At 44.5% G+C, this 70,952-nt stretch overlaps 11 non-coding genes across 11 annotated transcripts; 3 read left to right on the top strand and 8 right to left on the bottom strand.

The window, feature by feature from the left end:
• Positions 1 to 1,374: 1,374 nt before the first annotated feature.
• On the top strand, positions 1,375 to 1,446 carry Trnaq-uug (transfer RNA glutamine (anticodon UUG)). The gene has a single exon. It is a non-coding gene; the product is annotated as a tRNA-Gln (tRNA).
• Positions 1,447 to 11,509: 10,063 nt separating this feature from the next.
• On the bottom strand, positions 11,510 to 11,583 carry Trnat-cgu (transfer RNA threonine (anticodon CGU)). The gene has a single exon. It is a non-coding gene; the product is annotated as a tRNA-Thr (tRNA).
• Positions 11,584 to 17,535: 5,952 nt separating this feature from the next.
• Positions 17,536 to 17,607, bottom strand: Trnaa-agc (transfer RNA alanine (anticodon AGC)). Its single transcript has one exon. It is a non-coding gene; the product is annotated as a tRNA-Ala (tRNA).
• A 4,234-nt stretch (positions 17,608 to 21,841) lies between these two features.
• Positions 21,842 to 21,913, bottom strand: Trnaa-cgc (transfer RNA alanine (anticodon CGC)). Its single transcript has one exon. It is a non-coding gene; the product is annotated as a tRNA-Ala (tRNA).
• A 5,394-nt stretch (positions 21,914 to 27,307) lies between these two features.
• Trnat-agu (transfer RNA threonine (anticodon AGU)) lies at positions 27,308 to 27,381 on the top strand. Its single transcript has one exon. It is a non-coding gene; the product is annotated as a tRNA-Thr (tRNA).
• Positions 27,382 to 33,332: 5,951 nt separating this feature from the next.
• Trnaa-agc (transfer RNA alanine (anticodon AGC)) lies at positions 33,333 to 33,404 on the bottom strand. Its single transcript has one exon. It is a non-coding gene; the product is annotated as a tRNA-Ala (tRNA).
• A 1,534-nt stretch (positions 33,405 to 34,938) lies between these two features.
• Trnaa-ugc (transfer RNA alanine (anticodon UGC)) lies at positions 34,939 to 35,010 on the bottom strand. The gene has a single exon. It is a non-coding gene; the product is annotated as a tRNA-Ala (tRNA).
• Positions 35,011 to 40,503: 5,493 nt separating this feature from the next.
• Positions 40,504 to 40,575, bottom strand: Trnaa-agc (transfer RNA alanine (anticodon AGC)). Its single transcript has one exon. It is a non-coding gene; the product is annotated as a tRNA-Ala (tRNA).
• A 4,850-nt stretch (positions 40,576 to 45,425) lies between these two features.
• On the bottom strand, positions 45,426 to 45,497 carry Trnaa-agc (transfer RNA alanine (anticodon AGC)). The gene has a single exon. It is a non-coding gene; the product is annotated as a tRNA-Ala (tRNA).
• A 9,896-nt stretch (positions 45,498 to 55,393) lies between these two features.
• Positions 55,394 to 55,466, top strand: Trnar-ccg (transfer RNA arginine (anticodon CCG)). The gene has a single exon. It is a non-coding gene; the product is annotated as a tRNA-Arg (tRNA).
• A 5,854-nt stretch (positions 55,467 to 61,320) lies between these two features.
• Positions 61,321 to 61,425, bottom strand: Trnal-caa (transfer RNA leucine (anticodon CAA)). The gene is made up of 2 exons: positions 61,388 to 61,425; positions 61,321 to 61,366 (listed from the first exon to the last, which is right to left on the bottom strand). It is a non-coding gene; the product is annotated as a tRNA-Leu (tRNA).
• Positions 61,426 to 70,952: the final 9,527 nt, after the last annotated feature.

Below are 70,952 nucleotides of genomic sequence, written 5' to 3'. Positions count from 1 at the left end.
ATTCCATGTTCCAATGAGGAACAATGTAGCTTCATACTAACCGAACAGAGCAAGCTTTAGGTCAAGGCACTTTTCCAATACACGCGTGGAAACCCCAGAGAGATGAGTTACAGCCCATCTCACAGCGACGGATGCCGGCTGAGAGCATCCTTGGCCCTTCAGCTTGTCGAAATGGGGTTTTGGTAAATCGATGGATTCCAATTGGTGTTTATCTATTAGTCCACAACATAGGTGGGCAGGCCATCACTCTTTAGAGGGCCAGCGACAGCGCAGGATAAACTGTAATTAGGCTCTGGGCTGGCGGCATTCCTATCTTCCCACGTCACTGACAATCAACTGTGGCAGACTCAGCTTCTTCCCAGAAATTCTCCTTCATACTGTTCTTAACAATTCAGAAAAAAATAAATAAATAAAAATTAAAAAATTAAACAAAAGCAAAACAATTCAACAGTAACGGTGTCTTGTTTGATTAAGCTTAAATCTCTGTTCCCCAAACTCCCAACCCATCAAGTAGCACACACAACTGTCAAGTTTTTGTTTTCGTTTTTTTTTGTTTGTTTGTTTGTTTTGTTTTGTTTGTGGCAGTTAAACAGATCCAACTTTGTAGGGCTGCAATGACTCTTCTTAAACATACATTAAAAAAAAAAATAGTCCTGGACAATTTTTAGGGGGAAAAAAAAAAGCCGACTTAGATTATGTTTAAATTCAGTTTTTGGTCTGTATGTGTGTGCCTGTCTGTTGCCTGAATGTTTTCGCATGTGTGCAGCGCCCGTGGAGACCAGAAGGGGGCGTCAGACGCCCTGGTTCTGGAGTTAAAGGCGGTGGAGGCTGCCAACTGAAACCCCGGTCCCCAACAAGAGCAAGTTCCTAACTACTGAACCATCCCTCCCGCACAGGGAGATTCTTTTCATAGACTCTGTCAAATCACACGCTGGTGTGATATTTCTCTAGAGTGTTAAGTGTCAAAATTTCTCATCCGAGGGGCCCTTTCCGCGGCCTAAGCAGAGGTAGCTCTATCTGAAAAGTGTTTTCGTAAAATTTGCAAACGTCCGTGTTACCTGAGACTCGGCAGGGGATCTTTGCTCCAGTTTTATCCCCATACATCACAGTGGCTTCAGAATGATAGCATCTAATTTTGCGTTGTTGTCTGTCCTTTCTTTTACACAGATCCTAAACGGCCCAAGACTCAGCCCTCTTAAATAGAAGTCTAGCCTTGCTGTGTTCTCCAGATTTCCATTACAGCTAATGAGTTGCCCCGTTTCCCCAGGGAGGGAAAAAACAGCTTTGTCAAAACTGAAACTTGATCTAAACTCCTCCAGGGTACGGTTCCAACAAAGTTCCACAACTCTGATTACATTTTCGACATCTTTTGTCGGTCCCATGGTGTAATGGTTAGCACTCTGGACTTTGAATCCAGCAATCCGAGTTCAAATCTCGGTGGGACCTGCAGAAGCTCTTTTATAAAGGACCTTTTATAGTTTCCAGCCTGCGGTCTAAATGTGGAAAAACTTGTTCCTCTACCCCACGGTGACATGTGACTCTCAAAATACAAAGGTGACAAGCTCCGGAGGAAAACTCCTTCCCGGGTGGAGAAACCCCAATAGCTGTGGGGAAACCTTCCTGTGACTGCTCAGGACCTCCTCAGCCCTGCTCGCTCCTGCTTTTTTCCTCGTTTGTGTTCCCAAGCGGAAAAACCTCATCTCCCACCGGCTGGAGCCACAGCAGGAGCTGGGATGCCTGTGCCAGGGGCAGGCGCCTGGCTCTGAAACTGAGCCTCCCCCAGGTTCCCCAGTGAAGACACTGCTGCTATCCCTTCCTGTAGCCTAGGAATGAGCTAATAGACTGTCATCGGGGAGCGGGAAGAAAGAATTCCCTCAGCGGGACAGGAACCGAAGAAGGAAGAAACCACTATCTGGCTGTTTATGTTTTTGTTTTGTTGTTTGGATTTTTTTTTTTTTGAGACAAGGTTTTATGTAAGCTGCTGTGGCCTCCATCTCCAAAGTTCTGGAATTGCAGGCAATGGGCCACCACACTTATCTAAAACCCAAACTTTAAACCTGGCGATATATTTTCAGATGCTCTTCTATGTTTTAATTTTATATATAAAATATTATATATTTTATATATAATATATATTATATTATATATAATATATATTATATTATATATAATATATATATATAACGGGAAAGCAAGTTGAGCCCAATAAGCTATAAATACTTGGTTAACTGGAATTATGAGTTACTTACCAGTAGTTACAGAGAAGCTGTAACACTCTGTTCCCTAACCTTGTGAAAACAAATCACCCGGATTTCTGTGGTGGTTGTACTTACGTTGTGTGGACGGTGATGAGACTAATTTAACTGCAGGGGGAAATGACTTTTTTTTTCTTGTGGTGTTGCCTCAGCAGACCGACAAAGTCTTCCGCTTTGTTGATGCTACTTGGATGAGCTCTTCAAAGAACTCTCTTTTCCGAATGGCCCGGCAGCATCCCTCCACCCCCTGCCATGCATGGGATGCTTGTAATTCCAGGCATTCTTGCAACCAAAGTGACTCTTCAAACAGACCTCAAGGACCCAAGCATCTCCCTGAAATTTTATGAAATGACAGAAACAAAAGGATCCATTTTCAAGAACTAAATGATAATTGAACTGTGTGATTATTACAATCCAATCTATCAAGCATCCACTGTCCTAGTTCAAGTCTAATAACTCAGACTTTAAAAAAAAAAAAAAAAACCTTCAAATTAACAGGACAGAAAAGCCTTGACTTACGAAGTTCCTAAATCCAAGTGGCAGCTCAGCCACAGAGAGCCTGGGAGCACACATGGATGCTTTTCTCTTGCTGCCTCACATGTCCCAGACTTTCATATTCCTTTGAGAAGCTGAGAGAATTACTTGTGAATGGGATGGGGGCATTGTGGTTACAAGGATGCACACTTCTTCGACCCCTCTCCTCAACTCATCACGGCAAGCCAACTTTCAACAAGAATCCAGCCTAAGTGCTGTCCATGTCTAATTAGGCTTCTCTTTCTCTGACCTTGGTATCTAATCGAAATCATCTTAGGAATTTTCTTACCCCACCATTGGCTGTGAACCCGCAGCTGCTCCTGTTCTATTGGGATCTACCACAGTCTTTCTCCCCTTCTGCAGTACCCTTGAATACAGCCATCTTTCGTGTTTAACACTATTTGGGATACATTTTGATACTTCTCTCAAATCCAACTAAGGGTTTAGGATGTGGTCGGCTTTTCAAAGAAGATGTCAGGAATAGACATCTAGACAAATTATTGGTAGCCAGTTTCCTAAAAAAATGAAAGCAGACTCTCAAACTTGTCCAAAACAATTAAGGTAACAACCCAATAATAAAGTAAAAGACAAAGATCTTATGATCATCTCAATTTAAACAAACAAACAAACAAACAAAATCACCTGATGGAATTCAGTGTCCTTGCATGACTTTAAAACAAAGAATCAAACAAAAACTTCTCAACAAAGGAGAGGCAGCCGTAGGTGACACAGCCTTTGTAAATGTCACACTCAATGAGGACAGCTTAAATGGCTTTTCCCCATGTTAAGGTCAAGACACTGAGCTTACTCTCACCAATTCTTTTTATCGTAGTGTTGGAAGTCTCAGCCTCTGGTAGCCAGGCAAGAGGAAAAATAATAATAATGAAAGAATCCTGGTAGGAAGGAAAGAAAGAAAGAAAGAAAGAAAGAAAGAAAGAAAGAAAGAAAGGAAGGAAGGAAGGAAGGAAGGAAGGAAGGAAGGAAGGAAGGAAGGAAGGATAAATACCAGGCCACAGAAGATGACAATGCAGCCACTCCTGATGAGATCTGATAGACTAAGATCAGAAGGAAGGAGAGGACCTCCCCTATCAGTGGACTTGGGGAGGGGCATGTGTGAAGAAGGGGGAGGGAAGGTGGGATTAGGAGAGGAGGAGGGAGGGGCTTATGGGCGGTACAAAGTAAATAAAGTGTAAGTAATAAAAGTTTTTAAAAAATAAAATAAAGATATAGGCAATTTTTTAAAAAAGAAAAAAAAAACATGAAAAAAAAGAAAGAAAAATGTCTTTCAATCCCCAGTACCACAATTTTTATTAAAAAAAAAAAAACAAAGAAATAGAAACTATTTGCTAATGATTCCAGTGAAGAGCTGTCTGAACGTGTGAATTCAATAAAGTTGAAAGACATGAAATGTACTTTAACAGGATGATAGTGTTTCTGTTTAGCAGTGTTGTGCCCAGATTGCAAAGACCCCAAAGACCACTAGGGAACCGACCATGTCCGCAAGAACAAAGAGCCTTTACTTCCGGCTTAAGCTCGGACTCTCCACGGTCCGACGTCCAACTCAGTGGGTTAGGGAGGGAGCCCCCAGCAGCTGCAAAGCTGAGTTTTTGTTTTGGTTTGAGCGAGGACCAGGGCTTTCAGTCACATGACTGGTGCTCACTTAGCAGAAGCAAGCTTGTCATAAACTGATTGGTTGGGGCTGATCGAGGTTGGTGGGGGACTTCACGGAGTGTCCAAGCAACAAGGTGTGCCCAGGTAACGAAGAGTGCTAACAGAAAGTACCCAGGTAACAATAGCATTTTTACTAGCTAAGCAAAAGTTTCTAACTCACCTTTAATTTGATGGGTCAAGTGCTTGGGGACTTTTCAAGGCGGTTACTAGATTATTGTTTCTGATTTTCAGGGAGGTTATTGAGTGATTGTATCTCATTTCCATGAACTATCGTTTCGTGTTCTGAGAATAGAAACAGGGTCTAAGCAACTGTGGGAACATTCCCAGGAAACAGAAACTGAGGCCCACAGTATCTTACGAAGCCTGTCAAGGCAGCACAGCTGCTTGGTCCCTTCATTAGTAGTATCTGAAAAAGCAACTAAGAAAATGCTGGAGCTGGACACATAGCTCAGCGGCAGAGTATTCACCTAAATGGGATCAAACCTAAGTGGGTCTGATCACTAAAACAGCAACGGTGAAAAAGAAGAAAGAAAAAGAGGGATGGATGAAAGGAAGAAGGAAGAGGAGATGTGAGCAACAGTTCCAGGAAAGAACTTGTGCTTTCCACTGAACCTTCCGCAAGGCTGATTACCACCATAGAACTTCAGTGACTGTGGCTGTTCCGAATGCTAAAAGTCCAGCGTCATACTATCTTGAGCCACCTTAAATTCACTTAACAACCATTTATTCTTGCCTTCCTCTGTGCCTGACCTAATAGCTTTGTGACCATCAGGTACATCATTTGAATGTGCAAGCAGGGCTTAAGTTTTCTAACGAAACAAGAGATTAAAAAGAAATACTATCAGCCTGAGGCCTGCAGTAGAACTTTCCCATTTAACCATCATCTGACACACCAGGTGTGTCTCTCTGGGCTTCAGACAATCATTGTATTGTTGAGTTAAGGCAGGATCTGAAGTCTTATATCCAGGCAGGATTCTCCTTATGAAGAAAAAACTTATTGATGAAAAACAGTTTTCTATAGCTGGAGCAATTGTCCAGAGGTTAAAAGCACTTGTTGCTCTTCCCGAGGACCGGAGTTTGGTTCCCAGCACCCCTGTCAGGTCCCTCACAGCTGTCTATAACCACAGCTTCAGAGGATCTGACACTTCTGACCAAGACACCATCCAACATTTTCCCTGACACAGAAGTGACTGTGTCTCATCCCATTGGTGAAAGATCTACCTCACTATCTGATAAAGACTGCTTAATCAGTGCAAAGGGGAAAGGTTCAGGAGTTCTTTCCAAGCTAACTACCTTTGATAGAAAGGACTATCTCAAACGGTGAAACTATCGGAAGAAAACATGGGGAATGTTCCATGACGTTCATTTGCACAAGCAACAACAGAATCAGGAACAAACAGGAATGCACCCAAATGCAAAAGTAGCTACACAGCAAATGTAGCAGCAAACAGAATGAAGACACAAGACAGAGAATGCAGAAAAATATTTGTAAACCACCGGGTAAGGCTCAGGCGTGGTTCTCCCCACAGGATTCATGTGAAGACCACACCAAAGAGCTCATGTTTGCACTACTTTCCACCTCTCAAAAGTCCCTCCAACCCAACACCACTGTGGGGGCCAAGCAGCCGACCTGAAGAGGACGAGCCAATTCCTCAACCAAAGCGCAGAGCTGGGACAGAAGACGACCTTCACCTTTCCAGACGAACGTGCTGTGGGCGGCAGATATGCGGATGTGTACAACTGATACCTTCTGTTCTTCTCATTTCATTCCAGTTTGCCGGTTTATTCCACTCAGGCTCACCTTCCATCCGGAACCAAATTTCTTCAGCAGCTCTCCTACTGCTGGTCTTCAGCACTGCATTTTAGGTTTTCCTGGGAGCGGCGCAGACAGAAAGAAGAAAATGTGGTGAGTGAGTCTGCTAGAAGCCTTTTCAGGGTCTCGTAGCTGTGAAATATCCCAGCAGCCTTCACTCTTCAGAAGCAGCAGAGCAAAAAAACAGTTAATGCCGTTTCCTCCGTAGTTTTGGAAATAGTGCACTTACATGGAAGAATGATATAAATGTTCTCCCTCCTGTTGCGCAGGCCTGACATCCAATCAGAGAGCAGTTGGTTACCACTGAGATAGGAGTGGCACCATTGCATCTTTAGGGATAGCTTTGCTCTTCTGGCCTTTGCTGTGATTAATAGGCTTCACATTGGGTAGGACTATTGTTCGCTTCCCTCCCACCGCAGCTTGTAGAGCAACTTCTGGTACTATGAACTCTAATCCTCAGGGAGGAGGTTTTCAGGTCAGACCCAGCTCAGATTCTCTGAGCCATGCGTCCAAAGGGTATGGTGTGTTCAGCAGTAGATATTTACCTTCCATTTTTGGGAGGCAACCAAGGGCAAAAGCAGTATTGTTTTGGGGGTCTCGTTGACTCTCCAGACCAACAACTCAAAAGAAAAACTTTTCATTCCTGGTATTGGAGTTTTTGTCTATGGCTCTTAGGGACAAGATTATCAGCACATGGCATAATTTCATTTAAATATAGATATATAATGTAATTTTAGGTGAATACAAAATTACTATGATTTCTTATGGCTTTTCAAACATTCTTAGCATTATATCCTTTCTCCTTACCCTCCTTCTGTATTGGCTTCCCTCCCCACTCACTGCCTAGCCCCCCCCAAACCCCCCCTACTATTCCCTCTCTAGGACTCCACCTACCTCACCCTGCCATAGTCCCTTTTACATTCCTTATTTCTGCAGGCTACTAAGAAAGGGAGAATTCGTTATCTCCAGGGATGAGCTACTTAATTGGTTATCCAAGCCAAATGCTCATCCTTGAAGTTATATACATACAAACACTAAACAGACTCGGCAGGTTTTATATATCTACGCAACTGAATATGTCAAGTAATTATAACAAAGAAAAAGAGGCCATGAATTTGAGGGAGAATAGGATAGTACATGAAAGAAGTGGGAGGGAGGAACAAAAAGGGAGGAAATGATGTAATTATATTTTCATTTAAAATTACATATATATATTTTTTGAAGTAATAAAAGAGCTTTTAAAAAGGAAATTTTTAAAAGAATGTAAGCGGGACCAATATGGGGTTCAGCTCAATGTAGAGCATGTGCTTAAGGTCTGACCCCTCCCTAGCCCTCCATGCGTTCTTTTTGTCATTACTTTTTAACAGCATGGGGTTGGTCTCTCTCAATCCTATTGCTTCAACACAAGGAAGTCAGAATCCGCCTTTAGAAAATAGCTGTACTAAAAAGCTGCAAAAGGAAAAGAGGCTTTTACCAACTGGAACATTGCGATAACTTCTTTAGACCTCCAACCCACAGCTCTAGAGACAGACTGTGACCAGACTTCATTTGCCCTTCTGTCTGTCTAGGAAACAGTCAGCGACTGAAGAAGCACTCACAGAATGGGGAAATGTTTGTCTTCTACATATATGACAAAAGGTTAGCATCAAGAATATGCAAAGAACTCAAGAAACAACCAGATCAGAACTGTGGGCTATAGAACTGAGCAGACTTCTCAAAGGAAGGAATACAAATGGCTAGTATAAAAAAGTTAAGATGTTCGGCATCCACAGCCTTCTGGGTAATGCACACTAAAACTACTTTGAAATTCCATCCTATCCCAGTCAGAACGAACATCATTAAGGAAACAAATGATGGGGTATCTATACCCACACCACACCCCTCCCCAAAGTAGGAGCCAGGTGATGGGGTCAGTGATGTGAAATAAATGCTGTCTCCTGATGTGACACAAGCATTGCACTCACGATTTTACGAGTTACTTTCTGAGTTATTTTATGAGTTACTTGGCACAAGGCCTGCCCGAGACCATTCAGCGTTCCAACAGGCGGCACTAACTGGATTCAGCTGTTGTTGCTGTGTGCGAAGGTGTGGTCTGGGGAGAATCAGGCACGGTGGCGCATACCTGTAAGCCTTGCTCTCTGTGAGGCTGAGGCAAGAGCAGCACAAGTTCAAGGCCAGTGTGGCCTACAAGAGTGAGAATTTGTCTCAAACAACTACAGAAAGGATAGGCTAGGGGCATGGTGTCATACCTCTGTAATCCCTTGAATTCAGGATGAAGGGGCAGGCACATCTCTGTTCTATGCAACAAGTTCCAGGCCATCGAGGGCTACCCAGTCAGAAAAAGGTGGGAGGAGACATAAGGGGGGTGGAATGTACTGGGGTGCCTTGAAAGTGTGAGAGCAGGTAGTTGGGTGAATATGAGGGGGGCACATTGTTGGCAGGTGTTCTAACCAGCTTTCTCCTCCTGGGATAAAACACCATTTCAGTTTACACTTCAGATCAGCCCATTATTGAGGGAGCTCAGGACAGAAACTCAAGCAGAGACTGAAGCAGAAGCCACGAATGACCACTTCTTACTGGCTAGCTTCTGGGTCAAGCCCAGCCAGGTTTCTTGTCCTACCCAAACCCTCCTGACCACTGCTCCCTAGTGGGCTGGACCTTCGCATATCAACTGTCAATCAATCTCTCAGACAAGGCCACAATCCAATCTGATGGAGGCAATTCTTCTATTGAGGTTTCCTCTTTCCAGGTGACTCTGGGTTGTGTGGAGATAAACACTAACTAGGACACCATGCATGAAATTTTCAGAGAATAAATACAAGACGTTCTATTACAAAAGAAAAGAAAGGGCCAAGCGATGGTGGCACAAGCCTTTAATTCTAGCACTTGGGAGGCAGAGGCAGGCGGATTTGTGAATTGAGGCCAGCCTGGTCTACAGAGCAAGTTCCAGGGCAGCCAAAGGTACACAGAGAAACCCTGTTTCAAAAAAAAACAAAAACAAAACAAAACAAAAAAAGAAATAGATCAGCTAACATGTTCAAGAGCTCCTAGTTTTTACAACTAACTGCTTATTGAAATATTAGTAATTTCATTCGTGTTGGTTTAGGAGAGGAAGCAGATGGAATTTACGCTTATGGAGCTATTACTAGGCAAAAGCAGTGGATGTAATTGTTTAGTTTTCCTTCAAAAGTTTACACTTTAAATGCCTTACAAACAAGTCTCTTCTGAGCTGCTATCCCTTGGAAGTTAACAAGAAAGAAGACTGCCAATTTGGGGGCATTTTCCCTGTCCCACTTGATGCCAACTCCTTTTGATTATGTCCTTTCTGTACACCCTCTGTTCTTCTGGTTATACTGCTTTCAACCTGTTCTTTTGATTTAAGTATGAATCTACTTTCGAAAACAGAGAAAAGGGAAACCTAGAGGAACAAATCTCAAGCATCACAGTATTTTCCCTGGCTGGTAATATGTTGAAACTAATGTGTATTCATGTCTGCTTGGTTGCTCTTGGGATAGGCTGAAATCCTCCAACACGCCCTTTAAAAGCCTGGTTGCGGTGATGTCTTTTTTTTTCCTTGCCTCCTCATGGCTCATCTTGTTTGCCATTTGTTCTTGCTCTAGCAGAGAATGTTTCAATCCCACGCACTTTGCCGGGTTCCCTCTCGCTCAATTTCACACTCTGCCTTTTTTTTTTTTCTACACTGTTCTTTCTGTGCAGCTAACGTGTCTCCTTCTCTGGTGCTCCTAGTACGTTAGTTATTTTGCTCACATTTCAGCTAGACAGGGCAGGACAGGAAGCATGGCTGGGCTACGAACGTCACCATCCGAACTCTGTGACCCGCTTCCTCCATCCAGGCCCTTCCTTAAAAAGTGTCGCCAGTTGGAGACACAGTAAGAACATAAGATCTGTGGAGGAAAACTTCACATTCAAACAGTAACATCTGCTTAAAGCAAATCCCTTTTATATGTTCTCCTAAACTCCATAAGTCCCTTTACCACTGCCTGAAACATTGTGTTACATAATTCCTTACTATGTAAGGAACTTCTACCCCTTTCCTCCCAAGTCACGTTTTATCTCCTTTGGGTACAAAGGTTTCTAACTTTCCCCTAAATCGGAGGTAAATACAATTTTTTTTTTTTTTAAATAGCTCAATGTGTGTCTTGCACTGAGGCAAGCTGTAGGAGAGTTTGTGTGCTGCAAAGAATTCCTTCCGGTACTCTTGTCAGTCTCGTCTCATCCAGAAATACAGCTTTGTGGATTCGACGTGCTGGTCTTGAGCCTCGCTTTCCTTGACTGTGCCTCTTATCACCCAGTTTTTAACACTTGTGAGACTCCTGGTTTCCTGCTCAACATTGCCAAACAAGAGCAAAGTGATATATTTTCTTAAATCAGCTAAAGGCTTTGAAATATTCACTTGCGATTTTTTTTTTTTTTAGAAATATTTTCGACCTTGTTCACCCAGACAGAGGTCACCAAGGTCCTCACGCCAAGCACGGATCCTGTCTTCCCAGCCCTAGTGACTGGCTCTTGATTTGTGGCTGTCAAAGATGCTTTTTCTTTAGCCCATGGACACACGAGAGTTTAAAGAAATTAGTGAACAATCCGAAAAACGTGCAAAAATGTATCTAAGTTTTTGAGGGTATGAGTATGCTTATACACAAGAAAAGGCTTTCTGGATCAGCGTATCTGTCATTCAATTTTAAATATTAATGTTCCAAGCAAATGGATGTTAGTTTTACAAATGAAATGATGTAGCGTTTAGGACCAAGAAAACACGTTGGGTTCAAATTCTAGCCTTATTATTATACTGGCTGTGAGATGTGGGCAGATCACCTCCTTTTCGCTCTCCTCTGCTTTACCTGTGAGGTGAGCTGGTGACACTTATTTCAGCGAGTGTTCCTGTAATTTTAGCACACAGGAGAGAAGGCACAAAATGCACCTAGGAAAGCGTCCAGTGAGCTCCAACTAGTGTTCATCTATTGTGGTTAGACCACTTACAGAGTTCTCAAACTCAGCAAAATACTTCACACGGGGTAAATTGAAACACTTCGACTTTTCTATTAGAAATTCTCAGCCCTGTGCTATGTCGTTAAGAGAACTTGAAGAGTTTGTTTTGGAGGCAGTGGAAGTAGTGGTCAAAGAGATTGAACTTCCAAAAGAGTAGAACTAAAAAGATGATTTCAGGCCAAGAATTTGTTTGGACAAACAGCCTGGTTCCAAAGAAAAGATGGCGGTAAGGCCCCACTGGGATTCGAACCCAGGATCTCCTGTTTACGAGACAGGCGCTTTAGCCAACTAAGCCACGGAGCCACCTGGAGGACCCTCTCTTCTTTTTTCTCAAATCGGAGTACATTAGGTAAAAAGCTGTGCTAACTGGACTTACTGTTCATGTGTCGTCTAGATACATAAACACTGGTCAAAACAAAAGCGCTCCCTTCAGGACACCAAAACACTTGAACACACTCGATTATTCGTAAACCGCTCGGACAGAGTTCCCGAAAGCCGGGAAGCCAGGCACCCGAGGCGAGCCCGCGAGATTATCGCTCCGAGTGAGGCTGGGCCAGTTTCCAGTTGTGGCCACGCAGAATCGCCCTGTGCTTGGATGTTCATCAAGCGCCAGTCTCACAGTCAGGAGTTTTAGCAAAACCAGTGTTATTCCTGGCGGGATAGAAAACAGCACTCTTGAGTACTGAAAAAATAATAAATAAAACGCAACGCTTTATCTTCAAACAGGCTTGACTTCAAACAGACTGCAGAAGGTTCAGGGAGGGAGCGTCCTCCCGGCACTCGCTCCATGCTTCTAGGATGCAAACCTCAGAGTTCACGGCTGTCCTCCCGCTCTTAGGAAAGAGGCGTCAGAAATCCCCAAACTGCTCTTTCCCCGCTCTGCTTTCCTCATTTTGGTGGCTGCTCTGAGATGCTCTCACACGGACCCTTTCTTGGAGAAGCTAAATCTTGGAGAAGCTAAACTCAGTTCTGGGGTGTTTTACAGAGGAGTTGGTTCCAAAACCCCGCCTATACCAAAATCCGCGGAAGCTCAAGCCGTTGTACAAAATGTGTATTATTATTATTATTATATTTATGTACAAGTTTAGGTGTAACTTCAGATCAGCTCTAACTCTTACATTCAGGTAGGTCCATGACTCCTTTTTAATTCGTTTTTAGGGGTGGTGTGGGATCTAATTTTATTCTTTTGTATGTGAATAATTTAGCAGCTCCTACTCCATCCGAGACAGTTCATTTTAATTGTCAGCTTGTCTGGGTTAAGGACCTCTGTGCTTTTAGAGAGGGGCATTTTCAGAGAGGGTTAACTAAGGGAAGAAGACTCACCTCAAAGGAGGTAGCACCATCCCCTAGGCTGAGGTTGAAGATGATGTGAAAAGGGGGAAAGGAGAATGGCATCCCTTTTCTCGTCAGCGGCTCAGATGTGAGCAGTTTCGCCTTCCCTTCACGACGGAAACAGCCACCCAAATTACTATAGTGGACTATACTCCTTGAACCATGAGCCAAAATATACCTTTCCCATTTTGACTTGAGCCAGGTATTTTGTCAGTGGTAAAGAAAGTACTTTTCTCAAGATAGCTGACAGAGCAAATTAAGGAAGGAAAGGCTCACTGCGACTCACAGTTGGACGGACTCACAGCCCATCAGGATGAGAAATCTCAGGGGCAGCGGCTGAGGCCACACTGCAGCTGCAGTCAAGAAGCAGGGGAAATCCACGCTCAGACTTCCCTTTTCACTAAGTCCAGAGGAGAAGAGTCCTTAATCACTGTGGTGGGGGAGTTGGCAGCAGGCAGGCATGTTGACTGGAGGAGCTGAAGGCTTATGTCTTGAACTGGAAGTGGTGTGTTCTTCTGAAGTCCTAGCCATCCTAGACTCACTCTGTAGACAGGGCTGGCCTTACACTCTGAGATCCACCTGCTTCAGAGTGCTGGGATTGAAGGCATGTGCTACCACCACTGGCTCTTAAACCTCTCAAAAAGAGTACCACCAATTGAGGATCAAGTATTCAAATTCCTGAGGGCGTGGGGCACATCTCATTCAAACTACCACGCTAGCCAGAATTACATGTGTAAAAATCAAGGGAAGATGGCAGTAAATCCACAGAGGTTAACACTGGGGCAAAGAAGAGCGGGGCAGACACTGGGACATTGTTCCTTGCAGAGGGGGTCTTCCTGGAATAAGCACTCTGACACCAAAGAGAGTGGAAGAAGGGAGATGTCACCTGTGGACCGAAGCCAGGGCAGCTCCTGAAAAGCTTCAAAGCCAGGTCCAGTTTGCTTGTGGTTTTCCACCAGGTGGGGTGGGCAGGCAAGAGTTTACCTTGCAGGAAGCCTGTGCAGCACTCAACAGGTTGTTAGGGGCAAATAGACAGCACAAGCAGTGTTTTAAGTGAATCGCTAAGTAAACAGTAAATCAATACCTAATAACTTTTTTTTTTCTACTTAATTCTACTTCAGACACACAAGTGTACAGGGGTGGTGGAGATCTGGAGCAGCCGATGAGCAAAGTGGCATCATGGGCATTTCTAGTGCAGATTCCCTGGGAGCCTCTCTTAGCTGCTTTTCTGTTGCTGCGATAAGACTCCCGTGACCAAGGCAACTTATGGAAGAAAGAGGTTACTTGGAACTTATAGACTCAGAGGGTTAGAGTCCATAACCATCCTGGCTTCACCTGGGTGGATGCTTCTGAAAGAACAAAAGCTGTCCCAGGGTAGCAGACGGTTTCATCTCCACTCCTGCTGCCTCTGACATGTCTCATCAACACAACTCTTTATGGAAGGAGGAGAAGGAGGAGGAGGAAAAGAAGGAAGAGGAAGAGAAAAAGAGAAGAAGAAAAGGTGGAGGGGAGGAGGAGAAACTTATATGAGGTAGCCATTCCATTGGACCTGAGATGGTCATGTGCGTGCCAGCGGCTTGCTATTCTCGTTTTCAGCAGACACCTCCTGTTTTGCTTGGTTAAGTTTCCTGTTTTGCTTGGAAATGTTTACTTGGAAAGTACCTTGTGGTTTATATAAGTGGCTTACTCTGTAATAAAGATGGCACCTTGATCAGAGCACTGTCTTGGTGTCCCTTTTCATGTTCTCTGTCTCTTTGAATTCCCAGCCCCTTGTGCAGGCCGTTACTATTGGTGGTCACGGGCGACTACACTTACATTCCTTTGATCACCTCCCTTAGATGTTCCCCTTTAGAACCATGCCAGAGCCCACCAAGTTGAACAGTTCCTGAGTGGGGAGTGAGGATTGAAAGAAAATTAAGAAAACAAAAACACTGCACACAAGATCTGTTTGAGAAGGCTGCCAGTAGAAACTGTCATGCCTGGTTTATTCCACAATTCCTTTTCACAGTCAGAGCAAAGCACCTCAATGCAATGAAGGGATTCATGGAGAAGTCAAACTTGTTTACCTCGACCACATGTATGTGTGATCCTCACAGAAAGAAAAGGGAAGTAACTTGGCAAAACATCCTGCCTATCCCTGTTTCCAGGTGAAGGCCAGGGTGAAAACATGTTTTTCACTGACCTGACAAACAAGCTGCTCTCCACAATACCCCCACTAAGGTGAAATTGGGATCTTGACGTATGCCACAGAAGAGATGTCATAAAGCAAGAGGATGTATTAAGAGATATGAAAGAAATATAATGCAAGTTCTAGCTATGAGGTAGGGGTCCAGAGAAATGCTTATGTGTGCACACAATGGCCATGTATGATTTTTTTAAATTTCTTTGTTTTTGAGACATGGTCTCAGTGTGTAGCTTGAGTGGCCTACAAATCCCTACGTAAACTATGCTGGCCTTAAAGTCAGAGAGTTGCCTGCCTTTGTCCTCTGATTAATGACATGTATCGCCCAGGCCTATTACGGTAGTATTAGGGTTCTCTAAAGGAACAGAACTAATAGAAAGGCCAGCTGCTTAGTGTTAGGGGTCTCTTTGGGTTGGTTGTTGTTATTTTGGGGTTTTGTTTTTTTGTTTGTTTTGTTTTGGTTCTGTTTTTGAGGACAGGGTTTCTCTGTACAGTCTTGGCTGTCCTAGACTCACTTTGTAGATCAGGCTGGTCTCAAATTCACAGCGATCTGCCTGCCTCTGCTGCTGGGATTAAAGGTATGCACCACCACACTGGACTCATTTTAGGGGTCTCTTAAAAAAGGTTTGGGTTCTAGCTCCAAAAGGTCCAGGCGTAGGAGTGGGCTAAATCACTGACAGTGGGTGAAGAAGGGTACATTACCTCCAGAATTCCCTGCATGAAGTTCTGATTGGAACTAGAAGTCTCAGGTCTGCACAGTGGATGGGTGTGGAGGAAGCTTTGGGGAGTGGAGGAAGGGATTGACTGCCGCTTTCGAAGTCTCTTTAGTAGAGTTTGAGGTCCAGCTCCATTTGGTCCTGGAGCCTAGGTTCATCTATGAGGTAGCTAAAAATGGGAAGAGGAAGGTTGGAAAATTGGCCCTGGGATTCCCTGCCTGGAGTCCTGCTTGGGACCCTGGTTCAGACATGAAGCATCTCAGGTGGGCACAATGGATCTGTAGCTAAATATCAAAGGGTATTTCTCATATGTTTTCAAACACTGATAGAACAGATAATGTGTGTGTGTGTGTGTATTAAAAGGTACTTATTAGACTGGTTCACAGACTGTGGGTCTAGGTAGTCCAGCAAATGACTTTCTCATACTGGAAAGACCCAAGATCTGGTAATTGTTCACCTCATGAGGCTGGATGTCTTGGCAATCCTAATATGATGCTGGAGACCTAGAGGATGCCTGGGGAACAGCTGGTCTTCAGTCTGTCTACATTAGAATCCCCCCAAAATTGTTTCTAATACCAGCAGAGGAATAGCTCAGCAACAGTTTGCCGGGGAGCATGAAGGCAAGTGAGCAAGAAATAAAGTTTCCTTCTTCAGAGTCTGTTTATCTGGGGCTGAACCCAGAAAGTGCCACCAGATTTGGAATGGGTCTTCCTGCTCCTGACTAATCTGATTAGGAAAATCCCTCCCAGGAGTCCCCACCAGTTTCTGTTTTAGTTGAGTCCATATGCAGTCAAGCTGACAACCAAGATCAGCCATCAGAGTCGTATTTTGCTGATGGCTGTGAGGTGACAGCAAAGGAAGGCAGGGTGGAGCGCTGAAGAGGGGTCAGGAGTAACCTCGGCCCGAAGGTAGTTACCAAACCAACAATGGTGGCCAGGTCTGTAATCCCAGATACTTGGGAGGCTTGGGCAGCAGGACCTGAAGTAGGAGGCTAGCCTGGGCAACCTTGCCTGAGGACCTTGCCTCAAAATAAAAAGCACAAAGAGGCCTAGGAATATAGCTAAGAGGTCAGAGATGGAGCACAGGACTGTAGCTCCTGCTCCCCCCCAAATAAGACAAACTACATCAACAGCAACACACGGCATTAAAACTAGAAAGTGGAAGTCTTGGTAAGTGCTGGCTAGACTGTAAGAGAATGACGTAGCACAGCAAATGACAGGAGCCAACAAGGGAGAAGGTGATGTTTAACCTGTAGTCTGGAAAGCCGATAATTGCTGTGGCTATTTCTGAGTTAACTACTTAAAGTGTTCTTGTATCTTCAATACCTCAGGGTTGCAGTTCCCAAGCGTATAACACTGGTCCGTTGTTGGCGGCACAAGGCGATTTAACAGGAATCGTTCGCAAGCCCAGCCTAAGACCCACACCTTAATGTGCTCTTTCCTGAGGGTCAAGTTGCTGGAGCACGAGATCCTACTATACCTGATTGTCCAAAATGCTGTGGTCAGACGGAAGGAAGGGCAGGTACCCATTGTCTCCTTGAGAACTTGGCTAATCTCCACCACCACCCGGCAACCCTCTACCACCCATATACCCCCACGTCTAAAAGCTCTTGATTTAACTGCAGCCAGGCAGACTGCCAATGAGGGTTGCTCTTGGGTTGGTGTGGGGTTAGAATAAAGCTACCGAAAAACTTTTCTAAACTTCCTTTACTTGTTAACGGCACAAAGGAGGAATGCCTCCGAGACAAAGGGCCCACCAGACAAAGCCCCCTACAAGAGTGCTACAACATCCGTCACCGGTTTTTCCAAAGTGGTGGGGTTTGCAGTGTGAGGAGTGCGGTGAGGGAAGGAAAAAAAGAGGCTCCTCCGCGCATAGAGCTATGACACACGGACCCACCAGAGCGAGCCCCAAGCCCGGTACAAAGACAGCTCCCAACGCAGCAATGGCATCCGCACGTCTTTCTGTGCATCTAGCCCTAAGCAGGCTGAGGGGAGAACTGCGATTCTAAAAGTGAACTCAAAAAATTGGAGATGCTGGGGATCGAACCCAGGACCTCATGCATGCTAAGCATGCGCTCTACCACTGAGCTACATCCCCACGACCCAGGAGGTCCGTTTTCCAACTCATCTTTATAAAATTCGAAGTCGTTTTTAGCATTGCTATTCTCATCTTTTCTTTTAGGAAAAAAAAAAAAGTAAAAAGAATCCCGTCACGAGGGTGTTTCGATCAACCTGCACCCTCACAGGCACCGCGATAACGAACGTGAAAAGTCTAAGGCCAGAGATCGTAAATAAAGCGGCGTCCGGGAACTTCCTTTCTCTCCTTCAGGACTAAGGAGAGGGCCTTTCAGGAAAGATGGCGCACCCTTTGCCAGTCCTTACCCACGGTTACCAGGAGGAAGACAGCACCTGCCATGGCCCTGCCGTCCCCGCTTTCCGCTCCCGGACTGCGAAAACCAATCAAAATTAGGAACCTTGGAGGACAGGGCTCTCCAACAAAAACCAGCTCCGCTGTTTCAGCCGCTGGGAGGAGAGTCCAGATGCTGGACTCCCCCTCCCCCAACCCTCGCAGCTCCAGGCTTTAGCGGAAGGATGCCAGTGAAACCCGGAGAACGCCACAGGCTCTTCGGCGCATCCTCCGAGGGGCAGGGATGCAAGTCAGGAGCGCGCATCCTCGCCGCCGACTCCGCGCCTCTTCTCTGGGGCTTTACTGACTTTTTTTCTTCATCCAGAGGGCCTAAATTCAGTGTTAGGGTCCAAATTAACCACGTTTTCCCTTTGTAGGCAGCTGTCTCACTGGGAAGATCAGGACCTGGCGTCCTACGAAGGCCGCCTGCGGTGGCTCTCGCGTGCTTCGGTGGTGTCACAAGTTCAAGGCAAGCCTGCGACACAAAGCGAGGCCCTGTTACAACAGGCCTCCTGGGACGTCTTCCCAAAGGACTTCAGATATTTCGAGATGAGAAAAAGGAAAACCCCCGAGGAGCGATCCACGTGCTTCATTCTAGCAGCGCTGTTAGAGTTTCGAGGAAGGCGACCTGTGAAACCACATGCAAATCGGGCTTGCTTGCTTTGCCTCTCCCGTCTCTCCCTTCCCCTCTCTCTAAAGAAACTTGTCGCTGTCAGTGTTATCTTAAAGTTCTGCTCTGGTCTGGCATGGCGGAACTCCTGCCACGCAGTGCGTGGAAGGGGGCAAGAGTGAGGGCGGGGCGGGGGGCATGACAGTGATAAAGATCTAAAGTTAAGGGCCAAGACCCAGCGCGTTGCATACCTTGCGCATGTGAGGTAAACGGAACAGACGGCAAGACTACAAACTAAAGCAAAGTCCCCTCAGTCACAGCGTTCTTAGCAGCCGGAAACAGACGAGCATGACCATGACGGTGGCTCCAGCTGTGAACCCATATGTACGGACCCGCCAAATTGCGTACGTTGTATAATTTCAGCCTTTTGTTGTTTTGTTTTCTTTTCTTTTTAAAACTGCTGGGCCTGGAGAGATGGCTCATGGTCAAGAGCACCAGCTGTTCTCCCAGAGGACCCAAGGCTTGATTCCTAACACTCTATAGCAACACTGTATATCATTTCTTGATAGTCTGACCAGATTATTTTCCTTTTAAAACGTAATTTTTAAAAGACTGTTGTTAATGTGTTGTTGTTGTTTTTTGTTTTGTTGTGTTTTTTAATCTTTTGGAGAGGACTATTCTAAAATTCACTGGGATTTGAAATGGGTTGTTTTATATTATCTCTCTGTTTCTCTTCTCTCTGTATGTGGGGGGGCGGGGAGAGAGAGAGAGGTGAATGCATGACACCCGGGTTTAGCAGAGGATGGAAGAGGGTAACTGATTCTCTGGAATTTAAAGTTATAGACAGTTGTGATCTGCCATGTTGTGTTAGGAAGAACAATTAGTACTCTTGACTACTGAGCCATCTCTCCAGGCCCAGTAGTTCTAAGGGGAAAAAAAATAGCTGAAATTATAAAATGTACACAAGTTGATAGGCTTGTACATACGTGTGTACAGCTGGGACCATCATCACGGTCAAGGAAATAACACACTCCTCAACTCCAAAAGCGTCCTTCTGTTTCCACCTGTATGTGTGTGTGCACCAACCAATCACTGTAAAGATTGCCCAACCACACTGGGAAATCCCCTACCTGTCTTTAAATGTGAGCCTTCCTGCTCACTTCAAGGTCAGCATTCTATGGAATGGTGGTCCCTGCATGCTGGGACTATCTGCAGAATAAACACTCCATGCTTTCGTATATTACCTGAGTCTGAGGTCTTCCTTCAGCGACTGCAGGACCTAAGAGCTCTCTGAACCCAATAGTCACTTAGTTTAGAAATCTGAGTGCCCCTGCAATCCCAATCCATTTATCTCAGTTTTTGAGAAAAAGTCTCTCACTGAACTTGGAGCTTGTCATTCAGGCTAAGCTAGCCAGAGAGGGGTAGGGTGACAGACGCGGCTACTGTGTCTGGCTTTGATGTGCATATTGTGGAATTCAAACTCAGGCGCTTGCCTTTAGGCTCATGTATTTTTGTTTGCTCGTTAGTTGGTTGATTGTTTTTTATGTGGCTTGTTTGTTATTTGAGAAAGGCTCTCACTCTGTAGCCCATGCTCCGTATAAACCAAGGGGTCTTAAACTCAGTGATCCTCCTACATCAGCATTTTAGATGCTGAGGTTGTAGGTGTGTCCTTCCTACACCATTCCTGATGAAGTAAAATTTGAGTGATAAGGAACGGATCACATAAAAATAAAGAAAGGGCACACCCCATGGATGACGGACATGTAACAAGCCACATGGCTAGAGTATCGTTTGAAAAGGCAAGGATGGTTTAAACAGGAAACCATCTAGAGATCAGTATTTTAGGACTTTGGAAAAGGTGAATGGGAAACTAAGTGTGATGGGGCAGGGCAGTAGCTCTTGGATGTTTTTCCAACAGCCTTCCCTTGTTTTTCATTGTTAGTCTTGTAAACTTAGCTTTACTCAGGTAGCAATGTACCTTATCACAGAGATGAGTGCTCAGTCATGTTGTTAAACCATGCTGCTTAACCAGCAAAACCAATACTTTTCCTTTTCAAGAAATGTTTTATAATTTGTTCCTTATTATTCTGAAATAAAGCGGGGTTAACTTAAACTAGATACATAATTCCCCTTCCAAATCAACCAATTCCTAGTTAGTATGAGAAATAAAAACAAATTAGTTTGACATACAGAATAAAAAAATACACAAATGTTTAGGATGACTGTTCAGAAAATATTATATAGTCATGTTCTTGTACCTTTAAAAACAGCTGCTGTGAGTGGAGCAGACACTTGGCACTGAACTTGGCACTGAACTCACCTCGCCCAGCTTTCTAGTGTAACCAGTGACTCTTGGTCAAGTTTCAAAGCATATTTACACAATTCAAAAATAAATTAAAGCAGGGGGCATATTCCTCTGTTTTATACTTACTGGTGTGAAAACTATTCGGTAGAAAAGAAACCGTGACGTTATCCACACCTTCAGGACTATGACTCGCTGCTCGAGTTTCGGCTATATTCCTTAACGGTTACAACAGAGAATCCAGTAGCCTGAAAATAAGTATCTCTCCTTCCAGAATCCAAACTTAGTTGGGTTCTCAGGGCTGTCCGTCTTTCCTGGGTCCCCATTAACCTGTTCTATGGTTGTCTTTTGTTGTTACAATAGTATTTATTACTGGGGCTTGAACCTGGAGCCTCTCACCAGATAGTCAAGCACAGCACCTCTGGACTTTGGTCCCACACAGCTGGCTTTTAAAGTTTTATTCTAAGTCACTCAGGCAGGTGTGGTTCAATAACTTCCGATATTTTTGCCTTGGCCTCCAGGAAGCTGGGGGTTTTGGAGCAGCTCCACAATTTCCTCAGACCTCTCACAGTGAGCATGATCAGTTGTCTTGTGTAAAAGGAGGGATGACAAATAAAATGTTAACTGTTTCGTACCTCCAGTAGGTTAGAGATTCTCCATTCAGGGGACCCCTGAATTCCTAATGCACAATCCTCTACAAATATTAGCGATGGATGCTGTTAGTTCCTTTCCCATGCCCACTATTTCCTGAAAATAAGTCAGAGCCTTTTTATTTGTACTGATTGTATCCCCTGGTGAGGTTGACTGCTGTGTAGCCTTCCTTTAGGATGTCTCAGAGGATAACTTTCCTCCTGACTTGTCAGCAACCACCTCAGAGCTCTCTCTAGGAAGGCCGCGGTGTCTAGATATCCAAATCGAAACGCTATAAACATAAGAACAGGAAATGCTTATAGAAATTATCGTGAGAAAGAAATGTAAAAGAAAAATACTATGGGGGGGAAAAAAGCTACTCCTGGAGATGCCGGGGATCGAACCCGGGGCCTCATACATGCGAAGCATGCGCTCTACCACTGAGCTACATCCCCTTGTACAGTATAACGGGCACACACTATTCCTATCCTTTAAAAGACCCAGCGTGCCCTGCAAAGCTGCTCTGTCTTTGGAGAGGCATTCCGGAGGGTGGATTCCAGCCGAACCGAAACAGCTCCTTCTGGGACCCCCAGCAAAACTCAGCAGCGGGATCGCCGAGAGGGAAGCACAGATTCAGAAGCTTCCGCACCGCCCATCCTTCTGGTGACCGAGTCGCAGCCCAGGCCCAGGCAGGAAGGATGGAGGCAACCGAAGCATTTCCCCATCTCCTATTCTGGAGCATTTTCTTCAATTCAAATTTCTTGCGTCTGATTGAATCGGGTGGCCAGTGAAAATGTGACGAGATGGAAACCTGAGCTCTGGTCTTCGTCCACACCCGCGGGGACTAAGCCCACCTGACCGTAAAGCAGGGACCTACGGACTTCAGCTTCACAGGGGACCCTAGAAGGACCTTTCAGCACCTCCTCGAAGGGCTCTGGCTACACCACCTTCGCCCCATCCGTGCGGCCAGAATGTCGGACAGGTGAAGCCGCCACTGGGAGTCACCAAACGCCACCTCAGCGGCTGCAGCCACAGACACAGAGGCTCGGTCCGCAACAGAGAACCGTGACTCTCCAGAAGCAGAAAGGAGCATCAAAGACGCGATCCAGGAAAGCGGTCTTTAATTAATATATTGAACGCGTTGAAATGAAAAAGTAGCTGTGAAAAAAAACTCACAACAGTAAAACAAGCCCCAGGCTGAGGTTAAAAACAAAACAAAACAAAAAAAACAAAAACAAAAACAAACAAACAAAAACAACTCTCCACACACTCTGGATAAATCGGATATCCCAAATATCTAAAGCATGGTGGTGAAGGTACCTTCGGAAGCTGCAGCGACGGGATTGCTGAGTTTGAAGAGCTCCAGACCAATCGAGACCACAGAATGAGACCCTGGCGCTAAAGAAAACAAACCCCGCGTTGCCTTGAATTAGTCCAGCATTTTAAATTCCACTGTTCTGTGTGTCCTGTACTGGCCCGCAAGTGTGCACCGCACTGCTTCTGAAGTAAATCGTCTCGTCCGTTTCTTCACGGTCAAGCTTCCACCTTTCATCAGAAATCCATGGGCAAATTCTTTGAAACCACGTACATGTCCTTTTAAAACCAGACTCTTAACTGTAGCTTTACAACTGATTGATTAAACTTTGCTTGACTTGGAGGATAGAGCTCATTGGTAGTGTTTACTATTCACGAGGCCCGGTGTCCCTTACTGCAGAAATAAACTTTGTCTGAATCCATTGTTGCATGCTGATCAAAATTCTTTCCACCTTTGTATATTGGCCTACTATCAAAAGAAAAACTTTGCCTTCACCTCCTTTCTTCCTTTTCTCTCTCTTTCACATCAAGAGAGACTCGGGCGTTCCTGTATTCTCTACAACACCGTTTTTTATTGCGCAATAACTGGCTTCATTCTCCATGTTTCTGAAATCTGCCGTAGATCCTGTGACCTTTGAGGACTGCATTATTTTCCGAGAACTTCCTTACATTCTGGCATGGAATGATGCTCCAGGCTCATGTTGTGTTTGCTCTGTCCCAGCCTATCTTACAACAAAAAATTCTCCCAAAGCACTGGGATCCTTTTAGTGGTATCCATACTAAGCAATAACTACACAAGGCTAACCCTGCCCACTGCCTGTGTGCAATTCTTCATGCACTGTTTTAGTACACAAAGTTAGGACAGAGATGTTCTTTGCCTTTGTTGAAATTTTGTGTAGCCCTTCTCTTCTCACAGTGACAACACCGGCTTCCATCATTGGCTTCCTTCCTACACACACACACACACACACACACACACACACTATTACAGACTCAAGTGCCATTCTATTGTACCTAAAAGGCAAATGTGTCACAGTAGTGAACAAAACATTCACCTGGATTCATCTTCTTTTTTCTGTTTTTTCTATTTTTAAAATATTTTAGTGATTTTTTTGATAACTTCATACATGTATGCAATGTATTTTAATAAGTGTTGTAATTTTAAGGGTTTTTTTTTCTGTTTGTATTCAAGATGGTATTTCCATCTCTCCGTGTTAAATCTATTTTTAAAATTTTAATGTATAAGACATAAACATGGTTCCAAGGAGCAAATCTATACAGAAGTATCAAGGTGCTCAAGTTGCGGAAGATTGCTGTATCCTGGAATACAGGTGGGCTGACAGGAGCCGTTTCCAGCATCATCTTGGGAGCTGACTCAGGGGCCAAGAGTGTGGCACCTAGAACCGTGTCTGGCGGTGTTGGCCTTTCCTTTCCAGGGCCTGGAGGTAGAGTACAGTCCAGTAGGTTCAGAAAGAACAGAGCTGTGCGAAAGGGATCTATATAGCCAGTACCTCTGAGGTTCTGAAAACCCCGAGAGAAAGATCTCTGGGGTATTTATGAGGCAAGGTTTGGTGTTGGCAGTGTGGCTCAGAAAAGGCGTGCTTAGGCCCTGGGTTCAGCCCCCACCTCCTTCATCTACAAATCCGTCTTTTAGGCTGAGGACAGTGGGCTCAGATTTCCCACCTGCAATTCTTAGTTTACTTAAAGACGGCAATCTTTCTCAGCATATTTTTAACCCTTTTGATATGTAAAATGCTATCTTTTGCTTATTTATATAAACTTGGACTTTTTCATGAGGTATAACATTTTATTTAACTTGGCAAATTATAAGTACTTAACTGAGTACAATATGATAACATAAAATACATTTTTTTCTTTTTTTGAGACACAATTTCTCTTATGTAGCCCTGGCTGTCCTTGAACTCTGTAGACCAGACTGGCCTCAAAATCACAGATCCATCTGTCTCTGCCTCCTGAGAGCTGGGATTGAAGAAATGCACCACCACCGTCTGGCCTAAAATGCACAAATTTTAAACATATATGTACACCCATGCAATTCAAAATGTCTTAATCAAATTTGTAAATGTATGCGTCTTCCTTCTTGTTGTGTGTGACCTTCCTCCTTCTATTTGTTCTTCCTATAAATGATTGCATGAGGGGAGGGGAAGGAGAGAGGGAGAAAAGAAAAGAGGGAAGAGAAGGAGCAGGTGGAGAAGGAAAGGAGGGGAGGGAAGAGAAGGACCGTCTTTCAGGAGCCTTTGTGGAAGCTCAGAGGAGAGTCCAGCCACACATCCACACTTCCTGGGACTCTTGCTTCCTACATCCAGATGATTCTCTCATTCCCTACTAGCAGCCTAAACTTGTACTGCCAACAATAACTTTGACAGATCAATATAAGTTCTATCATACAATTTAGTTTATGAAGCAAAATTATTTCTGTGTATCATGTAAGTAAGGAGAAAGTATTTTAGAAAACTTGAGTGTGCAACGAGGTTTGAGGAAAAGGGAAAGGACCTTTAGTTTCTAACTTCTGACGACATGTGAAAATGACAGAGGCTTGGTTGGCTACGGTAGGATGAGTTCACTGTTGACGATACCTATTCAATAACATGATACATTCAAATATCTCCACAGCCTATCTTCTACTTACTTACATTTTCACAAGGTCTTAACCTCATTCAACAAAACCTTTTTTTTTCTGTCACAATTTAGCCTCACTAGTATTCTGTGTTGGTGATTTTACTTCATGCTTTCATGAATTATTGTTTCTTAACTCTAGGAGATATCCTCACGTAGAGCTGTGGCATATTAATGATTCATGCAGTCTGCTCTTCAATCACTTTGAACTGCCATTGGCTCTGCATGAACTTCAGAATATTATTGGTAACATCCTAAACTAATTAAACATCAGGAAAAGTCACCTCAAATCATTTGCCAAATTTCTGAAATTACTTACTGCTGTCTTACCTACTAACCTCAACTCTTTGAGAGACAAATAGTCTTATCAAAAGGTTAATAATTTTAAACAAGTTAATATTCTTTGAATACGTTCCTTTGGCTGCTAGCATTAGCCAAAATTTAATTACGATATCATGGAAAACAGTTTCTCCGAATGACTAGCAAGATGAGCCAACTAAAAACTTGAAAACTGATTTCTCCGAATGACTAGCAAGATGAGCCAACCAAAAACTTGAAAACTGATTTTCCTCTAAAGAAGATGTAGAGCTGGGCTGTAATGGTACATGTCTTTAATGTCAATATTTGGGAGGCAGACACAAGTGAATTTTGACTTCAAAGCCAGCCTGGTCTACAGAGTGAGTTACGGGACAGAGGTCTTCTGAAGAGTTCTGGTTGTAATGAAAAAAAAAATGTCGTTTTTAATGTTCTGTCTTTCTCTAATGATTACTTCCGTTCACCTTTGGGATTGGTAACCGATGCTCAGGCAAGTCATGTCTACATATGTAGTGTTCTCTCAGGCTGTGCTGCTGGTGAACTCACGGCATCTTTGGAGATTATGAGTGACAAAACACCTAGGCTAGTAGAAAAATAAGCCTCGATAATTTTTCCTTTAGTTTATTTAATTTTTCTAAGCGGTGCCTTCCGGGATGTTGATGCTCAGGAAGACGCCTAGGATTCCTGTCTGACTCTCTCATCCAGCCATGTTCTCCACACTACTGGAAAGGGCTGTAGAATCAGCCTTGTGGAACGGAAGACCCTCCAGATCCCTCTGCATGGGAAGGCTGGGTGCATCGGACAACCAACACCACTTTGAAACCTCAAGCGTCCTGGAACAAGAAAAGGGAGCAGAAGGGAGAGGGAAACTGACAACAAGAAATGAAAGCCAAGCTCTTTCCTGTGTGGCTGGGGCGGCTCAGCCTTTCGGGGAAAGCTGACGGTTCTAAACTCAATCCGGAGTCTTGGTGAAGAGGACTTCACTAATCAGATTATGAGATTATTTCTCTGTGAGATGGGACTCCTGAATGTTTAGTACAACAATTCCCTCTACTGTTGGCATCCTGTAGTATGATGATGCTCAAGTCTTCACCTAGGAAAACTAAGGCATAGTGATTTTTTTTAACTCTCTTCCGCCCTCTCTTTTTTCTGTCCCTCCTTCCTTTGCTTTTTTTTTTTTTGTTGTTGTTGTTGTTGTTGTTGTTGTTTTGAAATACTGACAGTTCAACTCAGGGCTCAGTGATTAAGGCATTTCCAATCAGTAGTGAGCTTGACAACCAAAGCTCACGTCTATTGTCTTGACTGTATATAAACTGATAAGAAAAAGTAACAGAATGTGGTGCACAGAATATTTGACTCTGAAAAAGAGTGGAAGCAGCATTCAGCCACCACTGTTCAAAGGTCCACAGCAACTGGATAGGAAAATGTCACACAGCTTCTCCAAGGAACCTGAGCTGTCGCCATCGCCCGGTCACCTGTACGTGAGGAACAGCAATGGGTCAGTTTTCAGGTACTTTCAGTGTTTCGCTGCAGCTCTGCCTACCTATGCTCTCTCTTAACAGGAAACCACCTTCCTTCACGGGGGCCCTGTGGCTTAGCTGGTTAAAGCGCCTGTCTAGTAAACAGGAGATCCTGGGTTCAAATCCCAGCAGGGCCTGTAGGTGAATGGCTTAATGTTCACTTTTAAAGGTTGAATTGTTTTAGTACCATTCTTACCATGTCCAGAAGCTTTATAAACCAAAAACTGTGCAAACTGAAACACAAAGCCAAATTTGAAGCATGGGCCCAACCAACCCACCCCTACAAGAAAGGAGTAAAAAGCAGAGCTGAGTGCACTGTTCAGTTTTTGGATTTTTATTTTTTTTTGGGGGGGAGAGCAATTTGTTAAAGTTTTCCAGAATCAGATCTTCCACTGGGATTTTCCCACTCACCATTATCTTCATTATTCTAGTCATGGTTTTATACAAAGAACAAGAATGGAAACCTGAAATTCAGCAAGGGTCTGTAGACTGTGCATTTGCATTTTATTGAAATGCCAAGAAACTTGTAGAGGAAATATAATGAATTGGTTTAATATGATTGGGGCCAGCGGCATTTGTACAGGCCCAGTGTGCACAGGACAAAATGGAAATACCAGCTCTTACTCACACAAAAACAAACAAACAAACAAACAAAACAAAACAAAAACTGAGTTTTTTTTCTCAGTTTCTCCTTCCCTTCCCCTCTCTGTCCCCTCCTACCTCTCCCCAATCTCTCTCCATCACTGAATTTAGTTCCTGTCCCAAGACTCTCTCTGCCTCAAGTCCTCTCAAATGGAAGACCCTTTGTGGGGTTCCCAGCACTTTCTCTTTCAGTCCCTTATTGCTGAGAAAGAGAAGTTTCAGGTGTTTATTTTTTTAACATTGGCAATTTGTTCTTCAATTGTGAATTGTCTCTTGAGTGAGTAGTATCCTTAAAGTAAGTCTGAATAGTAGGTGGCTATGAACTATGGGAAACCCAAGGCAGAGCATAAAAAGAGGGAAACTAAGTTAAGCACCCACACGCACACACAAGCGAAGCCCAACCCGGCTAAAAGCTGTGCCCCAAGTTTCAACTCAGATTGTTGGGAGCAAATGAAACAAGTGTTTTGTTTTTAATCACTTGAGTTTCAATAGTTTGATCCTCAGCATTAGATGAACTCTGTGTTGTTTCTCCACTGTCTTCTGGCTGGCTGGCAGTTTCATACACAGAATTTAAGGCAACGGAAAGGCAAGCAACTGACACTGAGCTACTTCTGCTACTCTCCCTATGGGGGCAGGGGAGGGTCTCAAGGTCCACAGGAGTGGTCCTTGCCGTGGATGGACAGAATGGGAAACTTGCAGGTAGAAAAGGACCTAGTCTGGGTTTTGTGGAAACCAGGGACCCAAATCCTTCCTGTCTGGTCTGAGGACAATCAGAAACGAGGTGGATCACATTTGTTGCTAAATAGCATTGAGCTGGTTGTGTGGCTGGGTCCCATGTAGGGAGTCCAGTGATCTTGGCCTCCATGTTGCGTTTCTTTCTTCCTATCAACACTGTGCATACCTCAATAAGACATCCAAGATTCCCATCTTTAATTTGTCTTTAAGAGCGTTTATTTTTCCTTGCTCATATCCAAATAAATCTATCACAGACCGTCTTTGACTGCATCTATCTAACTCTAGTTCCTGGCACCTGTAAGCTTTGCTGCATAGCACATGTGTGAGACCATATTCCTCCTGAAGCCCTCGATTCATAGTTTTCTGGAGAGAAGAACAAGAAGAAGAAGAAGAAGAAGAAGAAGAAGAAGAAGAAGAAGAAGAAGAAGAAGAAGAACAAGAACAAGAACAACAAGAACAAGAAGAACAAGAAGAACAAGAACAAGAAGAACAAGAAGAACAAGAACAAGAAGAACTGTACAGCTCAGTGGTATAGTGCAGCATTTAGTGTGAGAGGTCTGAAAGTGGGGTACCACACAGTCCAGTAACACTTGGTTGTGGGGAGTAAAGAGCCTGCTTTTCTCTCTTCCCACTTCAGCACCCCATTGACAGTAGTTGAAACCAATTGTAGGAAGTATGGAAAGGGATGGGTGCACATATCTGCAATCCTAACCCTTGAGAGGTGGGGGTAGAAGGATCTGGGAACCCAAAGCCATCCTCTCCTACACAGTGAGTTGGAAGCAAACCTGAGCCACACATAACTGTGTCAAACAAGCAAGGTTTGGAATACCCAGCCAACATCCCAGCATATTCAGGATGAGAGGATAAGAGAATGGCTTGAAGGAATATTGTGGTTTCCAAATTCCAAAGACAGGTGCAAAAATGTCTGTGAGAGTAGAAATGTGGTCAAATTGCTCATGTCCAGAAACTCCAGATTTCAGCTTTGGACTATAATGAGTGATCTGGCTCCATAATCTGAAAGGTCCAAAGTTTATGTCCAAAATATTTTCTCAAAGCCTGCCTCTTCACACCATTCTAATGAATGCATTTCAAGTCAATCTTCCCAAAAGCTGAATAAGAGAGATTGGAATTGCATGCCTTTAATTTTTTTCCTACCATCACTGAGATAACCTTAGGTTCAACATACTAAGCCATTAATGAAACCTTAAGTAGCAAGCCTGTTGGTACAGGTCTATAAACCCTGCTACTCTGGAGGCTGAAACAAGAGGATTACAAATGCAAAGCTTGCCTGGGCTATAAAGTGAGTTCAAGGCCAGCATGGGGAATTTAGTGAGCTCCTGTCTCAGAATAAAAAAATACAGGGAGGCCTGTGGTGAAGCTCAGTGGTGAGTGCTTATGTAACATGTACAAAATCCTGTGCTGACCCTATCATCAAAAACATTTTTAACTAGTTTTTTTTTAAACTAAATACATTAAATATAGCCAATTAAAATGATTTACATTAATATCACAGGAGAGAGATGGGTGTCTGTGGAGGCTGGCAGTCACATACAGGAGCAAGAAAGCCATTCGGTGACAGAACAGTCACTATATCGGTGCTGGTTGGCCTCAGCCAGTCCTACCCTATCTGCTTTGTGTTGTCTGTGACTTTTCTTGCACAATTTGCCTCTCTCTGAAGGCACTTCATGAAGAACTCAACAGCTGTATGGTCTTAGTCTTTGAAATTACTGCTGTACATCTCTCACAGGTTTCCCTTGCCACGGTTTTGGCAAAGTCACCCACCGGGCTTTGGCAGGTATGGGTTCATTTTCCCGGTAAGGAAGAATGTCATTTGTTTAGACAATGGAGGACTGTGCATACAGCTCATGACAGGACGATTGCCCGGCCTATATGAGACCAGAAACCCGAAGGAAGAAATTGTTTAATTATAAATTTTTAATTTCACTTAATAAAATTCAAAACCAAAATAATTTTCCGAAGTTGATGAAACTTTGAGAATTCCTTCCCCCCCCCAAAAAAAAACCCTTTATGAAGAAACCTTTAAGTGGGGCTGTACTCTTCTCTCCCAAATTTGCTTCGTCACAATGTTTCATCATAGCCATAATGACCCAAGCTGATACGCTAGCACAAACCAGTACAGCGTTGGAGGAGTCAAGCTTCTAGAACAGCGTCCAGTTTCCTGAGTGTGGAGAAGCCAGCTGTGTGCTATAATTCCTAAAGGATCCGAAGAGCATAGGAATCAATTACACGTTTCCTTCAGGATTCCATCTCTGGATAGATCCCTAAACAACAGAGCTCCACAGAGCTCCATGCTGGGCCTCCTCTGCCTCACCCTGTCAGAGATCAGTCTGTGGTCATGCTGCTAACTAAACTACTTGTGAGCAAAGAATCATTTTCTTTGAGTCTCATTTCTTGGAAGGGGTGTAGAGAATTTAAAGCAGAGACAGTTACCCCTGGCACCCGTCTTTCATTCTTCCAAGTTGTGAGGACATCTTTTCCAGCTTGTTCTTCATCATCTTACTTTTTTTTTTCTTTCTTTCTTTCTTTCTTTCTTTCTTTTTTTTTTTTTTTTTTTGAGACAAGGTTTTTCTGTGTAGACTTTGCTGTCCTGGAACTCACTATGTAGACCAGGGTAGCCTTGAACTCACAAAGATACTCCTGCCTCTGCTGGAATTAAAGGAGTGTGCCACCATGGCCCTGGTTTGTTTGGTTTTTTTTATTTGTTTGTTTTTGTTTTTGTTTTGTTTTTTTAATGACGGGTCTCACTACGTTCTTTGGCTAGCCTGAAACTCACAAAGTAGGCTAGACTGGCCCTGCCTCAGGGAGGGGCCACTGTGCTCAGCAGTCTCCCCCGTTTTCACGGTGGGGTAATTACCCCGGGAATCTCCCAAGCTGTTAAAATTTGTGGGAGTTAAATTTACACCAGCAACAAACCTCTGGCCATGGTGAGTCTCCAGAAGACCAATACTTGAGGGACTAAGTGAATGGTGGACCTTGAAGCCTCAGCATGGACAACGCCCCATCCAGCTGGGCCCCTGGTAGTCCCATCTTTGCTAAAGCGCAGAAGGCATACACCATCGCCCCTGTTTCACACCACAGCTTCCGGCTGTCAGCCGAGCAGAACTGCTAAGAGACCGGTGCCATGAACAGACCCAGGAAAGATGGCTTGGGGACCTCAGACACAGATGGGTTGAAATGCCAGCCCCTGGGTGGCTGCGGCTCAGCCCGACCAGGGACAACGGTGGAAAGGCACCGACACGCAGAAGAGCTGGGTTCCCTGCGCTGCGCTCGCTTGGATGGGGCGCACCTACTTCTCAACAGCCGGGAACCTCAACGAGGCTGTCATGTGAAGCCACAGGAAGAGTTGGCTAGTCTTGGTGGACTAAGTGGCCTCGGGCTGTAAACAACCTGGAGGAGAACAGCAGCTGCTAGTTTTTGCACACACCGGTCAGTCGTTAGTAACGCCTGTATTTGCACACAGTGCTAACACGTGCACTGGGACCACTGAAGGCCTTGCCATCCCCCTAAGCCTTACTTATAAGGGGAAGGTTCTGCCATGTCCGTGGATCTGCAGCTTTGGTCCTTGACATCCCTCCCAGTGTCAAACAATGCACATAGGCTCAGGACTTCGTTCGCGCCTTACACGCTCACTCAAGACTTCCTCCACTCCCTGATCTGAGGAAAACAAACACCGGTTTTACCTAATGCCGCCCCAGTCTCTGTACTCAAGCATGCCGAAAGGGATTGTGGAGGCAGGGACTTGGGGCAGCCTTCACTCTGGCTTGTTGTAGTTGTTTCTGAGAGCCACACAGAAATACGAAGGAGGAATTTCAGATCCTGGCAACTGCAAAGTAAGTAAAGTAAACTTCTGCAATAACCTCCTCGCTCTTAGCCTCCAAGCTTCTGGACAGATTCTCCAACCGCAGCTGCCACAGACGGACAAACAAGAGATGTTTCCTGCCAGTTCCAAAACTTCGGGTTTCCTCACCTGGCCCCCATGGGTCTTTCGTGTTCTCTTCCCCTTCAAAGCTACTGCCACAGCGTGGATAAGACTAGGCGCTCTTCCTGTTGGGGAAAACGAGTTTCTCCACTGAAGAAGCGGGAAGCGTCTTTCTTTGGGAAGGTTCCCTAAACACTGGTGACCCAAAGAAGAGCTGGCTCACCGAGTCAGGCCAGGTTGCCTTTTTACACCCACCAAGATTCTGCACGGTTGGGATGGGGAAAGCAAAGCCGGGGGGGGGGGGGGGAGGCGGTGTTTCTTCTGCATTTGGGACTGTCCGTTGTCACCGGGCAGCAGGGCGACAATAGGCAGGAGAGTGTAAAGGGATTTTACAAAAGCTTTTCTTTCCTTTTCAGGTCTTTTTCTTCCCAGGGTCTTCCTAAGAGTGAGAAACGAGTGCACAGGTGAAGGCGACTTCGGGGCCGGCGTGCTTCCTGCTTCGCGGCTTTCGAGAGATGTTCCGTAAATGGTCTCACCGCTGTTCGCGAGCAGAGAAGCAGTCACGTTAAAGTCAAGGACCCGCTGGAGAGATGAACAGATAGCGAACGGTTTACATCCCTATGAGTGGGAGAAACACATCCAGGAAAGCATAAAAAAGTGAGAGACAAAAAAAAAAAAAAGCATAATGAAAAAGTCCGAGACAAAACCTCCCTTTAGCTACCGTAGGGCTTAAGGAGAGACAAGCAAACAGAATGGAGGTACTGGGCCTCATGGAGGTGCTGGGGATCGAACCCAGGGCCTCGTGCATGCTAAGCACGCGCTCTCCCACTGAGCTACACCCCCACAGATGGGGAAGTTTTTAGCCTACTTCATATTGTGGCAATCTAAAAGCTTCGTGTTCCGAAATCCTGATTCTGAACTTTTCAACTGGGCGCTCTAGACAGAGAAAGGGGTTCTGTGTGGAAGACCTCAGAATCTTTCCACCGTCGTCGTCTTCCGCAAGGCAGCGGATGCCAGCGCCCCTCCAGGGAAGATCCGAAAACAGAATCTTAAGTGGGTCTTCAGATTCTCCCTTCCTGCAGGTCTGCCCACGAAGCAGAAAGGACCCAAAAAGGAGTGCCAGGAATTCTTTAAAAGAGGAGCCTGTGTGTTGTGAGAAATGTAGACAGAGGTGGGAAGATAGGAAATCACCTGAAAATAGAGTTAAGTCTGGCACACTGAAGGCCCGATACTACCCGTGTTCCTGGAAGGAAAATCAAGCCCGAACCTCCTGACCGGTGCTCGGGCAGTGATTCAGTGCTCTAGCACCTGCCCGCAGATGGGGGTGAGGGGCCGAGGCCACAGGTATAATCTCTCACGGAAGAGAAATATCTGGATGTCGGTGTGACAATATACGAGGCATATATTCCGAAAAGCAAACGCTGTGCCCAACACTGGCGAAAGAAGTCTGGAGGAAATGGACGCACCACGCCTCCATTTAGCAAGATCTCACACGCAGAGATCTTCATGAACAGGGTTGATGAAATTCTCATCAAAGTCCCTCAAGAGTCCGGTGTGTGTGTTTCAATGATAGAGCTCTATAGGAGCACGTTCAAGGCCCAGGATCCTAACAGCCACTGTGTGCGTGTGTGTGTGTGTGATGTGCATGGGTATTTTGCCTGCATGCGTGTGTGTTCTTGGTGCCTACAGAGGCCAAAAGAGGGCATTGGACCTGGAACTGGAATTATACAAGGCTGCGAGTGTGGGTGCGGCGGGGCATTGGATCCGGGTTCTCTTGATGGCTGTTGTTTGGTTAGTTGCTTTGGGTTTGGGTTTGGTTGGTTGCTTTTTTGTTGTTTGCCACTAAGCCATCTGCCTAGCTCCACAACCTTTTTATTTTTTAATACCAGCAAGATATTTTGCAGATACAGACTAGACGGTGCTAAAATGTGTATAGAAAGTCATAATCATCCTAATAAATGTGTGTAGAATTAGAATAGCTGAAATTCTCCTAAACAATTTAATTCTCATGAGAATTAAACCTAAACGAATTATGGTTATGAACTTAAAACTTTTAGGGAAAACGGAAGGAAATCTCTCTTGTCTGGGGAGCAGGCAAAAGGTCCCTAAATGAAATCAAAGCATGATTCACTCTAGAAGGAGGGGGGGGAAGAAAGTAGGAGAAAAGGAAGTGGAGAAGAAAGAGGAAAAAAAGATGGAGGGGAACCTGTACTGCTTCTGGCATCTAAGGAGTAACTGAGGTTTCCTCAACAGCTACAAGGATCAGGGGGCAACACCTGAGTTCTTCTGGCAATACCTACTCACAGAAGGGCGTTAAGGACAGTAATCTCTCAGCTTCTTTGTCTCTAGTTGCTAGAGTCAGGACAAAAAGCTTTAGTGGAGGTGCCGGGGATCGAACCCGGGGCCTCATGCATGCAAAGCATGCGCTCTACCACTGAGCTACACCCCCTGCTCCTGAGTGGGCTGCTTTTTCATTCTTCCCAAGAAATGAATCCTGCTTTCCAGCTTTAGTCCATGAGTCAATATATTTCAGACAATCACAGGAAAAGACTTCAAATCTATGTTAGGTAACCACGAGGAGCTAGCATCTCCGACTGCGCGTGGAGTTCTGGATGCTCTTGATGCCTTCCAGAATTTCCTCACCTGAAACACAGCGACGGAAACTTCCCTTTTCCCCACTCAGGCGACTGTTTTTTTCCCCTCTTGCTCGTTCGGAGGAAAGAAGTGAGGCAAGATTGTATTTCCTAATCCAAGCTTCCAGGTTCATTAACCTAATTTAGGACACCTAGCTAAGAGTACTAAAGAGACGTTCACCAGTTTCTGGTGAAACCGTATTGTAGTTTTTGTCACCTTAACACGGGCATGCCTAGGGAGAAGGGGTCTGAATTGGGGAATTGCTTCCAACCAACTGGCATTTGGGCATGCGTGCGAGGCGGTTTCTTATTGCTCGTTGACACAGCTGGGCCAGGCCCCTGTGAGCAGCGTCTGGTCTGGGTTGCAGAGCCTGTACTGTATAGTAGCATCTTCAGTTCGCGACTGCCAACGCCCTCGCTTGAGCTTAGTGCCCCGCCTTCCCGACCCGGTCACCGTGTTTATCTCGGCAACAGAGGAACGAGCTAGGACAAACGGCCTCCGGGCAAAGTGTGGAACCAGCACAGCTACTGAGGATGGGATTAAAGGGAGAAAAACGCAACGGAGTGCTGAAAACACTGATTTGTTGAGTAAAACCAACAGGGACATCCCCACTGAAGGAAGTAAAAAGGCGGGGGGGGGGGAATTATAATACTTCTTAAGGTATGGTTGGTTGAGACCGTGCAGCAGCTTCGGGGTACCCTTGCGAAGATGTGACACCCGGAACTCAGGCAATTACTCAGTCTCTGCCCTGGAAGTTTTGAAAAATCAGTTACTGTAACTATCCCAGAGCAAATCGAAAACTACAAATTTAAATGCAGGAGAGTCAAGCAAATACTTTTGCTTCTGTGTGGTTTTAGAGCCCAAGTGTTTGTTCAGATAAAGTGTGTTCTTTGAACTACAGGAGAAGAGTAAAAAGAAAATCCGTTTGTAACACCAAATGGATTTGAAGTGTTACAAATAGTTCTAGAAGCTAGTAACTTTTTTCTTTGTCCAAAAATGGCTATTGGCTGGTGTTCATCACACCCGTCCCTTTAGAAACTGGCAAGCGTGAGTTTGGTGGCAGGTCACTGTGCAATTTTTATAATAAAAACAGGACACAATGAGTTGTAGCTTTGTTTTGTTTTGTTTGTTTGTTTGTTTTAAAGGAAGAATTAGTGAAGTGTCACACACAACTGGAAATCTGCATTTTCTTGTCTGTGTGTGTGTGTGTGTATGTGTGCAAAGGCAGGGGAAGTACCTTGGCTTCTAATCTTAGAGGTATGGCACTGTGAGATCACTATTTGCAGAAACATTTCATTGTATTGGATGACTCCTGGAAAGAACTGTCGGTTAAGTTCTTGGGAATTCACAGTAAGAAATGGTTTATTGAGGTTTCTTTTCTTCGTGAATCAAGAAAGTAAATGCCTTTCATTTCACATCCAGACTGTTCCATAATGCTTTTATCTTTCCTGAATACCAACACAGAAATATAATTTGAAAATTAAAAAAAAAGGCACAATACTGAAGAAATATCAATAAGAAAACTCAGGATATTCTTGGGACTGTTTGAAGCTCAATGATATTAAACAAATTTCCTTATTCCAGTAGCTTCTAGAGGCTAGAAACTCTTTCTGCACACTGGGATTTATTCAAAGTGCAAATGGTTCTTACCGAAAAACCTCCTTTGCAAATACCAAACCTGCCGTACACATTCACACTATGTAATTATTTTTCAGTGGATTTTTTTGGTTCATAATTCTTCTGGCAAAAACACCTCTTTTATATACATACACAATATCAAAGTAGAAATAAACTGTAAGTAAAAAAACTTATAGCACATTGGATTTCCTAATCTTTAACGTTAATCATATCCTAGGTTTAACATTTTAAATAAGTCATATGAGACATTTCATGAGATCTTGGTGGAACATGCCACCAAAAAAGTGGGATGAGCACGCATTACTTGGATTTGGATTTGCAAGATAGTAAAAGCTATAGTTATATAGTATATATACTTTCGGATATGAGATGCAAATGTTAAAAGCGTCATAGTTATCGATTAAGAGGCATAGTTATCAACCGACACCCTGGATTCAACCAGAGACCTTTAGATCATTATCGTCTTCCAGCTGCGCTATTTCAGCTACCTGGAGTCTTCTTTCTTAATCATCCTCTCAACATATTGAAACGTTCACGTGTAGGATCGGTGTATTTTTTGATGTATTATCTTTACGTCAGGTCCACCTACCATTCACGCCCTTAATGTCGGTCGGTTCTGCTGTAATTCGTGTCTGAGAATTAGGATCGCTTTTGCAGTTAAACCAGTAGGCTCCTTTCACAAGTGTTGGTGATAGAACCTAAGGTCTCACACAGCTAGGCAAGTGCTCTGGGCCTGGGCCTCACCCCCAGACTCCTCGTCTACCTTCCAGAGACATGGCAGGAAGAAGTGGAGGGGCTGCACATGGTACTCTGATGTACTTCTGTTTCCAAGAAACCCGGAGGTGGCAGACGCCCTTCGCTATTTTTTACCGTTTGACTTTTCCCTTTCATCTGCTCTAGTTGCGATGACGGTCACTCAGGGAGATGTAGAGCACTGGGGTTGAAACAAGAATGGTCGTTTGCATGAGCCCACGTGACCCACAACTTCACCAGAAAATGTCATGAAGCCCCTCCTTAAAACTTAGTCAGACTTCATCTGTCTTGCTAGTTGTGTATGTGGAGGGGGTGAGCATTTGGGAACACACGAGGAGGCATTTTCTTATGCAACTCAGGAACCTCTAGTTTGGCAGCTCCTGGGGGAGCCAGGGGCCATCCTCATGTCCTGGGGAGATGGTGGAATCAACTGGTTTTATTGGGTTTTATTTATTTATTTAGTGTGTGAAGATAGTCCACGTATCAACTAGATTACCAGAAATTCCTCGAGATAAGATTGTTCTGTGTTTTTGTTTTCTCCAAGGTGCATCAACACGGTGAGAATTGTTAATTTTTCACACAGTTCATAGCATTACTGAAATACTTGTCTAGAGGTGAAATAGCAAAATAAACCTCAGCTATCCACTTCTCCTGATAAACTAACCGTTGATCTCAGTAGCCAGAGCTCAGGGCTAGTATGGAGCGCAGCAGTGGAGTTCATTTAGCTTGAGGGGCCTGTGTTTAACAGAAGATTAGAATTAGTCACTCTTCCTCTACTCGGGAAACCACAGGCGTGGAAAGTGTGCTTCTGGTACATTCAGGGTCAGGGAGAAGACTGTAACTTCTTCAGTGCCAGTTTAAAAAAAAAAACTGGCAGACGAAAAGGCAGAATGTTCAATGACCTTTCCTGGGGAGACAAGCACAAACGTCTGTTTACTCCACGTAGGGCACTAACCACGGGCCAAAGAAAGGACTCCACCCAAGTCTAGCTTAGAGATCAGTGAGTCCTCCGAGGTTACATACAGGATTGTGGGTGAGGGGTTACTAGCTGGAGCACAGATGACTCTGAAAATCCCGTCCCAGCAAGGACTATGACTCAGGAAAGCTGCAAGCCCGAGCTCCCTACATTACCTGCAGGCAGCTTGGCCCAACAGGGACTGTTCACTCCCAGAAACCTGCTAAGTTTCAGCTTTCTGAGAGCTGTTAAGTTTTGTATGTCTGCAGTCTGATGAACCAACCCCATTCCTCTGGAACATTTCAATTCAGAGGAAACAGCTACAAACATGGAAAGGTGAGGCTCTATTTTCTTTGGTGTCCATGACATATAGTTCGTTGAGTTTCAGGGTGTCAGGTTATATAGCTCAGAATCTCCCACCTTGTCTGAATGTGAACTATAGGGCACTTCTTCCACAGAAAAGGGATAAACAACCTTTTAAAGATTAAGTATACTAATACATCAACAGAACAGGAAACCAGTGATTCCCTGTCAAGATAAAGCCTGGTTTCTGGACAACAGCTGAGCCCTTCAGAGCAACAAATCCCAAGGGTAAGACAGGTTCTGAGGATGAATGTCTTTTGGAACTTTTCTGCTTTGAGAACCTCCTGGTGACATCACAGGACAGGGTCTGATGTCATATCTGTTGAACCAGGGGCTTCCCAATTCCTGCTTCATCCTTCAGCCCGTATTTTCATTACAGTCGCAGAAGGTTTTAAATCAAAATGGGGACCTTTCACAGCTTAACAGTGCTAATACAAACATTCCTGAGCAACAAACACAGATTTTTATCCTATGTAAGAGCAGAATACAAAGACGCAAACGTTCAGATTCACATTTCAGGCTAGCACAATCTTTACTGCAAATTTTTCAAAATTTTTGTATTAAAAAAGAAAACAAATTTCACCTATCCAACTATGTACAGTGATTCAGAAATTATAAACATTTTAATAACACGAAGTGGGAAAACAAAGTCAAATACAAGAGCACAAAGGTTATTCAGAAATATGTATTTTCTATCTTCTTAATCTCTATATGAGCATTCAGACCTCTTAATCTTTATTTAATGTGCGAGAAATCAGCCTGGATCTCTAAAACGCGATTCTAGTTTTTTCTTTTCTTTTCTTGTCTTTTCTTTTCTTTTTTAATTTATTTTTATTTTTTTATTAATTACAGTTTATGCACTTTGTATCCCAGCTGTAGCCCCCTCCCTCATCCCCTCCCAAACCCACCCTTCCTCCTTCATTTCCTCCCATGCCCCTACCCCAATCCACTGATAGAGGAGGTCCTCCTCTCCTTCCTCTGACCCTAGCCTATCAGGTCTCACCAGGACTGGCTGCATTGTCTTCCTCTGTGGCCTGGCAAGGCTTCTCCTGATTTTGGGGGAGGTGATCAAAGAACTAGCCACTGATTCTAGTTTTTGTAGACTGCAAGTCCAGATGGGGATTTCTCACCAAGGACTGGACAGCGCCCTTCCCGTAGAGGGCGCCGCTGTCCTAGGTGAACGGATTCCTCGGATCATCTTACAACAAGCGGGAATGCTTAGGCCGAACTGCGGCTGAAGAACTTCGCGCTCGGACAGGCTGATGCTCATATTCGCCCGTAAAAACAGCTCCCTCAGCAGCCAAACTTTGGAGAAGCTGTGCCCTTCTCCTGCTACATTGTTCATCTTTTTCTTTCCTGGAAACGATGTAACCTTCAGAAGCTTGCATTTTCAGACTAGGAGAGCCGCCATTCTTGATTTTTACTCAGATTTTCCATCTCCTGGTTTTAATAGTACCGGCTTTAGGACGGTGGGCAGCTAAGCGGCAGTGAGGTCCGGGGGCATCAGTATTCTGTGAAATCGTTTGGCTTTCTGTTCAAGCAAGGAAAAGATTTACTCTTGAGAGGAAAAGCGAGTAAGCCACAATGGCTTGAAAACACTGGAGGTACCGGGGATTGAACCCGGGGCCTCGTGCATGCTAAGCACGCGCTCTACCACTGAGCTACACCCCCCGACACCGTCGGACCCTCGGGAATATATTCAAGACAGAATTCTGATTTTTGCTAGGTTTTAGCATTATCAAAAGCAGAGGCTTGAAGCCACACCTATTTTCATCAATTCTGAAACCTAAGCCGAAGCCCGGCATCTGCCCGACGTAGAGCAAAGCGCTCCCAGCTCTTGACCAACACGGTTTGCTGCGCTGGGTCCTGTGCGCGCGGAGCCACCTCCCCCAGCCCGGAAGGAGCCAGCATGAATGCGTTTCGGCTGTCCTTATTCTCCTTTTCCCTTTTCTTCTTTTAAATGGTTGCAGAACCCAGAACGATGGACCTCCTCTGTACTCCCAGCGCTTGGAAGACGGAGACAGGAGAATTGCTTCGAATTGCAAAACCCAGAGAGAGAGAGAGAGAGAGAGAGAGAGAGAGAGAGAGAGAGAGACTAAAGGTGTTTTTCAGATCCAAAGTTTGGACTCCAGATGATAAGTCAATGTGAACAAAGAATAGAATAAGCGGTCACAGGTGACATAAGCGTGGAAAAGTGGGCTATTTGGGGAAACGGAAGGAACCAAAGGGAATAGGACAATGGGGAAATGGGGTGTATTATATGAAAATGCCTCATTAATTTGTGTGCTAACATAAAAATTAATAATAGTAATATACAGTATAGTAATGTGTGTTTCTCTTAAATGAGGTAAATACAACTGTATTAAGATATGCGTGATTGACACTGTAACACAGAACTGAAATATGGGTATATTTGCTAATAACAGTATAATCGATATCACCAGGGCAAAGCAGTCCTGGGTTAAGGGAAGGTACCACGGCAATTAAGTAGGCCCATATAAATTTTTATTTTACAACTGATAAGTGTAACGTGTATCATATTAATAACACAAAAGCTGAATGCCGAGAGCTTTCCTATATATGACTGGAGTTAAATTTTATAAAGCATGGTGATCCCAATAAGTGAACTTGTTTACTGTAAACTGAAAGGCCATCTAAAAGAGAGCTTTAAAAGAAAAAACAAACAAACAAACAAAAAACAGTGAAGACATAATAATTGATGAAACATAAACGCTACATTGGAAGGTATTCACTTACTATTAAAAGAAGAGTTGAAGAATAAAATAGACATGAGAGCTGCAGAAAACCAAAAGGAAAAATGACGGCACAAACACAGCTATCCCAGTTAGGTTAAATATTAATAAATGAAACAACTCAACTGAAAGGGATAGACTTTTTGACTGGGTCTTAACACCATGCCCCAAGTGAGCGACACCAAAAAGATGGTTGAATTTAGAAGCCCTGAACCCACCTTCTCCCATGGAAGTGTGAGGTTAACAGCAATGTTAACAATACCCCTGAAAATTCTAGAAACTAGTTAACAGTTTTCTGCTGTCTCTTTCCAGGTTCATTGAGATGCTGTTGCTTCCCATGCTTCATATGTTTAGGTTATGGGTACTAAAAATTAGTAATAATAATAATAAGCTGGGTGGTGGAGGAGCATGCTTTGAATCACAGGACTCAGGAGGCAGAAGCAAGTGGATCGCCGAGTTCGAGGTCAGCCTGGTCTATGGAACAAGTTCCAAGACAGCCCAGGACCACACAGAGAAATCCCGTCTTGAAACACCAAGTAATAGTAATAATAAGACGATGATGATGTGACAAACAGAATAAATGTAACAATAGTAAAACATAGAAGACTATTGATAGTCAATCCATGGAGAGGATAGAAAGGACATAATTCCAGCATAACTCCAGCATAACAGTCAGACAGGGCTGCCTTAGCTGAGTTCTGCTGGCTGTTGTAAATACCTCTTCGATGGTTTATGGTACATTGCGCTTTTCTCTATCTGGTTCTTGGACTCATTCAAAATCAAAAGCATGAGGAGCCAGGTGTGGTGGTTCCTGCCTTTAATTTCAGCATTTGGGAGACAGAGGCAGGTGGATCTCTGTGAATTCCAAGCCAGCCTGGTCTGCAGAGTGAGTTCCAGGACAGCCAGGGCTACATAATAGTGAGAACCTGTCTCAAAACAAACAAAAATCCAACCAACCAACAACAAAATAATGTATTTTTCTGTCTTGAGTTTTCTATGAGACTCAACTGGGATCTATGTACACAGGTAATATTAATTTATTATTTATTCTATATGGACAGTTTGGATGTGGCTTTCTTTTATTAAGGTGGCATTTTATTAAGGTGGCTTATAGATCACCATTCTATAAGCCAAACAACAGCCATCTTCATAAAGACCAGCTGTGTCTGCTTATAAAGGGTCATTACAACTGGTCTTGTTGGTTATTGGTGTTCCTTTATAGAAGGAGGGCATAGGCAGGGTCGTTGGACCTTCACCTGGGCATCCAACCACTGCTCCCAGCCAAGGCTGTACAACTTTGCCCTACCTACATATGGCCTTGATCTTTTGGAGAGGAGAGAGAGTGTATAGGATGGAGAAGACTGCAGAAAACAGATCTATCTATACAACTTGTGGGAAGTCATCTATCATCTATACTGGGTGAAGACTTTCCAGTGTGGCTACTTTGGGGCCACCCATCCCTCACTCATGCCCTGGAAGTAAGCCCAGTAAATCCATTGATCTTCAAGATAACAGCCAAAGGCTTGCTTTCCTCCCTACATCTGGGTGTTACACAGCTCGAACTCCCAACACACTGTTGGAGTCTTCAATAAGCCCGCTGGAGGGGTACCCGGAATGCCACGCCAGATGACCCCATCCAATCTGTAAAAAGCCAGGTTGGCCATCACCCTAATGGTGTAATGGTAGTTAGGGTTATCTCTTTTGGTGTGGGGTAGGGAATGGGAAAAATAGAGAATAGAAATTAGTTAGGCAGTTTAGGGTTAAAAGACTGCAAAGAAAAGTAACCAGTTTCTTCCTTGGAAGAAAGTAAATAACATATATGCATGCTTACCACTCATCCTTGCCCCAGATCAGATATGCCAAAAGTGCTTTGGGGGCTCTGATGTCTGATCTGCTTCCTAAACACTTCCTAAGCACATTAAGCCATTCTTAATCCAGCCATCCTTAATCCATCACTTATCATAATAAACTTTCACTAGAGACTTGAAATAATCAGTGTACACTGGCTAAGGTATTTAACCTAGCAAGGACTCATATTTCTCAACTTTCTTCTCCTTCTATTAGCTAATGTCATCACACAGTGAGATGCAGTCACCATCTGTTTCTGGGGTAAAGATGGAGGGTCTTGGGGTACCTCTGTTGCAAAAGGAATTGCCTGATCCAGCTACTCGTACTTTGTTCTTGTGGGCCTTTGTGCAACACTGAGATTGCTCTTTGTATCTAACATGTGTATAACTTTTTAACACTCTGATTTGAGCATGACACCTTGCAAAGATCTGTACAGAAATAATCTATTATTGTATGTTGTGCATTGTTTGTGGGGACCACACATGAGCAAAAGGATGGTCAACTACTTCGGCCACCTCAACCAAAATGAATTGAGTGTATTGTCTACTTTTTTATTGTGATTTTTCAAACGACCAATTTCTCTTTTTTTTTTTTTTAAGTATGCATATATGTGCTTGTGTGAGCATGAAGGGGGGGGTCAGCCAGGGGCGACTGGTCCTCCCTGTAGTTGGAGCTGCAGGCGGTGTGAGCCAGCTTGGGTCCTCTGAAGAAGTGGTAGGTGTCTGTGAAAGTCTCTCAAGCTGTCAGCGTCTCAACCCTCCGCGACCGATTCCGTGTTTGTTTCTTTGTTTAACTGCTTCGTAAGGGCCCTCAAGAACCTCTCAAGTTCCAGTTTCCCCCAACTGTGGGTTTCTGTGGTTTGAAGTCAGCCTGATCTACATGGCAAATTCTCGGACAGCTTGGGCCTCGCAGCAAAACCCTGCCTTAAAATATATATATAGCCGGAGTTCGAGGCTAGTCTGGTCTACAGAGCAAGTTCCAAGGACATCTAGGGCTACACAGAGAAGCTCTGTCTCGGGAAACAAACAAAGCAGGAGGTGTACACGAACACCACAACCCAGGCACGGAGCGCACATCTTTGTCTAAGCTCCTAAGCAGCCCGGGGCTTCCTTCCCAGGCCAGCCTTCAGGGCCTGCGCAGGGCTCTGTTCCCACGCTCCCTCATCCGGACAGGTGGCACCGGAGTGGCTCCTTGCCAGCGCTGTGCATGAAGCTCGCAAGTGTGTGGTGAGGTGCTCACGCGTGTGTGTGCCCTTCCAAACGTGAGCCGGAAGCAGGAAGGGAGGGGAGGAAGGGGTGGGTGCTTTCTGAATCTCTTCAGGAGCTCCGGCTTTGAACAATCCGACCAAGTCCTACTTCAAGCCAGTAGGACCCAGAGGCTTGGTTAAAGTTATTTAACACAAACAAGAACTTTTATCTGGATCCACAACCAGCATTTATATATATATATATATATATGTACATATATATACATATATGTGTGTATGTATATATGTATGTATATGTATATGTATATATATATATATATTTTAATTTACTTGAGTGTATATAAACTACAAAAATGGAAAATGAATGACAGGAACGGGGCGGAGGACCAACGAAGGAGAGGTTGCCGTGGAAGGAGCGGGGAAAGGAGAAAGTTTTCAGTTTCCCCCTGTGGGTTGCGCTTTCTTGCCTCCCTCCAGTCTTCCCTATTTCTGGCCTGGCCGCAGTCTCTGTCCTCCGTTCTTTGGTATCAGGGCCTTTTGCCATGCTGTATTTTGGATTGAGACACCTCGATATAAAAATGCAGAACCAAGTCATCAGGCTTTCTCTCCCTTGTTCTCTCGGTTTCCGTTTGTGTGTACTGGAACTGTTAAAAGAAAATTGGGGGGAAAAAACGTACTGATATTATGCCACAGCCAGATCACACTGGTAGGTGTGGAGGTGCCGGGGATTGAACCCGGGGCCTCGTGCATGCTAAGCACGCGCTCTACCACTGAGCTACACCCCCTCGTGGCAGAACTTTTCTCAAAATATTCCTATGACTGAATCTTACCATTCCAGTCTGCAGGTGTCGTGCAATTTAGGATGTCTGTTGGACACCGTGTCTTGGACATTGTGTGGAGGACAAGTGAGCCAGAATCAAAGATAATAACGTAATCTGCAAAATATGGACCTCTGCCCGGGGACCTCCCGCGACCTGTCACCTGGGGCGAATAACAGGTGTCTAGCCAGGCCGCTCCAGGGAAAGGGCTGCTTGGTAAGCTCTGCGGCGACACGGTGGCAGACAGGCAGTGTGACGCCAGAAGGGTACGAGAACAAAGCGAGCCGGCAGGAGCGCATACTGCTGGGTTGGGCTGTGGACCGGTGTGCAGCTGCGTGTGGGCTCGTGTTGACCCTGGGCAGCAGCTGGGCGGCTCCAGCTCAGGGCTCCGAGGCCCTCACCCCCACCAACGAACGACGCAGGGCGTCCCCTCCCCTTCCCGCGGAGGAAGTCACCATCAGGAGGAAGACGCAGCTGTGGTTATCGGCACAACCCTCTGCCCGGCGGCATCCCGCGCCCTGGCCTCCTCCACCCCTCGGCGCAAGCCCAGGCGCTCTCTCCTGCTCGCTCAGCCTTGGCGCAACAGTGGAAATGGGGTTGAGGGTATAATTAAATGAAGTAAAGTAGGATCTTGGGGAAAAGAAGATCCTACTTTAAAGACCGGGGAGAAAGACCGGGGGGGGGGGGGGAGAGAGAGAGAGAGAGAGAGAGACCTGAAGCGGGAGGGAAAGCCAGAGTCTGTTAGACGTGGTTCTGTGCTAGAACAGAAACGACAGGCTGTGTATAATATAAGAGAGAATTTATTGGATTGTTCCACACGACCCGGGCTGGGTAGTCCAACAGAAGCTGTCAGCACCCTGGAAAAGCTGAAAGTCCATGAAACGGGAACTCTCAGCTTTTCCAATGCGCTTCCGAAAGCGGGCACTTCCCTGAGAGTCGCTGGTCTAGAGTTCATCTTGCACGCTCAAGTCTGGTAGCGCCAGTGAGCTGCGGCGGTAGCGATGTGTGATACCCGCTCCGCGCGCTCCGAGGTGGCTGGCGCAGACTGCTTTTCCCCTGGCCCTCTTGAGGAAGATGCTGTCCAGAGGTGTGTCTCCTCCGTGACAAACCAATCGAGTGGACTATTGAGACCGACCATCACAACGTGTTAGGAGGAATGAAGAGTGGGTCCTTACAGCTCCGGACAGAAATGGCAGATCTCATCAATGCCCTAGGTCCTCCACTGTACCTGCGCTTCCTCCAAGAACCAGAAGACTCCCTCTCTAACGTGTGACATCAGAGAGCTGGTCCTTCTACCCCATCTCTCAACCACCGTCGGAACACTGGGACCACCAGGACGGTCTGCTGCCGCATAAACTGGGACCAGATTTTCTGCTTCAGTTGACTTGGGTGGGCCCTCCAGCCTTGCAGTTCTAGCAGGCTTCCCGTGATACAAATAAATAAACAAACAAACAAATAAAGAACATTCTGAAAGGCACCGACCTTAGTAACAAGTCCCAGAAAATGGAAGACAAAAAGTGACGAGAGTTCACTGTCCTCCAGATCCGCGCCAAGAGAGATTCCGTCATGGGAAGTGGGCTGCCCAGCAGTGGGGAAGACTCTTCCAGGGCACCTTACAGAAGCGGAGCTGAGACCCACACCAGCCAGGCAACAGCCCGATTGGGACTTCATGCTTAGACAGCTCTTCCTGCCTGTCCCAGCCTATCTGTGACAGGGTAGGAGTGCAAAGGTACCTCCATCTTTCATTCTTGCCCGAAGCCATGTCAGGCCCAACGAGAGTTTAATCTCCTCGATGGAGAATCCTATGGAAAAACCACCCAACTCTGTTGTAGGAACCCGGGGTCAGGACGTCCTCACTAACTTATCCCAGCTTCTGCTAAATCGTCTGCTTGTTCCAGCCGCTCTCCCTTAGCTTCTGAAAAACTGCCTGCTTATGCGAAGCTACAGCAGCTTCCTGAAGCTGCCCAGCAAGATGCCATGACATGATTTCTGCCTTCAAAAACCCTGTGTTCTGGCAGGCAGGCTTATGTCTGTGAGTTCGAGGCCAGTACGGTCTTCAGAGGGAGTCCAGGACAGCCAAGGCTACACAGAGAAACCCTGTCTCAAAAACAAACAAACAAACAAACAACAAAAAAACACCACTAACAACAACAAAAAATAAACAACCAAACAACAACAACAACAAAATCCTGTGTTCTAGACACTATAAGTCACACTTAGGTCTCCAAATACCTGGGTGTAATCCCAGCACTGGAATAAAGAATTTCAATTTGCTATAAAATCACATCCCCACCCAGATTATGAATTATCCAATTGTATCAGCTCGTGAGACCAAGCTCTCAGCAATGGGTTGAATAACAGCCACCACTGCATTAGAAAAAGACCAAAGTGAACATCCTACCTGGTGTGCATGCTCCTCTGGTTTAATCACAGTACTTTTTTATTTTTTTATTTTTATTTATTTATTTATTTTTTGTGTGTGTGAGACACCAAGAGTCTTATTTTCCAAAATTTCTTTCTGGATTGCAAATCTGCCCAGAGAATGGTCTGGTCCTCTCCAGAAAGCACATCCCCGCAGTGCCATTGTGTTGGCTGTAGGCTCTTGTGTGATTGTACTCTTTTGGATCTGCAGTGACCCCAGTACATAAAAGTTTCTTATTAAAGGGGGGAAGGGCCCCGATAAGTACCTTCATGACCAGACAACTTCATGCACGAACTAAGGTAAGAAATGCTGTGAAGGATGATCAAGTAACTCTTTGGTGATGAGGAAAGTGACTAAGTGATTTATAGGGCAAGAAATCTCCTACTTAAGGGGGGGGGGGCCCTTGAGTCTCTAAGGACGGGAATGGAAAACATCCTGGTTAAACCAAGCTCCAGAAAAAAAGAGGGAGAAAGAACGAGAGAAGGGGGAAGGAAGGGAGGGATTCCCCAACACGGGCAACCAACTCCTCCGGCTGGTCCCCAATCAGTTTCAGTATTCTCCATCCTGACTAAGGGGAGCCTGAACAATGAGAAAGAGATCTTCAAAATGTAATTTAACTCTGTATCCCCTCTCCCTGGCATGGGGTTCACTTTTCTTTCTTTCTCACATGGTTTCCTCAGAGAACCTGGGAGACTTCAGATCATGTTTGGGTGAAGGGAGTATAGCAGCCTCTTGGTATGGTAAGGTTCAACCCTGCCTTATGAATGAAAAAGAAGGCGGAGGAGAAATAAAAAAGAAAGGGAAGGACGTGAACTGCTCCTACGTATGGTGGAAGAGAATGTTTATTATAGATAGAGCATAGCCCGAGGCAGACACATCTGGGAGAGTGCAGAGTGGTCATGACCCTGAACCATCTGGGGAAGATGGGGAGGGAAAGGAAGAGAGGGGATCCAAGTACAGCAGCCAGGAGGCCAAAGGTACAAAAGAGCAAAAGAGCAGGTATCCAAAATGTCTGGATTATATACAGACGGGCTTCTGGGGGATGGGCAGCCCAGACCTTGGTCTGGAGAGTTCAGGTAGAGGGCAGGGGTATGCCAGCCATACCTTATAACAGGTAGGAACTGAGGGATGCTGGGAGAACCTGGAGGCCAGGTCCGCTTTGATATGTTAAATAGGCGCCTCAGCGGCTTGTTCTGGGTTTGAGACTTAACTCATCAGACCTTAGTCATGAGGCAGCTGCTTTTCTAACTGGATTGAAACCCCACACAAGGCTCCTAAAGCTTTGAATCAGGACTGACTTTAACAAGTTGATTTCTAAGGGTCTCTAGTCAACAAAAAAGTTGACCACAAAGTTGTTTGCTCTCAATCCACGTCATGCTTGGGTGGAGCAAAATGGTATCACGATTATGTTCCCCTTCCCAGTTTGCCTCTTGACTCCCCAAGGAAGAACACCTCCTGTGGGCACTGGGCACACCTCCCCCCATTCTTCCCATATCATGGGCACTTTCCCAGCAACAGCCCATACCTAGGAGCCCAAGGAAGACCAAACAAGATCCAGGTGACATCACTTGGCCAGCACAGATACAACGTATGCAAAGATGTATAGACTCCCTCCGATATTTTCTTTTTGTTGTTGTTGTTTTGGTTTGTTTTTCACATTTTTGTATCAAACTACAGAAATCATACCAGATCTCTAGGGTCTGGATTTTTGTTTTAAGTCTGACAACTGTTTTGCGTGATGTATTTACTGGTGACTAGAGGAGACATAGTTTTCCCGGCCATGTGCCTCCAACGCTAATGATCTACCAGTGGGAGCTAACAAGTTGAGACAGCCAGACTGAAAAGCTCATGCGAGTTCGCAGTGTCCCAGGGAAAACTTGGGAAGGCACATCCCAGCAGAGACCCAAAGGACAGGATACCAGGTGCTAGATGCACTGCTCACAGGATGCTGAAGATGTAAAGATGGATTTTTTTTAAAAAAGAAGAGTTTAAAAATGAAAATTAAGGTGCCTGGATGAAGCCAAGCCTGGTAGGGAACACGTTTTGTCTCAGCAGCTGAGAGGCAGAGGCAGGCAGATCTCTGTGAGTTTGAGGCCAGCCTCATCTACAGAGTGAGCGTCAGGCCAGCAAGAACTATAGTGAGACCCTGTCTACAAATAAATAAGCAAATAAATACATGTTAGATGGTTTTCTATAATGGAAAAGAAAACTAGAAAGCTTAAGCAAGTTACCAAGTCCTAAGGAAGTTACGTAAGGAAAGTAAAAGATGAGAGTTTCTGTATATGAATCCTGAACTTAAGATTGTCATTGTGTAGTAGTGGTATACACTATGAGGCAGAGACATGCAGAGGCAAGCCTGGTCTGGGCAAGGCTAGCCTGGTCTACATAGTGAGTTTCAGGACATCCAGGGCTACACAGAGAAACCCTGTCTCGAGAAACAAAAACAAAATAGACAAATTTTTAAAAAGTTATTGGTCTGACGTTTACAATTACAAGGACTGGCTTGCAGAATAAAAGTATATTTAATTAAAAATTATTTTTAAAGTGTTTGGTTCTTGCTCCAGATTTATCTGACGGTTACACAGTAGTTAAAAGTACCGGACTGATGTAACTGACCTTCTGGATGTACAATAACCAAACTTGGAGGAATATACTGACGTGATCAGAGAGATTACAGAAGGGACAATGTGTTACTCCTTGCTCTCCAAGGTCAACTAGGTCCCTGGGAACTGTAGGCCATTTCTAGAAGTGTCCTGTAACTGTAGGGAGTTGCCTGTTATCTTGTTCAGGGAGGTCAGAGTGTCCCCACCCAGTGAATTCAACCAGTGCCAAGTCTACAAAGAGGAAGGCCAACACAGACGAAAATTTTCTTCAAAGCATCTAATCAAAGCCACCGTAGCAAGGCCTTTGATTTATCTTCACACAGATGAAACAAATGGTCCAAGAAGGCTAGAGGAGCCAGAAGTTCCTGTAAAGAAAAGCAAGTGACCTTCGAGCAGCCTTGATAGAGTAACAACAGCAATAGTGCATAATTTTGACGACCTGAATGGTTTTAAACACCCAACAGGGAAGGGTAGCCAAAGATTAAAATGACTGCTATGTTTCTTTAGCAGCCCAAGGGCTTGAGCACACTCCCCAGACATTAGACTTAAAGCCATAGACTTATTCAGACTTTCTCGTTAGTGATGTTCTTTTTGATAAGACGAATGCTGCCCAGACATAAGACTCCAGACCCTGGCTCATGGCAGTGCCTACCCGCAGCCAGGAGAGACAGATAGATTCTCAATTGTTTGAATCTAAAATTTAAATTAGAGCTAAAGTTATTCTCTCCCACTTGAGAGGGACATGATTCTGGTTCTAGATGCTTTTAACAGCTATCAAAGTACCTAAAACGGATGCTCAGTTGTTAATTCTGGAGACCAGTCTTGAAGGCCAAAGGGAAATGAGAGGCCACTCTTGTGAGCCCACCAAGAGATTGTAATGGACTTTGACTAGGGCATTTTAAAGATATTCTCTGTCCTGGATTCTCCTGGTTCCCTGCATAGGGCTTGTTAAAGATGATGATAATGATAATAAAATAATTATTATTACTAATTTTTGCCTTTTCTTCTCCCTGACATCTCTTTTCTAGGTTCCAGTCAAGGACTTTCCTTTCCAACTTGTCTGTTATACAAATGGAACTACCAATGAACTTTTGAGGTCTTTTAGATAGACGCACTGGTGGGGTTCTCTAACCACCACATCCAGCACTGCACCCTCCCACACCCCGTGTCTGCTGGAGGAAGGCAGATCTGTAGTTATCCCAATTTCATAGTGGCCTTTAGTTCAGAAGCAGGAATGATGTAACGAAGATGTCAAAATAGTCCAGGCAGTCTAGGATACAAAGACCCCAAAGAAATGTAACCAACTTCTCTCTTGGCTAAAAGCAGTGTTCTTGCAACTCATCTTCGCCAGAGGCTAGAGATGCCAGAAGTGTTTTACTGGTTCCGTTCTCACATCTGGTTCCCAGGGTTACCTCTTTAGAGAAAAATGCCCAGTCATAAGAATGGAATCTAAAGCCTGAACAGTCCAGTCAGTCACCTGGCCAAAGGGTCACCTCTATCTAGCAAGATTGACTCACAATGCTAAAAAGACTGCCAGAATGATAAATTCCTTCTAAAGGTTTGGGTGGGGACTGGAGGAAGGGCTAAGACCCTCATTTCAATTCCCAGCACTCACATGGAGCTCACAATTGTCCATCATGGGATCTGATGCCTTCTGGTGTGCAAGCAGACATGGGGACGAAGCACCCATATACATAAAACCATAAATCTTTAGAAGCTTGTCCAGCGTTTCATTGGAATTGCCCTCACCAAATAATCCCTAGTCACTTATCAACAATTTACTGTTCTTTCTCTAGACTTCAGAAGGTTAGCACATTCTGGCTGAATTTTAAGGAAAAATTTAAATGTATTAATAAAAAGGTAGGAAAGCATGAGGCACTTTTTTTTTTCTATCAAAGTTGGCTAGTTTACACAGGGCCAGTATTTCATAAACTTCCCGTTTGTATTGTGGGAAACTCTGGGGAGCGTCGGTTGTCCAGCCTTTGAACAGTCCTGAGATTTGGCTCTTTATGACACGCTTCCCCTTTGGCCCATCTGTGTCAGACTGTGAGGACAAGCTCCCATGAATGGAGTGAGACACACTGCACTAGAGGAAAAACACCTGCATCAGAATAAAAAGTAACAAAACTTCCTTCCAATAGCTTGCCTGCTTTGCATCATGGCTTACCCTATCTTCAAAACGAAAATGCCTTGCCTGGTGACTTTCACTTTGCTCCTGTATTTCTTTGCGCGACACTAAGAATATTACTTATTCAAGGATGTGGTGGGACACGCCTTTAATCCCAGCACTGAGGAGGCAGAGGCAGGCAGATGTCTATGAGTTTGAGGCCAACCTGGTCTCCAGAGTGAGTCTAAAACAGCCAGGGCTCTAGTTACATAAAGAAACTCTGTCTCAAAAATAAATAAATAAATAGATTATATGTATATTTACATATATATATAGATATATATGAATATTACTTTTCTACACTATCAACGTCCTAATCCTGCTACCATGTAGTCATGTAAAACTCTTAAATTTCTTCAATTTGTCACTTTAGGAAAAGAAAAACTTTTTATACTCCCTGTGAATTCAGCAATCAAAACTGTGAACTAAGTTTACCGTGTGAGGATTAAGAGAAGAAAGGACGCCAACTTTATTACAAACATGGGGAATATCACGGGTACGAAGAGTAAATGTTCCCAAGTAGGTAAGATCTGGAAGCCTCTCTGCTTTCTTCACAGGGGATGGGGCAGGGGATATCGACAGCTTGGAGATAGGCGTGATTTGTAGGGGAGATGAATGGGCCACAGGATAGCGGGTTTGAACTGTACTTGGGAAAGTCTATCCGGATGTGTGGACCTCCAGCCTCTCCCACAGAGTGGATTAATCCATGCTTGATGAGATTCTCAGAGCCGTTCAGGGCAACTGTTCACTGTTTCGGTTTCCCAAGATTAAGTTTTGGGTAGAAAAGGAAAATTCAGAGAAAGCCCTCCCCCCCCAGCATTTGCTGTTTCCTAGTGAGTTCCTTGTGCATTCCTACCTTGGGTTTTTGAAGAAATTAACTTGGAAAATTATTGAGGAAAGAAGAGAACAGGGAAGCTTGGGCAGACAAAGAAGGTCTACGACCACCTACACGGTCCCTGTCCGGGGATTCAAGGCCGTGAGGGAAAGGCGGTTTAGAGAAAATAACACAGATGTGTGAAAGGTCGGGCCAGCAAAGGAAGAACAGAGAATTTGATTTTTATTCACCAATCTTCATGAAGAGATCTACAAGAAAATAACTCCCGCTGTCTTGGTTAGCGTTACTATTGCCGTGATAAAACATTATGACCGAAGCCACTTGGGGCGGAAAGGGTTTATTTGGCTTACACTTCCACACTGGAGTCTATCACTATCCGCAATCAGGGCAGGAATCTGGAAGCAGAAGCTGATGCAGAGGCCATGGAGGGGTGCTCCCTGAAGGCTTGCTTTCCCTGTCTTGCTCAGCCTGTTTTCTGAAAGACTCAAGACCATCACCCGCAGTGGGCTGGGCCCTCCACCATCAGTCACTAGTTTAGAATGTCCTGCAGGCTTGCCTCCAGCCCTGAATGTATAGAAGCATTTTCCTAAAAAAATAAAATAAAAAAAAAGAAGCATTTTCCTAACTGAGGTTCCCTCCTCTCAGATGACGCTAGTCTGCGTCAAGTTGACATAAAACTTTCCAGCACGCCAACTAAACTCAAGATCTAACCACAGGATATTTAGTTGTGTGCTTACACGTTCTGTGAAATACCAGCTTTCTCCAAACAGAGCAAGTCAAAGTGACCACCCCAAAATAATGGGCGTCTCCAAATGCATCTTTGAAAGAGGAGGAAGATGTGATTATGAGGCCTGTACCCCAATGAGGAGGTAGAAGGAGGGTTGAGGCTATAGCCTAGCCTGGCTTACATAGTGAGACTATGTCTTTTTTTTTTTTTTTTCAAGTAAATTGATAAATTAGTTGCAAAGTAATAAACCAAGAAGGAAGGCCACCAACCGGGCTCCTTTGTATGTTAATTTCACTCAGCACAGTTAGAATGTGACCTGCACAGATTCCAGTTTCTGTTTACAAGGCACTCCTAGTCTGTTGGTGATATTCGTGGCGTCGACCGACCAACTGCCCATTAAAATATTCCAGGAAAAAAAAAAAACAAAAACAAGAAAACCCTCAAATCAAAACATATTCATTCATGCCTGAGCACTGTGTTGCAGCCACAAGCCTCCGACTGCAGCTGAAGACGAGAGAGCTTGAGATTGTTTGAATCTGAAACGTTGCTTTTTGTTTGGTTTGTTTTGTATCGTTTCCCTGTGGGGACAGGATCGCTTGCAGCCCAGAAGAACTCTTGTTGTTTGAGGATGCTCTTGAACTCTTAGCGTCCTTTGCCCCCACCTCCCAACGGTTCCATTCTCTCCATCCTTCCTAGGCGGGTTACAAACTTAGTAACCATTTTTTTTTTCCCCAATCTTAGGCCAATTTCGTACTTTCACACAAGCTTTCTTTAAGACTTGCTGGCGGCTGATCCTTTCTCTTTCCCAGCCCCCAAACGTCAGGGCACCCATCTCCCTCCTTTGCATGAAAAGGTCCCCTGAGTTCTGGCTGGGTATCTCTGTGGTCCTCGCGTCATAGGAAATTTAGCAGCGTTCACACGGAGGAACCGCTAACCTACCTGCCTGCTTACAGCTACTAAAACCTACATTTTAGAAGTTTTTGTAAATTTTGGTTACAAAGTAGGAACTGTTTTGTTATGCGCGATGTCTGTTATCTCTATTGAGAAGCCCCACCCACATCTGGTCACATTTCATTTGAGTTTTACGTATTTGCCATTATTTGCCGCTTGGCCGCGTGGCCTAATGGATAAGGCGTCTGATTCCGGATCAGAAGATTGAGGGTTCGAGTCCCTTCGTGGTCGATGTGTTTTTTTCTTCCTATCTTTTCTTGTTTCGTTCTTTTCTTCTGGGAATTTGAAAGATAGTTTCCTCCCTTTAGCACTTGCATCTTTGCCTGGCTTCTGGCTAGGGCCTCGAGATGAACTCTTATTTAACTGTAAACCTAGGATGCTTACTGTTTAACATGTGCTTTAGAGAGAAAAAGACGAAAATTTCCCAGGGCTTCCTTCTGAAACAATAGCTGAACAAGAACACCGATAGCCCTACTAACAGTGAAAGAAGAAATTTCACCTGGCCTCAACTCTAGACAAAGAAGGACAGTCAACAAGGAATGCTGCGGGCAGGAAAAATAGTCTTCCTCAGGGAAGAGACCCCTATTGGTTATCCAGTGTCAAGTGGCCAGCTCTGAAATATATACATAAAGGTAACATCATATGGACTGAGCAGCCTGTTAACTTATATGTTTAGGGGTGTGTGTGTGTGTGTGTGTGTGTGTGTGTAAAACAAGGAGGGTGGGGAGTACATGGGAGGGGTTGGAGGGAGGAAAAAGAAAGGAAAATAGATGCAATTATATTTTAACTTAAAAATAAATAAAACTAGCACCTGTTCTCAAGAAATTTGCTTCTTGTGTCCACAGCAACAAAATCAATAAACACTGAGGTGTTGATGATGGGGGATGAAATGTTTGTAGTCTTCTGAAAATTAAAAGGCTGAGGGGAAGCTCACACGGCTTAGCGAGTGATCAGAGGCCCCAGGTTTGATTCTCAGATAGCCCAGGATATCCTGGAACTCATTCGGCAGACCAAGCTGGCCTTGAACTCATAGAAATCAACCTGACTCTGCCTCCCAAGTGCTGAGATTAAAGGCATGCACCAAATGCATATATACTTTTTGATGTTGTTTGAGAGAAGGTTTCTCTGTGTAGCCTTGTCTGTCCTGGACTCACTTTGGAGACCAGGCTGGCCTGGAACTCACAGAGATCAACCTGCCTCTGCCTCCCAGGTGCTGGGATTAAAGGCATGAGCCACCACTGCCTGGCTGCTACATTTTTTGTTTTAATGCACAAATTGTATTATTCATCATCTATACCATCCTATAGTCAACAGAATGCTAGAACATCTCACTCATCTAACATAACTTGATGCATATTGATCAATTTCTCCTCATCTTTGCATATTCTAGATTTTCCCAGACTCAATAACTACTATTCTGTTGCCAACTGCCATGAGTTCAATATTTTATACATGTGAGCGAAATCACATGGTACTTATCTTTCTGTGCGTGCCTTATTTCACTTAACGTAATGAAATATCGACTAGGGACACATCTTGTTTGCTATATTGCAAGGTCTTGGGGTTTTGTGCCAGCACTGTTTTAAACGGCAGATAGCAAAGCCCTTTTATGCCTGAACTGCATTCTGTGGTGTCTATGAATCACATTCCTTTCATCCATTCATCACTTAGTGCTTGCCATGAACTGACTGTAGCCAAGTGCTGCGGTCTCCTTAACACACCGACTTCATTTCCTTAGACAATGTACCCAGAGGATTGCTAAGTCTAACTTTGGTTTAATGTAGTTTTTGAAACAGGTCTGGGTCTCACTGTGTTGCCCAAGATGGTCTCAAACTCCAGGGCTCATTGATTCTCCTGACTTAGCCTCCTGAGAAGCTGGACTACAGGCTCTTGGCAACACCTAGCTAGCCTCCACACTGTTCTCCATGTGCTCATTTGCATTCCCATTGACAATATGGTTCTCCTCTCCCTGGGTCCTCACCAGCACTTGTAATCACTTGTCATTTTGATCACAGACATTCTTACTGAGATGAGGTGCTGTTTTATTGTGAATTTTGGTCTTGTTTTTGTTATTTCTTTTGTTGATGTTGTTGTTTTTGAAACACGGTCTGGTTTTTGAAACTCTGGCTGGCCTGAAAATCCTGACTCGGTCTCTTGGGTACTGGGATGACAGATGTGTGACACCACACTCACTTTTCTGTGTGATGCCGACTTGTACTTCCTTGATGGCTAGTGATGTTGAATATTTTTATATGTCTTTTGTTAAGTACAAATAGAACAGAGTATGTTTAATATCCATAGGCATAAAACTCCAGTGGTGGGAGGGGGGAACAAGCACTAAATTATGGAAGATTTTTTTAGATTCATGAACAGTAGCAATCAATGCTATTAAAAGGCTAAATCAATAATGAATAACAACAACAACAATGCCAGGCATGGTGGCGCGTGTCTTTAATGCCAGCATTCCAGAGCACTTACTGCTCTTGCAGAGGACTGGAGTTATGTTCCCATCACCCCTGTCAGGTGGCTCACACCTGTAGCTCCAGCTCCACGAGATCCAACACCCCTCATTGGTCTCCACAGGCACCCAAACACACATGCTTATACATAGACATGCAAACACACACAAATAAAAATAAGATAAAAATATTTAAAATATCCCGAATTTTATAGGGAAAGACAAATGCTGAAACAACTGTACAATCGCATGAAATTTACTGCAAAATGGATCACAGACCTAATAAAAAGATGCGAAGCTGTAGCCTGGCATGGCAGCTCCTGGGAGGCAGAGACAGGCAGATCTTTGCTCAGGCCGGCTTAAGGATGCATCATGCGGTCTGATCTTAAAACAATCGCAGCTTGAATTTCCAGGGCTGCAGGTGGCTCCTGATGATTTAACCTGCATAAGGTCCCATAGCTCCCTTTCCAGGGGATTTGACAGCAACTTCTGGCCACAGTGGGCACCACGAAGGCACATGGTATACATACACACATGTGGGCAAAAACACTCACACAGGTGAAATAAAAATAAGTCTTGTCAAAAAGAGTAAATACAAGTGTATATTTGTCTTTTGGCAGATACTGCAATTGCTATTGTGTGCCAGTAATGAATAAAGCAGACAAGACTCTGCTTTCTTGGAGGTTATGCGCTGGCTGGGTTAGGTACTGGACTATGAGGTAGGGGAGGCCGTGTCTACTGTAGTAGACTGTGCTGAGACCTGAGTGTGTTGGAGACGTAGAAGGTTATTTAGGAAGGGTTCCCGATTGACCGTCTGCATCCAGGCTGCAAACTTAGCATTTGGAGCACATGGGTCTTGGTGGGAATAAAGCAGAATCTCATGGAAGCAGGCTCCAGAAAGAAGAAGCTGCTGTTTCTTTCCCTTTACTCCTGTTTGTGGCCTCCTCCTCTCTTCTAGCCACGTTTTTCTCTGACCCAGCAGCTGTAAGACTTTTTAAGTGTGCACGATAATCCTGGAGATGAAACCAAAATTCACACTACCAGAACTCACCCCGGAGTTCAGACTCTAGAGCTCTAAAGTAGCACTGCCCTATACACCAGGACCAAAAACAGCCTAGAGAGGAAAGGGTTCATTTCAGCTCACAGTTGTAGCCCCTTATGGAGGGAAATCAGAGCAAGACATCAAGGCAGGAACTGAAGAAGGGGCCGTGAGGAATCCTACACACGGGCTTCCTTCTCATGGCTTGTTCAGCCTGCTTGATAAACTACCCTGCTCAGTGGGAGCACTGCCCACCATGGACTAGACCATTCTACAGTGGTCAGTAGTCAAGAAAATGCCTCCGCAGACTTGCCCACACACCATCCGATGGGGGCATTCTCAGCTGAAGGTCTCTCTTCCCAGATGCCCCAAGTTTGTGTCAAGTTTGCAAAACAAACACCCCAAACAGCACAGGGATCTTGGTGAACAGAAACCCCAGCATAATTTTGAAATCTTGATGCTAACTATGTTAAATAGCTAAATAAGCTGTGTTCACGTCCTCTCTACTTTTTCAATATTGAGATTTTCTTTATTAAATGATAGTAATAAAAAAGCCAGTTATGTATGGATCTAGGCAGTGGCATTACACGTCTTTAATCTGCACTCAGGAAGCAGATGGATCTGTGTGAGTTCAAGGCCAGCCTGGTCTATAACGCAAGTTTCAGGCTACACAGAAAAACCCTGTCTCAAAAAAAACAAAAAACAAAAAACAAACAAACAAAAAAAAAAAACAGCCAATCAAACAAGCAAGCAAACAAAAGTCAGGTATGATATTGCATATTGCACATTTGTAATCAAAGCATTTTACATGCTGAGGCAGGAGGATTGTGAAACTCTAGCGCAAATGCCAGGAAAAAAGTAAAAAAGAGGAAAAAGGTGAAACAGTAAATTAGAGTTAAGCATTGAATTGTAACCTTCCCTTCCCCCCTGCAAAAAAAAAAACAAACAAACAAAAAGAAAACCTTTTTTGTTGATAACAACCACCACCAGCAATGTGACAATTAGAAAGTGGTCTTTTCTCTAAGGAGGTTAACTGAGTTCGGTGATGCTGTGAGAGTGGAGGTTCCATGATGGAAGCAATGAATGCTTAGACGGGAGAGGGGTCTCCCTTCTATGCCATGTGAGGACATAGCAAGAGGCTGACCATTTACGGTTAGGAAAAGAACCTCAAGAGGAACTGACTCCAAGGGAAACTTCATCCTTTACACCACCGGAACTGTGAGAAGATTCATTTCTGTGGTTAAGCTTCCCAAGCCCCAAGGTCCTGGGCAGGAGCTGCCCCAGCTGCTGCAGGATGGGGTCTTTGCTGTGCTTACTGGGCGGCCGCCAGTGGGGAAGAGTTCTGGGTGCCTTAATGCCCAGGTGTCTCTTGATGACAAAACCAGGAAACAATCTTCCCAGCGTGGAATTTCTTCCCATGATGCTGATTTCCTGTTTCCAAACACATCTTTTGTCACCTTCAAATCATGGGTCCCATAGGTTCCTCTGTAACTTGGAGTGGTGGAGCTGCAGTTTAGCTCGGCTTTAAGGAATTCTTTAAACTCTTGATTCTCTTTCTGGTGTGCATAGGAGGAAACTCTACCAGACATCAAACGCATCCTAACAGAAAACAAACTAAGAAACTACCATATTAGAAGCTAGAACCGAAAATCATCTCTATGCTGTCAAACGATGATTTTCGGACTAGTTCACATGCAAAGGAAGTCTGTAAGACATAATATATCACAGACAGGTCCTTGAAAAAGAAGTCTTCCTTATCTAACTCCAAAAAATTAACCCATCTTTCCTATATAGCAACACTTGGTTGGGGAAATTTGACTTGTGGGTCTATCCCTACCAAAAAGCCTGATCTCTCCCTGTTTATATAACAAGTTTCCCATTAAAGTAGCCCCCGGAACGTTGGGAAGTGATTTCGCAAACCTTTGAGGAAGAGGGGAAGGTACGAGGACAAAGCTGCCGGGCTGGTCCAGAACTCACGAGGAACTCTCCTAAGCTTCCCAGGGGTTCCCAGGGGTCGGCCACCTCCAGCAGCACTTGTTCTTAAGGTAACAATATTGCAACAGGTTGAGATGAAAAAGCCAAGTAATGTGTCTCCCAGTGAACTCTGGTGGGGTTGGGGGTGGGGGGTGAGGGATGGGGGCGGGGGTGGGGGAGGGGAAGGGGAAGGTGAGGGAGGGTGGCGGACTGGCCCACGCCTTTAATTCCAGAATTTGGGAGACAGAGGCGCTGGGGGGCGGAGGCGAGGGAACTGCGATTCCGCCCGCCGCCCGCACGGGGGCGCCATGGAGGCCGCCGAACCTGGGGGTCGGCGGAGCAGACGGTCGCCTCCCGGGATCGTATCACCGGGACCGCCGCTCGGTTTCCTTCGCGGTCCGCGATCGCTTCCGCAGGCCGGCGGCGCGGCAGAACGAGTGTCCGCGTCTTCGAGACCGGCCGTGCTTTCGCTTCTCTGGTGGCGGTCGGCTGCTCCGGTGGGAAGGGTTTCAAAGCCGGTTTTAAAACTACGAGGTTCGGTGTCTGCGAGGCAGGGGCTCGGGTTAGTACACGGCGAAACTGTAAGAAAAAAAAGAAAAGAAAAAGTCATCCTGTGTCAGAAGTGGGATTCGAACCCACGCCTCCATACGGAGACCAGAATCCCCGACCAGGGAAGCTGAGCTTGAGTCTGGCGCCTTAGACCACTCGGCCATCCTGACACATGGGAGGAAGTGGCACATATTTTACTGATACAGAGACCGCCGCGCACTACTTGAACTGTGACGTGTCTGTGGCTAGGTTCAGGGAGCAGGCATACGGATTTGCAAATCTTAATCAACTCTGGACACATAGAATTTTATGTTTGTTTTTATCAGCACAAAAGTAATGTTTTGTTTTGTTTTACTTTCTGCAAAGATCAAGTCTTTGCAGAATGATTTGGGGCTAGCATACCTTATCTTAGATTTCCAGGCTCTTGTTTTCATAATATATTTTTAATGATTAGAAAAAAATAATTGAGGGTCCAGTGAACAATGAGCCTTTTTCCAACATACAAGCTCTGTTGTATTTTCTTTCACAAGCCATTGCTCTTTGCAAGGAAGTTTATATGGGAAGTGATACCGGACGAGGCATCGTTATAATTAATGATCATAATTAAGGCACCTCTTGTAATTAATTTTTTTCCTAATTGCAAAGTTCATATGAATCGCAGAAAATAAAAATGTCAGAGCTGAAAACTGTCCAGTCTCGTATCTCAGCCATAACTGCTACTAACATTTGCCATAATTACACTAATTTTTGCAAAAACAAACAAAACCCCCAAATGGCCATGTGTGGGGCCCACATTGTCCATTTGCAACACACTCACACACACACACACACACACACACACACACATCTGTTCTAAGTGAGTGGTTCATCCCTTGGAAACCCTCCATCTCCAAAACTATTCACATCATGATTCATAATAGTAGCAAATTACAGTTATGAAGTAGAAACAAAAATAATTTTACGGTTGGGGTCACCACAACATAAGTTGCTGCATTAAAGAGTCACCGCATCAGGGAGGTTGAGAACCATCCTTCTAACTAGTCACATATTCTTTGGCACAAATTTTAGTAACTGAAGGTATGTTGACCTGGAATGGTCTCTACAGGCTCACGTGCTTGAATGCTTGGTCCTCAGTTATTCAGACTGTTTAGGAACGGTTAGGGGTGTGGTCTTATCAGAAAAGGTGTGGTGCTGCGTGTTATATTTGAAAAAGTCCACGCAATTCCCAGACAGCTCCCTCTCTCTGACTCCAAATTTCAGAAGAAGACATAAGCTCTTAGCTGCTGCTATAGAACCTGCCTGCTGCCAAGCTCCTGGCCATGACAGTCATAGACTCTAATTCTGTAGAACCATAAGCCCCAATAAACATTTTCCTTTATCTGATGCTTTGTCACCGTATTAGAAAAGTAAGTGAGACAGTTTCAACTGCCTTACAAAATCACCAGATCAAAGTTTGTTGATTTATAATCAATACTAACCAACTGCCTGACAATAATAATAATAATAATAATAATAATCTAAACCTGACCAAAAAAGGATGCTAGCGTTAAACAAGAAACTTAAAGATATCTTTTTTTTTTAATCACGCACACAAAAAAAGAGAAACCAAAACATCTTAAGAGATTAAACTGGATTTTTAATAGATTTACAAGGCTTAGCATCCATGTTAGATTTTTATACTTCCTCTGTAAATTGCTTTCTAAGCTCTCATTTTTAAAAACCCTTGTTGTATATGTAACATGTTTTCCTTGCATGTATATGTTGCTGATTGAAGCCACAAAGCTGGAGAGAGACCGAAATGTGTAACCCGAAGACCTGTAAGGCTGAAAAAAATCCCAAACATTACACCTCTCATCTTATTCTGAGCAGTCTTCCTAAAAAGCCTGGGGCTAACCTGGAGCTTGCTCCTGGGTCCAGGCTTGGTTTCTCCGTGTTGGTGTTTTCAGCGATAGTGCCCTGCTCTCTAATTGTGGTGCGCAACCAAGAGTGATAGAAATAGCCTGAGTCGTTTGGGGTCTATAGTCTTCCTAACAAATAGCTAATAGGGAAGTATCCCACGCCGGGCTCTGAGCTCTTCACTTCATAACCTCTGTCATCGGAAGGACGCATTTTCTACTCATGCAGGGTACTGTGTTCAAACTCCTTTTTAAAAAATCATGCTTTAGTTACCTTACAAACAGTAAGTTTCCATAAGGGTTGTCATGAATCCTCCATTTTGTTTAACCCACTTCACACTTGCCTCTCCCCGTCTTTCTGTCCCCAGAAATCTTACATTAATTTTTAAAGGCTAATTTTCTGGTTCTGTGTGTGTACCTGTGTTTCGTGCCTGTCATGTTGTGCGGGTGCTCATGAAGGCCAGAAGAGGCCGGGGTTACAGGTGTTTAGGAACTGATATGGATGCCGGCAGCGAGATTCTGGCCCTTTCCAAGAGCAGCAAACGGTCCTAAACTCGGGCTATCTTCTCCAGCCCCAAAGCCTACATTTTAACGAAAGCGTATTGTACATGAGGGGATCTTAAAAAGTCTGGCAGATTACTGGAGGAGGTGGTGGAGATCAAGCCAACAGGTGACTCCACCAGTTAGAAACAGGAAAAGAGCACACAGTTGTAACCCTGAAGGCTGTGGCAGGAGGACCAGGAATTCGCTATCAGTCTGGATTACATAGGCGGCTCAGCGCCAGCTTAGATATGTTAACACTCTGTCTCAGAAAACCAGACCAACTTAAACCAACCCAACCCCAAAGCCTTCATTCTCTTCCCTGTCACATAATGAATTATGGGGACTGAACCCAAGTTCTTGCCATGGTAAGAACTCAGCACTGGTCCAGCCTCCCACGACCTTTAGAAAGAAGCTCATCAATTACCTGATTTTCCCATATCATGTCCAGGATTTACTTCTGGGTAATAGGGGAAGTTTGAAGTGAAGATGAAGTGAAATTCAAAACAAGATTGAACACGGATGGGTAACTGGTGAAGTTGGGAGATGGTGCAGGAGTTTTGTTTTTCATTTGTGTTAAACACTTATACTCAAAAGGCCATCGGTTTGATTTACAGTACCAGACAGAGATAGATAGATAGATAGATAGATAGATAGATAGATAGACAGACAGATAGACAGCTTTCACTTCCCCCTACTTTTCTCTTCCTGTGTATCACAAACCTTGAACTGGATTTAGAGACCACACCTCATAGCCTCTCTGCATATGCTGTGACTGAAGAGCCTGAAGTGCCTACTGTGGCTACCTTAAATGCCCCTACTGCATTTCCAACCCCCGATTCAAAGCTAACCCCGCAGAAGGCGGATCCAGGCAAACTTACCCTTCAATACAGAGCAAGAGGTGCAACCAAGAGCATGGGACCTTTGGTTTTGTCAACCTGGCGATATCTAGAATCAACCAGGAAGAGCGTCTCAAGAAGGAACTGTTTGGATTGGGTTGGCCTGTGAAGGACTTTTTTTTTTTTTTTTTCATTGATGTGCATGGGGTTTCCTGTCCGTCCATGTCTGTGTGCCGTGTGTGCCTGCTGCCCAAGGGCACTGGATCCCCTTGAAGTTACATGGTTACGAGCTGAAGTGAGGGTACTGGGCCATCTCATCAGCCCTAGCAAGACATTTTGCTTGGGCTGAGGTGGGGTGATCCACCCTGGATGTAGGCAGCATCTTCTCCTGGGCTGTGCTGCTCACTGAGGAGGAGCCAGCTGAGCACTGGCAAGCATGCAGCCATGTCCTCTGTGCTTGGCTGTGGGTCTGACTAGCTGCTTCAAGTCCCTGCCACTCTGGCTACCCTGTCCTGATGGGCTGTAACTGGCAATTGTGAGTGAAAACAAATTCTTTCTCCTCTAAGCTTTGTTTACTGGGGTGTTTTTTTTTGTTTGTTTGTTTTTGTTTTTTTTTCCCTCTCTCTGTAGCCTTTGCTGCCTTGTAGACTCGCTTTGTAGACCAGGCTGGCCTTGAACTCAGATATACGACTGCCTCTGCCTCCTGGAGTGCTGGGATTATAGGCATGTGCCACCAAGTTTTCTTTTCTTTTTTTGTTTGTTTGTTTGTTTTTTGTTTTATCATGGAAATTTTAAGTAAGACTAAAGCAGGACAATAGTGTCAATGTGTTCACACACCTTGAAATCTAACCTAGTAGAGTCAATTCCTCAATAAGAGTCCCACCAGTTTGTGCGTTGCTCATTATTTTTCAGAGTCCTCAGACAGGAGGAAGTTTTCGGTTAAACAAGGGACAAGGATTTTAGTGACTTAATTATATAATCACAACACAATTTATTCCTGGACTGAGCCATCATCGGTTTCGTGGCCTCAAGAAAAAGTACAATAGTCTATGCATTAGCTTAGTGATGAAGTCTTGCTTTGCATGATTACAGTTCAGGAGTGTGCCGCTGAGCCTGGCTTGATTGTAACATTTTCTTTTTTATTTTTATTAATTACAGTTTACTCACTTTGTATCCCAGCTGTAGCCCCCTCCCCATCCCTTCCCAATCCTACCCTTACTCCCTCTTCTTCTCCTATGCCCCTCCCCCAGTCCAATGGTAGGGGAGGTCCTCCTCCGCTTCCATCTGACCCTAGCCTATCAGGTCTCATCAGGACCGGCTGCATTGTCTTCCTCTGTGGCCTGGCAAGGCTGCTCCCTCCTCAGGGGGTTGGTGATCAAAGAGTCAGCCACTGAGTTCATGTCAGAGGCAGCCCCTGTTCCCCTTACTAGGGTATCCTCTTGGATACTGAGCTACCATAGGCTACTTCTGTGCAGAGGTTCCAAGTTATCTCCATGCATGGTTCTTGTTTGAAAAAGAAAAAGACCCCTCTGCCCAGATTTTTTTGGTTCTGTTGCTCTCCTTGTGGAGCTCCTGTTCTCTCCAGGTTTTCCTGTCTCCCCCTTCTTTCATAAGATTCCTTGCGCTCTGCCCAAAGTTTGGCTATGAATCTCAGGACATGTTCTGACACCATGCTGGGTAGAGTCTTTCAGAGGCCTTCTGTGATACGCTCCTGTCCTGTTCCCCATTTTCTCCCTCTTTTAATGTCTGTCTCATTTGACTTTCTGAATGAAGATTGAGCATCTTATCCAGGTTCCTCCTTCTTGATTAGCTTCCTTAGGTGTACAGAATTTAGTATGATTATCCTATATTATATGTATAATATCCACTTATAAGTAAGTATATGCCATGTGTGTCTTTGTGCTTTTGGGATACCTCACTCAGGATGTTCTTTGATTGTAACATTTTCAAAGACAGAAGTTATGTCATCTGTGTTTCCCCAGGAGTCAGGTTCATTTGCAGCATCCAAAACTTGCTAATTATGTATTTGAGTCAAAGGGTCATTATCTTTCATTGACGAAGAGGCAATACCATCCCTGGCACAATAGGGAGCATTTAAGGTTTTTATTGGAGGGAGGTAATTCTGCTGTACATATCCTTTATTCTGGACTTGTGATAACAAGTAGCAAATAACTTTCTTTTAATTAATTTATTTCATGCATATGAATGATTTGTTTTCATGCACACACCAGTATAGGGAACCATTACAGATGGTTGAGTCACCACGTGGTTGCTGGGAATTGAACTCAGGACCTCTGGAAGCGTCATTTCTCCAGACCACCAACAAATAACTTTCATTAACTATTTGACAGCTATTTGTCCTTCACTTCATACTGCCTTTAAATGGTTGAGAATTATCATCCAAAATCATCTATTCTAAATGTATTTGGTGCAAGGTAGGACCATGTTTAGTTTCCCTTTATCCTCTGAGCATCTTTTATAGGCCTCCTTTTACTCTGGGAGAAGGTGCTGTGCCAGGAAGAAAAAAAAAAATCAGCTCAAGGCAACAAAAGAATTAAGAGTTACTAAACCCTAATACATAATTAACTAGATGCTCCAAGGACCAGGAACCTGAAGAATCTTACTGATCCTCATGTCTGTGTTTAGAGTTCATATCCTGATTCAGTGAATGAAAAGGTGGTTCATGCTGGGTTAGGGTAGTGAACGCCTTGGATCCCAGCACCGGGAAGGCAGCGGCAGGCAGATCTCTGTGAGTTGGAGGCTAGCTTGGTCTACAGAGTAAGTCCCAGAACAGGACTGAAAAGAAAAAGCTGCTTACCTTTCTGCAGATGAATACATTCAGAATTAGTTTCAGGTTCGCTTAGATTTAAAACAAAAGTGAAAGTTTTACCTGCATGTATGTATGTGCACCACATCTCTGTCTGGCACCTGTGAAGGTCAGAAAATGGCATCAGATCTCTGGGACCTGGGATACCGAGAACCAAACCAGGGTCCTCTGCAAGAGCTCTTTACTGCTGCACCGTCTCTCCAGCCCAGTTTGAGAACCATTTATCCAATTCAAAGCAGCAGGACTTTTCAAAGTTAAAGTCTTAAATACTCATGAACTCACAACCACAGAAAACAGAAGACCAATAACATCACCCCTTGGCTGCTTCCTCTTGCTCATCTTCCCACACACTCAGGTAGTGGCGATCCTTTTATTCATACACTTAAGAACATAACTGATATTTTTCACTCAACATTAAAGTTTACCTTTAACATTCAAAAATCGCCTTCTATAAAAACATGTTTGTGTGCATGTGCACACACCTTCCTCCCCCAGTCTTTCTCTGATACCATGGTGCATGTGTAGGGGTCAGGTAGCTCACCCAGTGCCTTTCCCCTGAGCTATCTTGCAGGCCCAAGTTCACCTCTATACATGTTTTTACCCAAATCAGGAACTTATAAAGGGCAAGGCTGCTTCTCTACTCCAGTTCTGCTTCTAGTGAAAGTATAGCAAGAAGCTGCAGATATTGCAAGGAGGTCTGCTGAGCACGGCGTACATCCTGAGACCCCGCCCGCCCGGAGACCGCCCCACTACTGGGTGGGGGGCGCACCTCGCAGATGGGTACGGAGTGCCCACTTTGTGGAGTTTTCCTTCTTCCCGAGGACTAAGGGAAAGGGGGTGTAAGTCTGACCGAGTCTGTCCCATTTTTGAACGCAGACCTTTTACAGCGGACACTTCCAAGGCAGGTAGCCCAAGCAGGCAGTTAGTCCATTCTGTCCCACACTTCACCTCTATTCGCAACACAAGGGCAACCGACAAGTAGTGTTGAGTTCCAAACACGTGTAAGCATTTATACATCTGTAGAAGCTAACCCAGACTTGCGGAAACCACAGAGTTCCTCATTGACTATTCTATTTTCCTTAAAACCTAAAAAAAAAAAAAAAAAGTTGGGACACTATTCACTTGTTAGGGCACATCTACTAGTGGTCTTCAGAAGACCAGTGCCAGAGCAGGAATGAGCATGTATGAAGGTGTATGTAGCTAAACAATCTAGTATTCTGAGGCCACGGGCAGAAGCAGCTACAACCCTAATTCCTCAAACTGATTTTCTCAGCTTCTTCATTGTAGCAGGAAATCTCACAGAATCATTGTACGTAGGGCAAAAATCTTTGTCTTCCAGAAGTACTCTGACCTTGAAGAAACCATTATAGAAAACAGTGGTTGTTTTCTATAATCTATGGAGTTTTTTCCTGAAGGAGCTTTGCAGCCTTTGTATGACTTTGGTCACAAGAAGGTCCTGGCACACCCAGAATGTCTTGCATTATTGAGTGCAGAAAACAGTTCACAGTAAGGACTCAAATTGTAGGGCATGATTCAGGAAACCTATGGATTAGATAGGGGCTTTGTATGAGGAAATTGTTTTATCCCAAAAACAACTTTCATGAGCAATCAATAAATATGCTCTTGCACAGCTGTTCAAACGTCCAGTTCAAAGCGGCTGGATCTCCTTGCAGCCAGCAAGGCCTTAATTCATGCTTGAGTGACCCTTTCTTTGATCATCCCTCATAACCTAGGAACACTGAAAACTCATCTTCTGCGGTACACGGTGGTATCATTCACAAGCTTGGCATGGTTATTTTGTGTTCGGAAACAGGTTTTGAGCCCTCCAATTTCATAGAAAATTAAACAAACAAACGAACAAAAAAAACCCTCAGCTGGGCATGTGGCTTCTGACTGTAATCCCAGCACCCAAAGGGCCAAGGCAGGAAGGTCACACCAACTGTGAGGCCAGTGTGGGTTCCAAGAGATCCTGCTCAAAAACAAAACCCCACAATAGAAGTCATAAGCAGATAAACAGAGGCCTGGAGACATTCTCCCAGCGAAATGAAAAAGTCAGCCAACACAAGTGCTGCAGGGTATGGATATGCTACAATATCAGCATTACACAGTGACAGGGCACCGAGAACCCAGGTGTATAAACTTCTTGGAAGGGAGCTGTTAGGCAGGAGGGGATTATGTCCCCATACTGGAAAATCAGTAGCCCCTACCACCACTTTTCACCCAGACACAAGAACAGCAACACAAACACACACATTCACTTTATTTCCGAACAGTAGTGTTGGGATACAATCCAGGAATGAAGTTGTGCGAGAGACATCATTAGTGTTTACGAGAAAACGCCAAGAAAACAAGACAAGTCTTGTGACCTCAGTTTCTTGAAAAGCTTGTTCTTGAAGAGCGTTTCTGTACTCCTCCCAGGTGTAGTGGATAGGAGTGAAGAGTTGGTACTTGTTTTACGTCTGTGAAAAAATGTTTTCGGCACATGTGGCTTATCCTTGTGATTGTACACTTTACTTAGGTGCTCTGCATGAACTTGGCTACTGCATGGGACCTTGGCCCATCTCATTACTAGGCTTCATTCTCTCCGCTCCAGGCACCAACTAGAGTGGTGAACACAGCAGGGCTTGTTCAAAGTGACCTTAGCCTCTAACTCCAAGGGCTGTGGGATGGAGTTGTCCCTAATGGCACATGTAAGGAAACACATTGCATCCCTATCCCACAAGAAAGCAATGAAGGCCCGGAGAACTGCTTCAACATTTCCCAGAAATTGAGTATGATGGCCATCACAAACACTGCAGTCTTAGGTGATATGCACCTAACACCAAGACAGACCTTTCAACAGAATGAAGGGAGCAAACAAAGCCACTGGAAGGTCACTGAGGCAGAGACACACTGGTTAAAAATTATGTCACTACATAGGCAGGGCCATTTCTCACCATTAGTGTAAAATAATTGTAACCAAAACTAGGCATTAATGGGGTTAGTAAAATAATTCAGGGTAGAGTACTGCTCCATGAAAGAAAAGCTAGAGAGTGGGAGGAGTCATTCCAACAGTCTGTGGCTCTAACCTGCATTCCCAAAAGACATGGTCCACCCAGAAACATAAATGTCTTAGTTTGTTCTCTGCTGCTATGATAAAACATTAACCAAAGGCATCTTGGGGGAGGAAAGAGTTTATTTGGATTACACTTCCACATTATAGTCTGTCACTGCCTACATATGTACCAGGGCAGCTCAGGGCTGGAACCTGTGGGCATGAACTGAGGGAGAACTTCAGAGACCCTGTTTATTGGGTTGCTGTTTTAAACAGCCCAAGACCATCCACCCCAGCTCAATGAGCTGGTTCTTCCCCATATCAATCATTACTCCAGAAAATGCCCTCATCAGATTTGCCTGCAGGCCGGTCTGACAGAGACATTCTGAGTTGAGGCTCCTTCCTTCCAGACGAGTTTAGCTTGTGTCAAGTTGGCAAAAAACCAATCTCCCAACCGGCCCCTTGTCAATTGAACATACAAACTGATCACTATCAAACCATTGCATTTTCTTTCTTGTTTTCCCCCAAGATCTTGATAATAGCATACACAAAGCACAAAAGC

The sequence above is a fragment of the Meriones unguiculatus genome, chromosome 19, assembly GCF_030254825.1.
Source record: "Meriones unguiculatus strain TT.TT164.6M chromosome 19, Bangor_MerUng_6.1, whole genome shotgun sequence".
NCBI lineage: Eukaryota > Metazoa > Chordata > Mammalia > Rodentia > Muridae > Meriones > Meriones unguiculatus.
This window is presented reverse-complemented; position numbering and strand designations above follow the sequence as displayed.